Consider the following 72,089-nt stretch of genomic DNA (forward strand, 5'->3'; position numbering starts at 1 on the left):
TGAAGAACGGATGACTGTATTGTGGTACCGTATTGAGTTGCACGGAGCAAGGCAGATGAACACAAAGCACAATTCGAGATTGTTCGGTATGACGTTTTGGGCTACACTGAGTCGCGGCCGAAAGAAGGCCATACCTGGGACTTTAACTTCAAAGTTTGTACTTTGTATCGTAAGGACAGACACAAATATACAAGCAGACGGTATAGGTCTGATGAAAAGAGATGAAAATACTTCTTTAGTGGGGCGTGATATTGAGTCAGACAATTTCAAATCTTTGTGGGTATTGTTGAGAAACTGAAGCGCTAAAAACATAACATAATGGGCATCTTCATGGCCTCCCGGTAGTAGCCAAGTTGTGGGTTAAGATTGCAAAGACAGCTAGAAAAGAAATGTAATAAAAGTATTGTCACAATGGTAATGGGGGACTTCAATCTGCAAGGGAATTGGGAAAGTTAGGTTTTATCTGACTGGCAGAAAGGGCGTTTTTTGAAAGCCTACGACCCGGCATTTTCGAGCAACTTGTCCTTGAACCTACTGAGGGAAGGGCGACCTGAGATTAGGATTGGGTATTAGGGATCTTATTAGGGAGCTCAATGTAAAAAAAAAAAAACAATAAAAAAAACACTAGGATCATAATGCGATTGAATTCATGAATTTCAGATGAAGAAGCGTAAATCTCCTACATCAATATCGCAATGGAATATAGAGGATTACAGAGACATGATAAAGGACTTTGTCCAGGTTGATTGTGTGACGATACTGACAAGGATGAAGGCATGCACAGTGGTGGCTGACGTTTTTTGGTAATATACAACACAGATTAAGAATTTCTCAGCAGCAGGATTAGGCAACAGTGGTTGACAAGAAAAGTTAAGGAGTGCAGAAATCCAAGGCAAAGGCATATAAGGTAGAGAAATGAGTTGCAATGTGGATCGTTGGGAATATTTTAAACTCTAGCAAAAGGTAACTACAAAAGCCATATGATGGGAAAAGATGACATATGAGGGGAAACTAGCCAATAATATGAAGTAGGAATCGGAAAATGTTTTTTTTCAGTTATATAAAGAGTAAAAGTGTGAGATCTGATATTGGACAAGCCAGAAAATTGATACTGCTGAGGTAATAATTTGGGACAAAGAATGAGGAATTTAATAACTTGAATGGGGAATTTGCATCAGTCTTCACTGTGGAAGGCACCGTTAGTTTCAGGGAACTGGTTCCATTGATATTACAAAGGACATATTCCAAGGCAAACTCAAAGGTCTCAAGGTGGATAAGTCAGTTGTAACAGATCGACTTCATCCCAGAGTCCTGATAGAGGTTGCTGAAGAGATGGTGATTGCATTAGTCATGGTCTTTCAGGAATCACTTCATTCTGGCATGATCTAAGAGGACTGGACGATTGCAAAATTCACTACACACTTCAGGACGGGAGCATGGCACAAGGCGCAGGGAAGGAAATTGTTGGTCAGTTAGCTAAAGCTTAGTGGATGGGTAAGTGTTGGGGTCGCTTATTCAGAATGAGGTTTCGGGGCACTTGGAGACTCAATCCTAGGAGAGTGTAACGTGAAGCAGTTTCCACAGACAGCCGGGGAAGTGGATTTTGACTGACTCTGGTGGTGGGTCTTTCTCTTTGTTTGTGGGGAGAGGAAGACAGAAGGCGTGGAAAGAACCGGTCGTTGGATTCGATCCAATGGAGGACAGCGATTCCCTGCTCGAAGAAGCAGGTCTGGCAACTGAACCGGCTAAGTCAAAGTTATGGTAGTTTGGTGATGTTCTCGGGAGTGAGGAATATCAGACCTGGACAGAGCAGACCTCTCAGATACTGGATGAGTGGCTCTGCTCTGATAATCTGAAAATCCAGTGACTGGTAGAGAGTCAAAACATGTCCGTGTGCTGAACAAGTGAGGTCCTGAAAGGCAGACAACTCTTTATCTACTTCCACAGGCTACCGAGAGGCGCTAGAGAGTGACGGTTCTCTGGCATAACAGGAAGGACAATGGAGTTTATGACTGGGAGTAGGAGCATGTTTTAGCGGATGGAGTGGAAAGTTTCTCCCTATAGTTCGGCAGGAGAGACGGCCGCTTTGTTTGCGGTGTAGATGGGCCATCCAAACGACTGAAGTGAATCAGTTAACGATAGACTTAGTGGTAAATGGCGCACAGTCACAGGTAATAATCGCCTTCGGCCCCATAGACGGGGATGTTACAGGAGTTCATGGCAGATTTTAGAGCTGAGGTATCTCGTTTGTTATTGGAGGGCGCTGTCACAAAGCATGACAAATCCTTTAAGCAGCTGACCCCACTGATGGGACGCACTAAATACGGGGCCGCTATCGAATGAGGTGCCTTGGAATTGGAAACGTCCGGTATAGTCTGTTCCATCTGTGGTGAGGAGAGACACTTCAGCCGGGAGTGTGTAGGACGTGGAAACAGTCGTAAGGTGAGCACACAGTTATTTAAATGGACGGGAAAGTCGTGAAATTTCGGATAGACCCAGTGAGGGAATGGCCTGGATTCTGGTGGAGTACATGTGACTTTTCGTGACTGCTTCGTAGAGCCAAGCTGCGGACTACCCCTTCCGAACGATGGAATTTATGCCAACTTGTTAGGTTACAGTTCGTCGAGGCCCAAACTGCGGAAATTCTCAGCTGCAAAGTCAAACAAGGTGACAGTGATTGCTAAGAACACCTCGGAGAAGTACCCAGTTGTTCGGTAAGACAAGAAGCAATCTCCTGGAAATATAAATCTGAAAGCCAAGCCATTCAAATTCAATGACTCACCGGTTCCTGGAGGTTGGAAGAGAGGATTGAAAAGGAAAATGTTGAAGTTTTAGAGTGTTTTGTTTTATACTGACGGGTTTATATGGGCTGTCCCAAGAATACTCGCCACACCATCCGAGTGACAGTGCCAGAGAAAGGTCTCGGCGACTAGCAGCCGACTAGATAAATGAATATCGGCAGCATCTGCGGAAAATGGGATTATGGGACTATCACTGGGTCCAGCAGTCCCTCTGCGTTACTTGTTCTGGTCGTGAGGGCGAAGGATGGGATGGTAGGACTGTATTTTCAGAATCGGACGGTAGACCAACGCACAAGTGTATCGTCGACCGGGAATTCACTGGCCTGTCTGAGTGGAGCGAAGGTGTTCAGTGTATTGTTTCTAAGGATTGGGTATTATCAGATATCCATGAGTGAGGCTGCCAAGGAGAGGACAGCATTCATATCTCGACTTGTTTAGTTTGAAAGTGTGCCGCAAGAGTATATCAAGTTGCCCGGATATTTTGCAGCGTGTCATCGGGAAAACTGCTGGAGACATTAACTTGCTTGGGGTATTGCTGTACCTAAATGATGTCATTGTGTTCGGGTCCACACTGGAAGAGCAAAGGCGAGGCTACTGAAAGCTGAAGTGTTAAAACGGTACACGCGTCAGTTCGACAAAAAGTATGTCCACTATATTTGACATATGGTTTCACGGGTTGGAGTTGTAACGGATCCCTCAACCGATCGAAATAGTGACCACATGACAAAGGCCCAAGAATGTGAGCACCCTACGCCAGTCCCATGGATTCTTCGTGTACTATCGGAGCTTCGTGAAAGACAACCCTAAAGTGAGTCAAATTTCGATGCCTCCCTCGGGAAAGAAAAAAAAAAGAGGAGAACGGAAGGAGTAGATGGTAAATATTATCTTGACCTTTTGGATCCTTTTGGAACAAGATGGGATGCATAAGGTGAAGAGGTCGTTCAGTTGCTGAAGGAGCTGTTGCTAAAAGCTCCTGAGTTTATTTTTCTTTGCCGTATGTGTTACATACAGACGAAAGCAGTGAGGGCTTAGGGGGCGATCTGTATCAGCATCAGGACAAAGGCTGGAGACCAAGCACTTTCGTCAGCTAGAGTTTGCCATATACCGAATGAAACCACCTCACGGACAAATTGGAGTTCCTGGCATTGAAATGGTATGAGGTAGAGAAATTATCTGAGAATCTGTCTGCTGCCATGTTCCAGGTGAGGACGGGCAACAATATATTGTCACATCCTGATCTCGGCGAAAATCGATGTCACAGGCCAAGTTCGTTTGGCGGCGCTATCTGTCTATGATTTCATCCTGAAGTGACGTGCGCGGAACAGGAACATTGATATTGACGCATTGATCCAACTGGCGCATGAAGGGCTGGAAATGGACGGAGAGTGGGACAGTGTCCCTGCACTTGGAGCTAAAGCAGTCTGCCGGTTTTCCATCACCGGGATTCCGAGACAAGGTAAGGGAGACTCGATCGGTGGATTATTTGGGAGTATCTGGTTGTGCCATTCGGCATGCTTACTGCAACCTGACCGCTCTGAATACAAGGTATTTGCCTGAGTTTTTCTAGGGTAAGTGGCCGCCGGTCAGCGAGATGACCCTTGTATCGGTACCGTTTCGTCAGCTCTTACGGAAAGGGATATGACCCAAGCTGGAAAGATGAAATACTCGGCCATATATCCACTGCTGAAAGAATGGCAGAAAATGGAGTTGAGGACCAGGCCACGTCGCCTACAGGCAAGCCTCGGCTTTCCCAGCTGGTCCTACCTGAGAAATCTCGGACGATCGTGCAGAAGTTAATTCATGGTGATTCAGGTCATTTGGGGTTTCACAAGACCTGTGGATTGGTCGAAGATCGGTTCTGCTGGCGCCGAATGAAGCCAGAGTTGGAGGCGTTTAGATCGTGCACTCGAAGCATTCGGGAGAGGAGGGACACTCCTTTATTACATTTCCAGAGTGTAGGGCCACTCGACTGGTTAGGTACTGATTTCCTCTCTATAGAACTTGATTCTAGGAAAACGGCGAATGTCTTGGTTGTTACTGATCTCTACACCAGATATGGTCAAGCCTTCTCTACAAAGAATCAAAGGGGCACCATCGTGGTCAAAAGGTTATGGATAAATTGTTTCCCTCACTATGGCCGTCCCAGACGGGGAATGGAATCTGAGATTATGCTCATACATGTGTCGCTGAGCATGCCAGGAGTCCAGAAGTCGAGGGCTACGCCTCATGTCACTCAAAGTCATCCCCAACCCGGGACGTCCAACCGGTCATTATTAGACATGCTCGGAAGCATGGCGATCAGGAAGAACAAATGAAATCAGCATATTGGAAATCTGGTCCACTGCAGTATTTCGGTTACTGTTGGAGATATGGGATTCCGAGGAATGTGGAACATGAAATGAGAGCAGGTATTGAATGTGAGGGGAAATAGATCCGAAGGAGATGTAAGGGTAAGCTTGCTCCTGACGGGTACCTGGAATCCGCTCCCTGCTATAGTGTTAGAAGCAAATACAATAGAGGCTCTTTGGAGACTTTTCGATAGATTCATGGATGTAAGGAAATCAGGGGATATTGACATTGACATTGAAAGTAGGAGGGAACAGCGTTTTGGTTTGTTTTGATTTTGATCATCACCAAGTCCTCATAAGGAATTTGGACCTACCTGGGACACATAAGTTGGCTGACCGTTGTGCGGCCATGCCTTATGTGGTGGAGAGTCAGATGACAAACCCACCAGTTTTCCGTGTGAAACCAAAGGATAGGTATGGGAATGCCAATGTTTTCCATCGGAATTGCCTTCTGCCTCTGGAAAAAAAGGTGCTGGTTAACCCAGAACATGACCTGGTGTTTACCCCTAGTGACAGGACTCTGCGCCAATATGGGGCGACAGCAGGTCCAACAGCAGGAAAGGTTCTGGCGGTCCTCACCCCAGAGAGGGATAATAATTAGGAGGATGAGGAGCTGAAGAGTTTTGTATCTGCTGCATTTTGCAAACTTCCCATTGATTGAGTAAGAAACTCCCCGCCGTTCTCCCTCCGACAGGTGAAAGGGGGGGGGGGCGCGGTTGAGGACAGCTATCTGTGGACAGCCTGGGTTGCGGGAGGGCAGGAGTGATAGGCCAGGGGAGGCCTGGCCGAGTACACTGGAGCATGAAGAGGTAGACAAGGGGGTACAGAGGTCTCACAGTATCAGAAGAAACTGGTCTGTGTAGCACCGGGGAAACAGAGCGTTATCCATACCGTTTTAGGGAGCTATGTCAGTGCCTTTTACAGCTGGGCTGGACATTGTGTTTTGCAGGAAGGGCTGACAAATTCTCAAAGTTATGAGGGTATGACTACATTTGGTAGGGCGAGAGTGTAACTACTTGGGAAAGGTTTCACTCCTAGCTTAATGGTTTCTCTGTAGCGCCGTGTTTGGCATATGACTAGAGATAACGGGTGTTTTGCAATGTGCACTGGCCAATAATGGGTGTGTTTTCCTTTCCTATGTCCAGGCGAGAAGTATTGGCGGGCTGTAGTTCGGTGCAAGATGGAGAGAGAAGATGCCAGAACGGGGAAGAAGTAGACTGCAGGACGGAATATACTTGGAATGAGGTCGGGAGTGCATGAGACACTTGGGAAATCTAGGGAGAACAAGTAGACTGGAAAGCAGTGAGCTCCAATGTGCACATCGGACTGTTTCAGGAAAACGGGTCTTTTTTTTTTTTTTACTAAACCTGTAGTCCAACTAAGAATTATAAAGCTCAGTCGTTTTATTGCATATTTTGTACTGTTTGTTATTTTGTGGTGCTGATTTGTCACAGGGGAACCTCACGAAGCACAACCCAAACAGATTTCTCAAGTGTGACCGGACCGGAGTAGATTAAGGCCGATAGTCGACCCTGAGGGTTCCACCACTTCCTGTGGAGAGAATATAAACTCAGTATATCACAGGAATGCGAAAACTACAGTTTTATATCTGTATATTGGAAAATCCATTACAGAGACAATCCCTAGAATTAAACAGAGCAGCCCAGTGACATTGCAGCATCGATCTATGATGACCAAGTCCATGGAACCGAGGAAAGGATAGATCAACAATAGCAATCATGAAATCGAGAAGTGGGTCTGAGAGTGTTCCGTGATAACAGTCGTTGTCATCTTCGATCGTCATTTTTTTATTCGTTTTGGAGATTTTGCAATTTCTTCTCTATCCATACCACATTACATTTGGGATTTGACTTAAATTGTATCATGTTTATTTTTACCCGTTCTGTTGGAAGACACGTCAGCGTTGTGCCGTATTGACTGTGCTGAACAGAGTATAAATTAATGTCTTTGGAGATTCATCAGCTGTGAGTTTCTTCAGCGAGATCGCGAGTAGCTGGAATACAGGCTGAACTCATACAACATGCTTGAAACATTTTACCGTGTGCAAAAGATATATTACATGATCATCGCCGTTATTGGTGTTCCTGGTAAGAAATTAGGGGAGCAAACATTTGATGTTTTGTGTGCGTGGTTTGGTACTCCTTCAGTTATGTGATGCCGATGTATCAGTGAAGTTGTTGCTGACATTGGGACAAAAATCTGTGTTTAGTTAGTTTATACTAACTGCGGCTTAAAATAAGCCAGCAGTTGAAACAGATGTAGATTGAAAGATCGCGGAGATGAATTAATTTTATCGATTCATAGCAGACAGATTTGATATATCAATGCAAAATATTCTCAGAGCAAGCGATAAAACAACGCTTTCAGCACATTAACCGATTTCTTGCTGTTATTCCATATAAATGGCAGAACGTATTTTTAGTGCATTAGTGCAAGTTTGAAGAGGACGAGGGCAAAATTCTCGGTGAGATTTAGGAGAGAGCGGTAGGCACCACCTGTGTGTTGGACTCCCAATCATTGGGAGTTTTGAACATTTCCAATAAGGGTCAATGTGCGGTTTCGTGGAGCCGGATTTGTTCCCACACTCCATTATCTGTGAAGTGAAATGGGAGTGATGAGCCATCCCAGCGGTGTCCGCTGGACGTCAGCCATATTAAGGTTCATGCAAGGTTTCGCTCTTAACAATAACGATCGAAGTATTTAGAATAATGTTGCAGTATTTTGAAGCAACCACCCAAGAGGCAAATGTTTTAAAGAACCGATATTGTCTTTCCTTTGTAAATCGGATGGTTTAAGTTTGAACGTGCAAGTAGTTGCAAGTTCCACAGAAACGAAAATTGGAATGCTTTGAATGCATACCTTAACATAGTGTGAATGAACCCTAATCGAACACTTGCAGACTGGAAAGCAAGCGAGCAAATAGTGATCCCTGTGGGCGGGTGACAGACTGGCAACCGAGGAGCAGACGAAAGCATGCGAACTGTGGCATAACTTCGATATGAACTGAATAAAATGTAAATCTGAAGTGGCGGAGGGAGCAGGATCCAACTTATCTGTGCACTGAGACCCGCGGTACGGAGACATTAAATCTCTCATTCTTCTTCCTGTTCCTCCAGTGAATTTAATGGCAATTTTGATCTTGTCCCGGGGAAAGTGTGGCCTTTCCACCTGCACCATTTGCTACCTGGTGGCCATGGCAACGACGGATCTACTGACTATCATATTTGGCGTCCTATTGTGGCGGGTCAGTTATTATTACTTCCCCGGGACTTTCCTAGATATGACCCCCGCATGCAGCGCGATCTCTGCCCTGGCGACGACAGCCTCACATTGTTCTGTCTGGTTCACCGTCACTTTTACGTTGGATCGGTTTGTCGTCATCTGTTGCCAGAAGCGGAAAGCAAAGTATTGCACCGGGAAAACTGCGGCTGCAGTGCTGACAACAACCGGCTTACTACTTTGTTTTATTAATGTTCCCTACTTATTTATATATGATCCTGTGAAAGTGACCGATAATATACCTTGGGACTGTATCCGAAAGCCGAGCTACTATACCGATCCCGGGTGGGTGGGATTTAGATGGTTTTCCACCGTTCTAACGCCATTACTCCCGTTCATGTTAATTCTACTATTCAACTGTCTGACAGTGAGACACATTTTAGTGGCTAATCGTGTCCGTAATGGGCTAAGGGGTCAGAGCAAGGCGGACAACCGCACTGATCCGGAGATGGAGAGCAGGAGGAGGTCTGTGATCTTACTTCTCACCATCTCCGGGAGCTTCATCATCCTGTGGTCGGTTGATGTTGCCGAAGTCTTTTATAACACTGTTGTTGGATTGGGACAATCTAAAGACAACGATTCAGAACATGCACTTGAACACACTTCAGACATGCTGCTGATATTAAGTTGCTGCACAAACACTTTTATTTATGGGGTGACTCAGTCCAAATTCAGAACCCAGTTCACCAGCGCAATGAAATATCCGCTCATGTCAATTATTCAATTGATCAAAAGTAGAACAAAATGTCTAAGGCCTTCTTAGAGGCAGTCATAGTGTTTTCTATTTTGACACTGCAAAATATCCGATAAAGTACGAGGGAAGAATGATAAGTTCGTGACCTAAGTTAAAAGGAGATGAGTTATTAACGTCAAACTTTCTGCATTATCAGTCAAAGAGTTGAACTGCACGTGCATGTGACGAGAGTGTCTTGGAGCTGCAGGGGGTCCGCAGTAGGGTTGATTGATAAGTTCGTGGCCTAGGGTAGAAGGAGATGAGTTATACAACTGTCATTGTACGCACATCCAGCTCAACTCTTTTAGTGATGATGCAGAAAGTTTGAAGTTAATAGCTCATTCCCTTCTACCTTAGGCCACGAACTTATCAACACCCCATGTTGTGGACCACCTCTGGAGGTCCAAGACGCCGACTTCTACAAAAACGGGATCCGTAAGCTCCACGGCCGCTGGACTAAATGTGTAAGCGCAGGAAAATTAAGTGTGCTCGGTTTTCTAGAATTGACTCCTTCTACCCCAGGTCATGAACTTATCAATCATCCCTGGTAGCAGTGGCGAAAATAAAAATAGCATATCCCCGGAGTTACGCAACACCAGTGCGGATCCGTCGGCGCCCGCATCCGCGACCTCCCCCTGCAGCCAATTTATATTCAACTACCATTTCCTTTTCTTCATCATATTTCCGCTCTCGCCGCCGCCAGGTCTCTTTTCGATAATGATAATGATAGAGCGGGACCGGTTCTGAGGACGTTAAAGACCAAATTTCCAGAAATGTATCTCAATCATTACTTAACTCTTTTGCAACCATCTACACGAACTTACAGTAAACCTTGCTCGTCCTTCGCGTTAGATAGACCTGTTATGCAGAAATGTGTAACACTCGTGCATTTTGTTGTGCAAACATTGGTCCATGGAAAACCCCAATGCCTACCCTGCTTCAAGGAACAAACAGTGTAATCCCACTTCCTGCTTTCTAATAAATTGCTATCGGAGCAAACTACTTGCATCTCCTCAAAAGACACTCCATACAGTCTCATGATTATCAATATTTTTGTTTTCTTCTGTCAGGTAAAACTGGTAAAACATGACGTGTGGACATAGGCAAGCACGCTCATTTCTGAATTGCAGGCAACTCTCGGACTATTCTGGTTGGGTTCCACTTTCCGGCTTTCTATAGATTTAGATAAATATTATCACGTCTGTCTGGTTCTCATGGATTGACTATGGAATGAAACCAGTTGTCGATATTAAAGATGGGAAAATATACAGTGTATTCTATTCGTCTACCAGACTCTTTCAATTTATTCTTTCAGCAGATTTCTGTTGTTTTTCACGTGCTGATTACAGAATATTCTGTGTGTTTCGTACGGTGATTCCGCTAGGTATGTTGTAAATGCATATTTATCATGTAAATTTATATCTGGACGGATATTATGCATTGTCCTATCTTTAATAATAGATGGATAACAGATATAATTCGAGGAATATGCCTTTACAACTTTATTACGATTGTATTTATAGTAATGGCTGTTATCTTTTTCATGAGCTTGTGATTTAATGCAAGGTTTTAGAGAATGATGTTCGTCACTTGGCTGTACCTGTTTAAGTCAACAGATTGAATTAAATTGCTGAAGGATCATGTGATGAGCAGTTGTTTTTTGTTTCTGTTGGCATTTTTGCATTTATCATCTTCAAATTGTTGGTCTTTTGTTATGGTGTATTTTTGAAGTTTTTTTTCTGTTAAACATCTATTCATGTATTGCCATCGTAAATCCTTCTGATGTTCTAAGCCATGCGTTCGACGCTTCCTTGTCAACATCTCCTCTGCTCAGATCGTGGGGGTGTCATCCATGGATGGTCATGCTCCTCCATTGGTTAGCTGTTCCTAGGGTAGTTATAATTTCTTCATGTTTCTGGGTTGTAATTTCATTTAATTTCAATGGTATGTACTTCTTACTAGAACAGCACGTACAAACCATATAAACATATTAACAATTGGAGCACGGAAACAGGACATCTTGGCCCTTCTAGTCCGTGCCAAACGCTTACTCTCAACTACTCCCAGCAACATGCAGTCAGCCCATAATCCTCCATTCCTTTCCTGCCCATAAACCTATTTTTTTAAATGACAAAAGTGAACCTGCCTCTACCACTTCTACTGGAAGCTCGTTCTACACAGCTACCACTCTCTGAGTAATGAAGGTACCCCTCGTGTTACCCCTACACGTTTGCCCCTTAACTCTCAACTCATGTCCTCTTGTTTGAATCTCCCCTACTCTCAATGGAAAAAAAGCCTATCCACGTCAAATCTATCTATCGCCCTCATAATTTTAAATAGCTCGATCAAGTACCCCTCAACCTTCTACGCTCCAAAGAATAAAGACCTAACTTGTTCAAACTTTGTCTTTAACGTAGGTGATGAAACCCAGGTAACATTCTAGTAAATCTCCTCTGTACTCTTTCCAATTTGTTGACATCTTTCCTATAATTCGGTGACCAGAACTGTAAACAATACTCCAAATTTGGCCTCACCAATGCCTTGTACAATTTTAAAATTACATCCCAACTGCGAAACTCAATGCTCTGATTTATAAAGGCCAGAATACCAAAAGCTTTCTTCACAAGCCTATCCACATGAGATTCCACCTTCAGTGATCTATGTACCATTATTCCTAGATCACTCTGTTCTACTGCATTCTTCAATGCCCTACAATTTACCATGTATGTCCTATTTTGATTATTCATACCAAAATGTAGCACCTTACACTTATCAGCATTAAACTCCATCTGCCGTCTTTCAGCCCACTCTTCTAACTGGCCTAAAACTTTCTGCAAGCTTTGAAAACTAGTTCACTATCAACAACGCCACTTATCTTAGTATCATCTGCATACTTACTAATCCAATTTACAACCCATCATCCAGATCATTAATGTATATGACAAACAACATTGGACACAGTACAGATCCCTGAGGCACACCACTGGTCACCGGCCTCCATCCTGACAAACAGTTATCCACCACTACTCTCTGGCATCTCCCATCCAGCCACTGTTGAATCCATTTTACAACTTCAATATTAATACTTAACGATTGAACCCTCCTAACTATCCTTCAATGTGGAACCTTGTCAAAGGCCTTACTGAAGTCCATATAGACAACAGACACTGCTTTACCCTTGTGAACTTTCCTAGTATCCTCTTCAAACAATTCAATAAGATTTGTCAAACATGACCTTCCACGCACAAATCCATGTTGACTGCTCATCATCATACCTTGTCAATTAAGATAGTTATATATACCTTCTCCAAGAATACTTTCGATTAATTTACCCACCACTGACTTCAAAATACAGGCCGATAATTGCTAGTTTACTCTTAGAACATTTTTCTTTAAACAATGGAACCACATGAGAAATACGCCAATCCTTCCGCACCACCCCGTTTCTAATGACATTTGAAATATTTCTGTCAGAGCCCCTGCTATTTCTACACTAACTTCCCGCAAGGTCATAGGGAATATCCTGTTAGGAACCAGAGACTTAACCACTTTTATATTGTTTAAAAGCTCTAGTACTCTTCTTCTTTAATCATCATAGTTTCCATAACTACCCTACTTGTTTCCCTTACCTTACACAATTCAATATCCTTCTCCTCAGTGAATACCGAAGAAAAGACGTCGTTCAAAATCTTCCCCATCTCTTTTGGGTCCACACATAGCAGTCCACTTTGATTCTCTAAGGGACCAGTTTTATCCCTCACTATCCTTTTGCTATTAATATAACTGTAGAAACCCTTTGGGTTTATTTTCACCTTACTTGCTAAAGCAACCTGATAACTTCTTTTAGCATTTCTTATTTCCTTCTTAAGATTCTTCTTACATTCTTATTTTCCTTGAGCACATCATTTACTCCATGCTACCTATATTTATTGTAGATCTCCCACTTTTTCCGAACAAAGTTTCCAATATCCCTTGTAAACAATGGCCCTCTCAAACTTTTAACCTTTCCTTTCAACTTAACAGGAACATAAAGAATCTGTACCCTCAAAATTTCACCTTTAAATGACCTCCATTTCTCTATTACGTCCTCCCCATAAAATAAATTTTTCCAATCCACTCCTTCAAAATGCTTTCACATCTCCTCAAAGTTAACCTTTCTCCAATCAAAAATCTTAACCCTGTGTCCAGACCTACTCGATAATTATATTGAACCTAATGTCATTATGTTCACTGGACCCGAAGTTCTCCCCCACACATACCTACGTCTCTTGACCTATCTCATTCCCTAACAGGAGATTCAACACTGCCCCTTCTCTAGTCGGTACCTCTATGTATTGCTGCAAAAAACTATCCTGCGCACATTCTATAAATTCCAAACCATCCAGCCCTTTTACAGAATGTGCTTCCCAGTCTATGTGTGGAAAATTAAAATCACCCACAATCTCAACTCTGTGCTTACTACAAATATCTGCTATCTCCTGACAAATTTGCTCCTCCAATTCTCACTCCACATTAGGTTGTCAACAATACACCCTTATACGTGTTACTACACCTTTCCCATTCCTCAATTCCACCCAAATAGTCTCCCTAGATTATCCCTCTAATCTATCCCGCCAAAGCACCGCTTTAATATTTTCGCGGACGAGCAATGCAACACCTCCTCCTCTTGTCCCTCCAATTCTATCACACCTGAAGCAACGAAATCCAGGAATATGTAGTTGCCAATCACACCCTTCCTGCAACCATGTTTCCCTAATAGCTACAACATCATATTTCCAGGTATCACTCCATGCTCTAAGCTCATCTACCTTTCTTACAGTGCTCCTAGTATTAAAATAGATTCATTTAAGTAACTCTGCACCTCTTCCTCTCTGTTTATCCCTAACGATGCAATCACCTTTATTATCTTTTTCTTCCATCTCCCCTACATCTACAGTCTGAGCCCTCCCCTTCTCTTTCACCTGCCTATCCTCCCTCACACACAGTCTATAGCTTTCTGTATTTGTGAACTAACCTCCTCTCCCCTAGTCTCTGCAAATTGATCCCCACACCCCAACCATTCTACAGCGTTTGTAGTTTAAGGTCTCCCCAGTAGCCTTAGCAAATCTCCCCGCCAGGATATTAGTCCGCCTGGGATTCAAGTGTAGCCCGGCCTTTTTGTACAGGTCACACCTGCCCCAAAAGAGGTCCCAATGATCCAGAAACTTGAATCCCTGCCTCCTGCTCCAATCCCTCAGCACGCATTTATCCTCCACCCCATTCCATTCCTACACTCATTGTTGCGTGGTACAGGCAGTAATACCGAGATTACTACCTTTGCGGTCCTTCTTCCCAACTACCTTCCTAACTCCCTATATTCTCCGTTCAGGTCCTCTTCCCTTTTCCTACCTATGTCATTGGTACCTATATGTACCGCGACCTCTGGCTCTTCACCCTCCCTCTTCAGGATATCTTGGATACGATCAGAAACATCCCGAACCCTGGCACCAGGGAAGCAAACTACTATCCCAGTCTCCTGATCGCGTCCACAGAATCGCCTATCTGACCCCCTAACTATCGAGTCCCCTATTACTATTGCCTTCCTCTTCCTTTCCCTACCCTTCTGCGATACAGGCCCGGACTCTGTGCTGGAAGCACGGCCACTGTTGCTTCCCCCAGGTAGGCTGTCGCCACTCCAACAGGACTTAAACAGTATTTCTGATTGTCAAGGTGTACAGCCACTGGGGTACTCTCTAGTACCTGACTCTTCCCCCTCCCCCCTCCTAACCGTGACCCACCTGTCTGCCTCCCGTTGCCCCGGTGTGATAACCTGCCAGTAACTCCTCTCTCTCCCTGACCAGACGAAGGTCGTCGAGCTGCAGCTCCATTTCCCTCACACGGTCTCTTAGCTGCTGCAGCTCGGCGCATCTGGCACAGATGTGGACTTCCGGGAGGCGATGAGACTCCAGGACCTCCCACATCCGACACCGAGAACAACAAGCTGCCCTCACACTCATAATTCCCCCTTTCCTCAAATAACAGGAAAAACTGAAACTTAAACCTACCTTGCCTTGCCCGCTTCCGCCTAAGCCCGATGAGCTCAAGCCCTTAAGCCTTCACTCTGTTCCCGGCTCACTCCGCTGCCCGAAACGACGTTGCTCGCTATATAAGGCTGTGTCCTTTTTTAAATCTTCCCCGCTTCACTGCCCGACGTCACACGCCTGCGCAGTCCCGCCTTTCTTAACTCCGATGAGAATAAGAAAAATATCAAGATGGCTCACGCCGCACTCCCGTTCTGACCCTCCAACTTCCTTCTCCAAACCAAACTTCGAGTGTTGAATAATGTTTTCGTTGATTAACAAGAAAAACACGACCATAGGAGGTTTAATGTGAGGACAGAGGGAATGGCGTCTCTGAACACACTGTCTGAGGGTGTGTGGCTCCCTCAACATCTTCTTCTTTCTCACTCAGCAGTCGTCCAACCTATTCCATCTCCCCTTCTTCCTTACCCCATCACAGTTTCACCCCTCACCAACTTCTCAGCACACCATCCTCTCTCAGCCTCTTTCTTCCATCCTCTCTTACACTGCCATCCCCACTCTCCAACTTCTTTCCCCTCTCAGCCACCTTTAGCAGAATCCCTTTTCCTCATAGCCCTCTGTCACTCACCTCACGCAACTTCCTCTTTCTCTCACGGCTCCCTTTCTGTCTACACCACACGCTCCATTCACTGACCTACCGCAGCCGCTAAGGGGGAGGGAGATGGAGTGTCCCGGGACTGTGTACGAGGGGGCCTCGATCCACTTTACAGCCCAATTGGATGAGACGACAATGTCCTGAGCGTTCAGCTCGTTGCAAGCTTCCCGGGAGGTGTCAGAGGGTTTTGCGGGACGGGTGGGATCCTGTTGCACATCCGGACCTTCAGTGGTCCAAGTGTGCACTCTCTCTACCTCTCCTGGCGAAGGAAATATGCTGATACCGCCTTGCGTGGCGTTCCGAGTCAACTGGGACATGATATCGAAGGGACGTGGAGATTGGAGTGAGGGGTGGAGATTTTCCACTCGTATTTGTGTTGACGATCAACTGCTTCACAGTCAGTCACAGAGCTCATATCTATTAAAATAAAAATGATACGTGAAACAATATGGAATTCCACCCATAGGCTGAATTGTTACTACCAGTCCATGGTTTGTATTCTAAATCAACAAGCACTCACATGCACATGCACACAATCAATCGATGTAATCTCCGCGGGTGCTTAAACACAATATTTGCAAATGCAGCCCAGCCGCCGAAAGAGTGCTGCCTGGATCGTTGAATTCCACAGATGCTGGATGAATCTGTGAATTCGTAGAGCCGATTGTATTCAGATCCAGCTCAGGAACTCCATATGCAATTCCTGAAATGCGGAAGAGTTGGGTCTGGATGTGTGACAGTGGAAACCAGCGACAGAAACCATCACAATATTGCAAATTCACCTTCAGTTTCCATTAACAGCACCGATGCTGCCGCTTAACGGGAATTCCAAAGACTGAAATAAATGGATGGTAAATTTTCCCTATCCACAAGATGACTGGATAAACACTTCAGACAGAGTGTGTGACTTCTGCTCGTCATGAATTCAAAGCTCCGACAGAAACTCTCAGCTGATGAATTCAAAACGGCACTCATTTATACTAAGGAACAGTCTCCACAGATTCATTTATACCCCCCAGACTAACTTCCCTTCTGGTTCTTAGTTACAATTACTTCTCCAAGCATTTCAATTGAACAACACTGTCTCTAAGGTAAATATTGTGCTGATTGCAGTCGAATACATCAAAATTCTTGAGCATTACTTCAGCAGTGACTCTTTTGAATCAATTAATGTCAAAGCTCCAGGAGGTGACAAGTAGAAACACAGACAGCATGGTTACCCTGTGGGAAATGTTGTGATTACTTGAAATGACGAGGAGACGCAGACAATTCTTCGAGAAGTTTAAACCTTTATTTGCAAACAAAGGCTGAGGCAATCAATGAACTTGTCAGCGAAAGCCCACCGAGCTCCGGTGTACAGCATTCTTTATAGTAATTTCTTATCTCAGTTACATTTTCGGTTTCATCAGCATACCCAATCAATTTTTAATTGCATATCATCTATACATTAACTAATCAATCGCTCTTGCCTAGCTCTCGGTGCGCCAGCATTATTTCTCTCCAGTTCGCATTGGGGCCTCATTCCTGGCCACGGTTGTTTCTCAGTCAGCCTCCCTTAACCTCCCTCACATTACATCTTCTGCTCGTAGCATCCTGTCCGCCACCGTTATCTCTTACTAAACAAAAGCTGAGTATAATACATGGAGTACATTTCAGCTAATTAGTGTTGCTAGCTAAACAGATGTTCTGTAATTGCCACAGTATGCAGCTAAGAGAGTACAAAGTATCTAGTTAAAACAACACATAGCAACATGTGTCTAGTAAAATAATACATAGTAATATTCAGTACATAGGAGTGATTACATAGTGATTACATAGTATAGTAAATAGCCAGTACATAGTGATTATATTTCAGGTATATATAGTGATTATGCCAGGTATATTTCTCAATATAATCCCCCCTTTGAGACCCACAGGGTCTCACACAGAAAGAGAACACTAGAGGCCGTGCACAAAAGCCAAAATAAAGTCCAGCATTTTAATCCCAAATCTGGGTCATCTACAATTTCCGTACTCGGAGCTCAAAATGATCTCTCTCTGTTACCCTAGGCTGCTGAGCCAAAAACCTGTCCCTCCGTAGCTGAGACAGGGAAAAAGACTCAGATACCTTTACAGACTAGTGTCCACATCATTAACACCCTCCAGTCCATTTGATGCGTCGCGCAGACTGTAACAGTACATCATTGGTTTTTCTCCTCGTCTGGGGTCAGATGCAACAATTCCCAGGAGCATCAGGAATCGTTTTGCTGTCGCACGCACTATCAAAGTCTTGAGACATGGACGAACACAACACAGAATAAGTGCACAACATATCAGCACAATACCTGCAGTCATTGCCATTTTCGTCAGCCGCACACCCCATCCCCCTTTTTGTTGCTGTCGAATATCTGTCCTCATGTTCCATCTCTTCTATACCTCCTTATTCTGAGTCTCAACGAAAATTACAGTGCAATGTAACTCAGATTTGGGCGCTACAGCCTCAGGTAATATGGCCTGCACGCCCTGTTTCTACTTTCCCCAGGTATCCCAGATCTGATCTTCTATGTCCCCTATCCAGAAAAATATTGGCTCTCTTGTCTTCTCGCACTATCAATTGAGCCCCTGCTCTTTCCACACTTAACCCATTTCTGGTGCATTCTAATTTTATATTCCAGTTTCAATAGAGCATCTCTGCCTAACAAATTAACCGGAGTTCCTTTAGATACTAGTACTGGCAAAAGAATTTCTTTATTTCCCATTCTCAAATGCACTGAAGCCATGCACTTTGTCAACTGTGTTTTCCCCGAGAACCCTAACTTCTTAATAAACTTTCATGACATGGGAAGGTGAAGGGCATACTGTGGCTCTACGCAAGTGTACGTGGCTCCAGTATCTATCAACATTGGTGTCAGTTGCCCTTCTAACATAACCTGGAACATAGGTTCCTCCTCTGCCTCCCTCGTTACCATTGGGTAATGTCCCTTCCCACTCGAGTTCTCGGGGCACCCCTAATATCTTGCATAGGGGTTCACAGGTCCGCTCGGACCCCCAGGAGCCGGCATGTGGCCAAACAGTGGCTCCCTTGCCATCGGCTCCTGCTGATACGAGACGGGCCATGGTTTAAATGGGCAGTCTCCCTTCATGTGTCCAGGCTGGCTGCATCCCCAGCACAATCTTTCTGCCTCTCTTTCCCCCTGTCTCCTCTCTAACGCTCTTTGCCCACAACTCCTCTGCCCCCCTCCTTGGGACTTCCAGTCCTGTCTGGGCTGTTGCTTAAATCTACTCTGTCCCTGATAGGGCATCTGTGGAAATGCTCCTCCGAAAATATTCATTAGTGGCATGGGGTTTTCTGGCCCTTGACTGACAGAATGACCGGTTCCTCCATCTAGTGGTGCTTCATTCACTTTAGTGGCTGTACTCACACTAGTGGTGGCTGGCAGCATCTTTGTGCTTTTTTCTTTTTCCTTCTTTTTCAGTTCTTCAAGCTGCATTTGCAATAGCTTTCGCAGCACCTCTTCTTGCTGCTCAGCCAGCTTTCGTTTGTCTCTCCGATATTTCTCCACCACGTGGACTACGTAATCGCTGAATGCTCGTGGAGTCAGCGACGACAGCCCAACCACCTCCTCCAATTTAGACTTGACCGGTGGAGGCATTGCATCCAGAATGCTTTGTCGGAACAGTGAGTTCAGAAACAAGCTATTTTCCACCTCTTGCTCAGTCTCCAGTCTCCACTTTTTCAACTGGTTTTCTACAAAGGCTGCTGGGTTTTCAGTGTCTCCCAGTGGTTCCCCATTTAAGGCTTTGGGGTCCACTCTGGGTGGATAAAGCTTCCTGAGGGCCTGCCATACCCTCTGCCTCACTGGATCAAAATTGGCCCCATCAGTCTGTGGGCTGTCCACATTCTGTAAGCCAGCCATTTCCATCAGTTCTTTTAGCTTGGAAGTTTCCATCAAACTTATCAGCAGTACCTTCAAATCTCCCATAGCCAACAATCATCCCGTTGTTTCCTGCTCGAAGACTCTAATCCACTTTCCTGCCCCCTCGTGCAGACTAGGCAGAGTAGTTTCCTGCTCTTCCAGGTCTTGGGATCCCCAGGGGATATACTGTACTTGTCCTGATCCTTTTACCAGCAATGGCAGCATTTCCTTTTCCCCGTTCCATGTAATCAAGCTTCCTTCCTCACTTGGTTCTTCATCTATTTCTGGCCCTAATACTGCTGGTTGCCACTCATACCTTCCTGGGGTATACCTTCTTTCTTGCTCCTTCTCCACTCTAGTCCCCTCTTCCATCTCCAATATCTGCCTCTCCGTCCTCTCTCGTGCTTCCTCCAAATTCTCGTCTCCTACCTTCCTCCAACTTCCTCTCAACTCAGTCCGTTCTTGCCGTCTAGATGATCCCTGTTCTCTTCTAGTCTGTCTCTCTCTACAGTATAACCGATACTCCTCATAATCCCTCTTCTCTCTCTCAGCTGCTGTAGCCTTTCCACTTCTCTTACCATCTCCCTTCTTTCCTGTTCCAACCTCATCCTTTCTCCCTCTATCTCGTTGCTCAGCACCTCTCTCACCCTCTCATATTTCCTTCTTTCCTCCTCAGGGTTCCAGACCTCTACTTCCCCCCGGCAGGCTTACTGTTCCTGATATCATGGGGCACTGCTTGGGTGTTCCCTGCTCATAATAGGGAGGGGGTCTTTCTACTTCTTTCAGATCCGGGTGTGGAGCTGAAGCCGGGTTTCTGTTAGTTTTTTCCTCTCCCCCACCCGACTGTTTTTCCTGTTCCCTTGCGTCTTTTTCGTTTATTATCAATATCCTGCCAGTCTTTCTCAATCTCTCTCCCTCCATCCTAAAAAGTTTCAATACTTCCATCTCCCGCTCTCTCCTTTCCTCCCTTTTCTTGGACATCGTTTCGTTTATGATTTTTAATTAGTGCTTCCATCTCTTCACACAAGCTTACATCGAATGTCCCTTCTTTTGGCCATTTCGTGCGCAGGTGTTTGGTTCTTTTTTCCCATTTCTCTGAAATTGCAATTATCTCACCTCTGCCTACCTGGAATTTCTTGCACAGTATGTTTACTGCTGTTCCTTTTTCTTCCGCCATGCTATTCTCTACTTCTCTTAGGTATTATTTCTTTTTTTAAAATCTCACAGTTCAAATACCTCCCCGATCCTATCTCCACGCCTGGCCCTACAGTTTATTCTACCAGTGTTCAAGCAAATTATCAAATTCTTCTTACCTTCTATTCCGTTCTGTCCAAGCAGCCCTCAACCTAAGGCAGTACTCACAGAAGTTTCTCTTCACTCTCCCTGCCCGTTCAGCCCGTTCAGTATCCACAGGGATTAACCAACACCACGTGGAATTTTCTTCACTCTCCCTGCCCGTTCAGCACTTCATTTCATACGAAGCGGTATCCACAGGGATTTTCTCTATTTTTCCTTTCCCTGCCCATTCAGCCCTTCGCTTTGTGCGAAGCGGTATCCACAGGGACTTACCAACTCCACGTGGAATTTTCTTTACTCAACTTTTTATTACCTTATTCGTACTTACCCCCACTGCAGTGTTCTCGATCAATCCTCTGAGCCTCCTGTCAAACCCCCAATTCTGCCAGATTCTTTGGATTGGAGAGACCCTTCGGCAGTTGCTGCACACCTCTGAGTCCCCGAGACCCCCAAAACCAACAGAATTTTAGTCCAAATTGTCGCAAAAAGTGCTTATCTTTTTTCTGGGTACACCCGTAATTCTGTTAGCTCTGTGAGTGCTCCCGAGGAACTGGGTAGCGGCCCCTACCCGTCGAATCTTTTTCGCGGGTCTCTTTCCGATCCTGTTCGTGACGCCAATTTTGTCGTGGTGACTTGAAATGACCACGAGACGCAGACAATTACTCGAGAAATTTAAACCTTTATTTGCAAACAAAGGCTGAGGCAATCAATGAACTTGTCACCGAAAGCCCACCGAGCTCCAGTGTACAGCATTTTTTATAATAATTTTATCTCAGTTACATTTTCGGTTTCATTAGCATACCCAATCAATTTTTAGTTGCATATCATCTAATCATTGATTAGCCATTTGGTTGTACTTTTGTAAGTAATCAGATTGAGTTCAACTGTTGCAGGATCCTGGAATGTGTTGGATTCTGTCTGGTTTCTCCTGGCATTTTCTGCATTTATTGCCTTGTTTGTTTGCATTGTATGTATTCCAACATCCGTAGATTTTCTCCTGTTTTTGATAAAAGCAAAAGCGCTGCCATATAATGGAGCAAGAAAATCGTGGTAAATTAGAGGACTGGAAAGCTTTTACACAACCAACAGAATAAAAAAAAACACACAGGAGAGACAAGATGAAAAATTAAGGTAAGTGAGTCAATAATATCAAGTATCAAAAGTTGTTCAGATATATAAAGAGTAAAAGTGAGGCAACAGTTGATGTACCGCTGGAAGATGATGCTGGCCAGTTAGTAATAGAGCAAAGAAATAGCCAACGTATGTAATAAGCATTTTGTGTCCATCTTCACTGTGTAAGACACGAGCAGTATAAGACCGTAAGACGTAGGAGCAGAATTAGGCCAATCAGCCCATCAACTCTGCTGCACCATTCTATCATGGCTGATCGTGGTTCTCACTCAACCCCATGCACCTGCCTCCTCGGCAGATCCTATAATGCCCTGACTGATCAACAAGCTATTAGCATCTGCCTTAAATGTGCCCACAGACTTGACCCCTGCCGCCATCGGTGTCAGAGAATTTCTCAGATTAACTGCTCTCTGAATAAATAAGATCCTGCTTAACTACTCTAAAAGGTCGCTCCTCAGTTTTGAGTCTGTGTCCTCTTTTATGCTTACCCCCAATATACGAAAAGTCCGCTCCTCATCCACACTATCTAGACCTTCCCACATTCGATGGGTTCAGTGAGATTTAACACCCCACCCACCCGCATTTATTAAGCATAAGTCAGTGCAGGAGTACAGAGTACATCGGATCTCACTAATGTCGAGGAGGCCACACCAGGAAAACTGGAAACAGTAGATGACCCCAACAGTCAGAATGTTGAAAAGATGCCTCATATGGAAGGACTGTTTGGGACCCTGACGAGTGGTGAGGAGAGCAGTTAGAGACAGATCGAGCACTTCATCCACTTGCAGAATTGGCTTCCAGCCCACTACACCCCTCCTTATAGCCGTAAACCTGTCCCTTTGGTGGACCACACTGTCACTTTGTTGTGATATGCCACAATAACAGGACCCCCTGATTTGTGGACTACATTGTCACCAGGTGGCACTCTGCTGCAATAATACTGAGAGACAGAAACGTGACACTGTAGTCTGCTGAAATGTTTATTCAAGATTCAAGGTTGTTTAATTCCATTTCCAGCAGACAAGTGTAAATGAGATCGAAATAATTATTACTTCGTCTCCAATGCAATACAAAACACAATAGTAAAAATGTATATCCACAGCTTCTATACTGTGCACGCATTGATTGTATGTCCATAAAGTGACACTCGTATAGGATGCCTGCGAAGACAGGAATTTATGAAATAGAGGTGTTTGGCAGTATGGAAGGGTGGGCTAGTGGGTAGAGATATTCATCGGCCTTACTGCTTGGGAGAAGTAGCTGTCCCAGAGGCTGGTAGTTCTGGTGAGGATGTTGCACAGTCTACCCCCTGACGGGAGTGGGACAAACAGTCCATGAGCGGGATGAGTGGAGGTAGATTATGAGAATCAGGTTGTTGCTTGATCTCGAGAGAGGGAGTTTAGAAATTATCAATGAGATGCTTTGAGAACAGCTTGTAATTGTGAACATTACAGAAAAGTTAATTCTGTATTGGGTGGTGTGCAAAGAAGCAAATTTGTTTAGGGAGCTTATGGTAAAGGAAACATATGGACGCAGTGATCACAACATGTTAGAATTCACCCTGCACTTTGAAAGGGGAAAGGCTCAACAAGTCATCATTATTAGTGGAGTGATGGGAACTGCGGAGGCATGGGGGAACACTATCAGGGATGATGGAAGAATAGCAATGGCTGGAGTTACTCAAATTGACAGCCTCAGGGTTGAAGAGAAACACATCAGATTCCACCTGCGCAGCTTCAACCTGAAGGCATGAATATCGATTTCTCCGTCCAGTAAAAAAAAATCACTGCCCATCGCCTCTCCTACTCTCCACTCTGGCCATGCACCTTTAAAGTTATGTAAATGTGATGTCACCATTCATTACGAGTGGACTATTCATAAGGATACAATATTGAGACGCTATCAGGCGTTGGTTAAACCACGCGGATTATCGTGAGCAGTGTAGGGACTCATTTTCGGAAAAATGTGCTGGAATTGGACAGAGTCCAGGGGAGGCTCATAAAAATGATTCTGAGACTGACAGGGTTAACGCATGAGGAGCATTCGATGTCTCTGGGCCTGTATCCGATAGCGTTTAGAAAAAAATGAGGGAGGCTCTCGAATACCGAAAAGCCAAGAAAGCGTGCAACAGAGATGATGAAAAGGAAAGGCAGGAGATGAGGCTTAATCACAGTCAGTGCGATGAGTTACAGGGTTATAGAAGCGTGGTGCAGTCAAATCAGAAAGCAACAAATACAGTACTGAAAGTGTTGCATTTGAATGGACGCAGCATAAGAAATAAAATGGATGATCTTGAAATTCAGCTACAGGTTGGCAAGTATGACGATGTGGCCATCTCTGAAACTTGGCTACATGATGGCTACCGTTGAGAGCTGAACGCTCAAGGATATAAGGTGTATCGGAATGATAGGTTAGTAGGTGGGGTGGTGTACCCTGAGTATAAGAAACGATATTAAATCATTAGAAAGGGATGACATAGGATCGGAAGATGTAGAGTCTCTATGGGTTGAGTTAAGAAATGGAAAGGGTAAAAGTATCCTAATGGAAGTTGTATACAGGCCTCCAAACAGCAGCCAGGGTGTGGATTAAAAATTACAATAGCAGATAGAAAAGGCGTGTCAGAAGGGCAATGTCACGATAATCCTTGTGTATTTTAACATGAAAGTGGATTGGGAAAACCAGGCCAATACTGGACCTGAAAAGAGAGAGTCTGTAGAATGTCTAAGGGATGGCTTTAAAGAACAGCTTTTTAGAACAGTTGAATCTACTAGGAGATCGACTGTGCTGATTAGGTGTTGTGCAATGATCCTGAAGTGATAAGAGAGCTTAAGGTAAGAAACCATTAGGAAACAGTTATCACAATAGGATCGAGTTCACCTTGAAATTTGAGAAGGAGTAACCAACTATTTATGTGTCGGTATTTCAGTGGAATAAAGGAAGGACAGCAGAGCAGCAAAGGCTGCAGTTTCCGTGAAAAAATGCGGAAAGCGCAAGTCAGATATGTTAAAAAAAAGACATTTTTGAATGGAAGACGGACTCTACTGTGGCTGACAAGGGAATTCAGAGCTAAAATAAAAGCAAAAGAGAGGGCAAATAAGTAAGGCAAATCTCGTGGAATATAGACGATTGGGAAGCTTCTAAAAACTTACAGATGCAAACTGAGAATGTTTTTAGGAAGGAAACGATGAATTATTTAAGGAAGCTGGCGACTAATATCAAAGAAGATACCAAAACTTTTTTCCAACAATAGAATAAAAGAGAGTTGAGGATAGATATAGGACAAATAGAAAATGACACTGGAGATATTTTAATGAGAGTCAGAGAGATGGCAGAGGAACTGAATGCGTATTGTAACGAATGTGGAGCAACTCTGATGGGCAGATTACAGAATCGCCAATGCACCCCCCCCCCCCTTTTGGAGAATCGCTAATCGCTACTATTCCGATGCTGTTTCCAAAGGAAATGAGAGAGATAAACAGCTCATACAAATTTATGAGAGAGAGGCACAGCCCAGGTTGGAATGTCACCTATTGACAAAGAGAGAGATTACTGCTATTGTCTCTTGAAGAAGGAATTGTGTATTGAGTACTGTACTATTCATTGAAACCCCTCGGGGCAGCCCGTGTTGTCTGGTTGAGGGATTGCATCATCCCAACCTGATTGACATCTGAGGCCCCGTGAGTGAGGATAAAAGAGGGTCTGGGGAATCACCCCTCAGACGCACCAGGAGAAACGCTACGAGATCGGTGAGGGGGCTTGTGTGTGTGTCCACCCTTGCCTGGGTGACAGGTCCTCCACGGAACGGTCTCGCTAAAAGACGGATACGGATCAAGATTGTAACAAGGAAAGCCGGCAAGTTTTTTCTATTTCTCTCTCTCTCTCTCCAACAATTGCAACACAGCGACAAACAAACACTGGAGCCTGTGTGAACTGAAACGAACTTTATATTTCCATCGGACAATTCATTATCCCCTAGACAACGATATAACTTATTTCTTATTGATTATTATTATACCCGCACTTTTAGGTTTAGTATTGACGACGTATATTATCTGTATATTTGCATTGATATTATTTTTGTGTATTTTTACTAATAAATACTGTTACAAATAGTATCATCAGACTTCAACGGACGTCTCTATCTTTGCTGGTAAGACACCCAGTTACGGGGTTCGTAACAGTATTTTGCATCAGTCTTCACCGTGGAAGTCATCTACAGTGTAACAGACCTGCAGGAGTGTGTAAGAAGTGAAGTTTGTGCAGTGAAAATTACGACTGAGAAGGTGCTCCGGAAGCTTAATGGTCTGACTGTAAATAAATCTCCTCGACCTGATAGAATGCACCCTCGGGTTCTGAATGCAATAGCTGGAGAGATTGGGGAGGCATTAACAATGTTCGTTCAAGAATCGGTAGATTCTGGCATTGTACCTGAAATTTGCAAATATTACGCCACTATTTAAGAAGGGTGGAGACAGCAGAAAGGAATCTATAGACCTGTTAGCCTGACATTAGTGGTTGAGAAGTTGTTTGAATCGATTCTTAGGGATGAGATATACATACAATATAGGCTGAAGTCAGCACGGTTTCCTGAAGGCAAAATCCTGCCTGACTAACCTACTGCACTTTCTGGAGGAAATTACAAGCAAGGGAGACTAAGGAGATGTAGTAGATGTGGTGCACTTGGATTTTCAGAAGGTCTTTGACAAGGTTCCGCAAATGAGGCAAGATAAGAGCTCAGAGAATTACAGGGGAGTTACTAGCATGGGTGGGGCATTAGGTGGTTGGCAGTAAACAAAGGGATACTATTCTGGCTGGCTACCGATTACCAGTGGAGTTCCACAGAGGTTGGTAATGGGACCCCTGCTGTTTACGATGTATATCAATAATTTGGACTATGAGATTATTGAATTTGTGGCTGAATCCGCTGATGATACAAAGGTGGAGGAGTGTGTCGTGTTGAGGAAACACAGAGTCTACAGAGAGACTTGGATAGTTTAATGGAATGGCAAAGAAGTGTCAACTTAAATAACATTTTGAAAATTGCATGGTGATGCACCTTAGTGGAAGAAATAAACAGGAAGGCTATTGTTTAGATAAGGAGAGTATTCAAAATGCAGAGATTCAAAGGGACTTGAAAGTCCTTATACAGGGTACCTTAAAGGTTAACCTCCAGATGCTGTTAACAACACTACCACTTCAGTGTATCTGCAAAACAATTGTCAGTGTTGGTACAAATGTAATGAATGCAGAGACTCTGACAGTTTAAGTAGTTGCACCAATTGAATTATTTACTTCTTATCGATGCAAACTTTGAGTGCACCTGGTTTATCACGTGACGGACTGCAATCAGTTTTATGCTCACACAAAATGCTGGAGGAATTCATCAGCTCAGGGAGCATGAATCAAAATGAATAAACATTTGACGTTTAGGGCTGCGACCCAGTTTCAAGATGGAATAAAACGAGGGAAGACGCCAGAATAAGAAAGTTGGGTGGAGCCGGGAAGAGCACAAACGGGAAGGTAGAAGCTGAAGTCAGATGCGTCGGATAGGGGGGTGATGTGTGGCTAGGGGTGATAATGGGAAAACGTAAAGAGCTGGACAAGAAGGAATCTGATAGGATAGAGTGGATCATGAGAGAAAGGGAGGTAGCAGGGGACCGGAGGGAGGTGATAGGCAGGTGAAGAGAAGACTAGGGGGCCATGTGGTGAAATGAATAAGAGGGAAAGGGGAGAGGGAAAACACCGGAAAGCCGAGATGTCTCTGTTCATGTCATAAGATTGGAGGCTCCACAGAGGGAATATATATGCAGGTTACTCCTCCAACCTGAGGGTGCTCATGTGACAGAAAAGGAGACAATGGGCCGACATTTCGGACTGGGAATGAGGATTGGAATTGAAATGGTTGGCCACTGGGAAATTCTGCTTTTTGTTGTTGGAGCTGAGGGACTCGACACAGTGTTAATTAACTTGAAGAAGGCATGTCTGTAGGAAACGTCGACAGTTTATTCATCTCCATAGATATTGGCTGAATCGTTCAGTTCTTTCAGCATTTTGTATGTGTTGTGATTATTGTGATTAACGGTTTTCGTGCGTTCATTATCTTCGTAAGTCTGGATGCGGTATCACTTTAAGGCTCCTCACTATATTACAGGAGCGTACAAACAACATATCCTTTTTAATATTTCTATTGAAAGATTTATAACTGAGACAATTTTCCAGAGTGGATCTATAACTGAGACAAAGCCTATGGAGTCTGGGAATGGACCGGATATACAATAAGAATCATGAAACCGAGAGGTGAGACTGAGAGACTTTCACGGCAGCATTCACAGACTCTCCAATCGTCATTTCTTCGTCCTCGGGATTTTGCAATTTCGTGTGAAGCTCTCCATACCTCATCATATTTGGGATTTTACCTGAATGAAATCATGTTTATTTTTACCCCAGCTGCTGGAAAACACGTCAGCCTTGTGCACGATTGAACACTCAGCGTGCTAGAGTGAGTATAAATGGATGACCGTGGAGATTCATCAGCTCAGAGTTTCTTCAGCGAGACCGCGGGCAGCTCGAATACGGGGTGAATCACACACGGAATGCCTGAAGCTATCTACAGTATGAGAAAGACATATTACTTGATCGTTGCCGTTATTGCTGTCCCTGGTAGGAACAGACGCGAATTAACATTTGCAGTTCAATGTGCGCGGTCTTTGGACCCGTTCAGTTACCGACAGTGTTATGATCCTGGTGTATTAGTGAGTGTGTTGCAGTCATTGTGACAGAACTCTTGTGTTTGGGCAGACGGTTCCTTGCAGTTTAATCAGTAGACAAGGCTGAAAAGAAAAAAAAATCAAACAATAACTGAAACAGATGTAGAGTGGAAGATCGGGGAGATGGATATATTTTGTGGACATGACGGGCAGCTTTGATTTATCAAGGTAAAACCGCTATCAGAGTAAACTCCAATTCTCCAGCGCGCTCGGCACCATCCAGGGCCATGGTGTTTTTTTTTTTTCCCGCACCAATAGTTCAAAATGCTTTAATTTAAAATTGAAAGTAATTGCGCTGTGTTTGAAAAAATGCTACAAGGTAGAAGAGAACGCGGAGAGCGAAACCCTGGTGAGATTCACTTGTGTGTTCAATCTCGGACCATCGGGAGTTTTGAAAATTCAAATCGTGTCGTTGTGCGTTTTAGTTTACAAGGGTTTGTTTCCACGCCTTATTATCGTTGAAGAGGGGTTTCGCCAACCAGAGGTGTCCGTTAGATGCCTGACGGGGTAAAGTACATGAAATACTCTGGTCTGGAAAAATAAACATCGAACCATTTGGAATAATGCTTCTGTAATTTGGAGCAGGTCAGGAAGAATGTGCAAATGAAAAGAAAATGGGAACTTCCTGATCTGATCCCTTGTCATAGTTTGAAGGAACCGCATCCAAGTGTATTTGCAGAATTCAAAAGCAGCGAGCCCAGCTGGGCCGGCGAGGGCAGGTGACAAACGGGAGTCGAAAAGGAGATGGACGCCTGCGAACAGAGGAAGTAAATGTGCTACGAACTTTGAACATTGTAAATGGACAACCTCAGAGACAGCGGGGCGTAGCGACATGCGAAGAGTGCCAGGATATGAAGGAAGTGCCGAGGTATCCAAACTTTACACATCGGTCGTAAAGCTCCCTTGGCGATCAGTTGACAGTGCCTCATTCCCAAATCCTGCTCCTCTTGCAGTACCGAGTATGTAACCTTTCTCCCTGCTTGCGCACTATTGTTGAGTCTGCGAAGCACGATTTAAACCTTTTAAACCTCCAGTATTGAGCGCCCGCCAGGTTTGATTGTTCTCTCTTTACAGCTTATCTCTGTCCCACAGAGCGTGAGACAGTAATTCATTGATTCCTGAATTTAGTGGCGATTGTGATCCCGTCCCGGGGAATGTGCGGCCTCTCCACCTGCACCACTCGCTACCTGGTGGCCATGGCAACGGCGGATCTACTGACCTTTGTCTTTGTGGTGATATTGTGGCCGCTCAGTTATTACTACTTCCCTGGGACTTCCCTGGACATCACCCCCGTATGCAGTGTGATTGCTGCCCTGACAGATACAGCCACAGACTCCTCTGTCTGGTCCACTGTCAGCTTTACCTTTGATCGGTTTGTCGTCATCTGTTGCCAGAGGTGGAGAGTAAAGTTTTGCACCGGAAAAACTGCGTCTGTGGTTCTGATAACAACCAGTGTTCTGGTCTGTTTGAATCATTTGCCCTACTTCTCATATTGCAACCTGTGAAAGTGATTGACAATATACCTGGAGACTGCGTTCCAAAGACGGGATACTATACGGATCCCGGGTGGGTGGGATATGACTGTCTTACTACTGTTCTAACGTCATTACTCCCGTTCGTGTTAATACTACTCCTCAACAACCTGACGGTCAGACACGTTTTGGTGACTAGTTGCGTCCAAGAGGGTTGAAAGGTCAGAGCAAGGTGGAGAACCATCTGGACACTGCAGAATGGATGGTCATCAAAGAACATGACAGCGGAGAGAATAAAACTGATTTAGAGCCCGAGAGAGGCACAACACAGGCAAACACACATTCACACCTTCAGCCCGCGACATCCACCTCCTATCTCACCCTACCTTTTCTGTTTATTTGCCCAGCATATTCCAGTTCTGTCACCGTCACAACCCTGTCGGTAATGATAAAGCGGGAGAGCATCCAAGGGTATTCAAAACCTAATCAGCAAAATTGCATCTCATTTGTTACTTCAGTCTTTTGCGTCAGGATGAAATGAAAAAGAATGTCACCAGTCTAAGGAGCTTACAGTAAACCTCGCACTTGTCCTTGGTATCAGATAAAGCTGTTGTGGAGAAATGATTAACACTACAGAACTCCTGGATTTGGTTCATAATTGTGCAAATTTCCATGGAACACCCAAATTCCTACTCCAGGGAGAAATGTCACCTTCCTTCCTGATTTTGATGAATGATGCTTGCCACTTGATGGCGACTGTGTAAGCAATCAAATGGCATATTCTGCTTTAGAGCCTGAGAAAGGCACAACACTTCGTCTTGAATGTGTTACTCTTTCAAAGTGCATTTTTGTTATTTTTGTGTCAACCGCCTGGTCCTCTATTGACACAAGGAACCACTCAGCTTCTGAAAAGAGATCTCCAGTTTTGAGCCTGTCCTCAGACGCTTCACGTTGACACCTCGTCTGCTCAGATGGTGGATCTCACCCGTGGACGGTTATGCTCATCCATTGGTTAACTCAATCCTCTTTAGCAGAGTTTCCAAGCCTACTTTAGCCCCAGTGCCGCGAGTCGAGAACAGTCCAGTACCCCGGTCGCTAATTTATGCATCCGCAACAACGTCTGCTAGGGTGGTTAGGTCGGACGAGATCGCCAAGTGTCAGACGCGTTGTGATGACGAATGCTCAAGGCCTGCAGTGCGATGCTTCTTCCTGTGTCCCAGCGCCACCACCTTTTTTGGAAGTGCCTGCTCTACTAATGGTCGGTCAGATCTGATGCCTTAAGTTAGAGGCAGCTTATCGCCCCACCAAGATTCTTTAATGTCCCCCTGGCGAGTGTTATTTGCTCCTAAAGCCATCTTAGGCCATGTAACCGCCCCAGAGGGTATAACTGCTCGATTGTGATCATTTCTTCATCTTTCTGGTCTGAGCTTTCATTTCAGTTCAGAATAGTACATGCTCGCAGCCTGTTGAATCCTGTTTTCATTGATGAAAATACATCCTTAGAAGAGTTACAGTGAGTGGGACAGAGGGAATGGGACTCCCTCAACACTGTGAGCGTGTGCAGCTCCCTCAACATCTTGCTCGCTCCTCTCCATAGTGCACTCACTTTATCTTCCACACACTTTCTCCCTACCCTTCACCCTCCTCTCAATTCTCAGCACACCTTCCTCTCTGCTTCTCTCCTCCGTTTATCTCTCACTCTCCCCTCTTATCCTAATACATCCTCTCCCACTTCCTCACTTGCCTCTCCTACTCCGCTCACCCCAACTTCCGCTCACTCTCACCTCTCTTCTCCCCTTTCTGTCTACAAACCACACCCCCACCCCGACACTGAATCTCAGCCCGTGCTCACTCCAGGATAGCAACCCGTCCCTTTCAATGTGCGACAGGGACATCGACAAGATAAGTAGCCTTGGTGACATCGGAACATACTGGCGTTTGGAGTTGGATGAAGCAGAGGAGGGAGAGAAAGTGACAGAGAGATAGAGGAAGAGGGAGAAAGAGAGAAGGGGAAGTGGGAGAGGGAGAGATAGAGAAAGAGGGGGAGGGAGGGATGGAGGGAGGAGAGAACAGGCTGAGTGGTGGTTGTGAAAAAGAGGGAGAGAGAATCGGGAGACTGTAGGAGTGTTAGTGAGACAGACAGAGGAGAGCTGGAAGTGTTGGAGGCAAGAAACAGAGGGGAGAGAGACGGTGGCAACAACCAGTGAGGGGAGAGAATGGCGGGAAGAGTGAGATGGATGTGGGTAAGAAATAAACGGGGAGCGAGCGAGGGGGCAGAGAGAGGCACGGGAGAGAATGACGGGGAGAGATTGGAGGGAATATGGGAGGGAAGAGAGATGGAGAGTTAAACTGGGATAGAAACCAGGGATTGAGCCGGGGGAGATATACGAGGGAACAGGACGGGCCCTTTGATATCTCTGTTGATCAGTGAGAGAGAAACTGACAGGGATCGAAAAGGGCCACTCATTTTAAATGGAGACATATGGAAATTTCTAAAATTCTAAATCTTCCATGTAAATTCCTTTAGGATCAGTGAAGTGTCTATCTAGCTGAGTGTAGGCAGCTGACTGGGTACATTTGAGGTGGAGATAGAGGGGGATGGGCACAGAAGCAGAGATCAGTCATGGCCATGTTGAATAAACATAATATCATAAGATTTCCTCCTCATCTTTCTTATGAATTGATTTCCCTGTAGTCTGAGGGTGTACCCCTGGTCCTGGGCTACGCATTATGGGAAACATCCTCTCTATCTTGGCTTTATTCAGGAAACCCGCCCATAATTCTAAACTCCAGCGGGAACAGCACAGAGACATCAAATACCATGAGCTGGAGTCTTGTTAAGCAGCTTCAGCTGCAGCACCTTGTTCAGAATCATCTGAAAATCCAAACAAACAACACCCACCACCTTTCTTATTTCACCAAAGAATTCCGAGAGGTCTGTCTGGGAAGATTTCTCCTGAGGAAAACCATGCCGTTTTGGCCGTACACGGGAGGATTGAAAAGGACTGTCATGGAACAGGATCACTGGCAGGGTCCAGCTGGCCAGAGTTGACTCTCTACTGTACACTAAGTGTGTTATAAATTCACTTCAGTACCAGAGACAGAGTTTAAAATAAACTGATTTATTTGTCTCAGATCCAGAATATTAAACTCCAATTCCATTAAAGGTGAATGTGCAGCAGAAGAAACTCCTCCCATGCCCAGTTACCAGGGTGCAGAACTGGGTGTGGTGAGCAGCAGCAATAATTGCAGAGTTCAGCACCGACAGTCACTCTTGAAATTGCATTCAGCAACGGTGATGGACAAATATCCAGCATGCAGCTCATTGAATCTTTCTCCCCAGTGTGAACCCGATAGTGTGTCACATGTGTAACATGCTGCAAGGTTTCACTGCTCATGTAATGGCCTCTCTGCAATGTTTCACTGCTGAGGTAATGGTTTCTCTTTAGCAGCAATGTTTAGGTTAAGCCTGGAGATAACAGGGTTTTGGAGTGCGGGGCTATCCAACGAGAGAAACGTTCTTTCTTGTGAGTCTCGAAGAGAGAATTTGTGGTCTTTCACTCGGGAGAGATGAGAAGACACGAATGGATAGAGCGGGCCATTCTTCTTTGTTTACTTACCTAATCCTGTAGTCAAAGTAAGAATTATAAAGCTCAATCGTTTAATCGCATATTGTGTACTGTTTGTAATTTCAGGGAACTGATTTGTAACAGGGGACTCATCACACAGCATCCACCCAAACGAGATTTCTCTAGTTTGGCCGGGCTGGGGGCTATCACCCCCTACATTAAGCTGCCAGCCGAAGCGAGAGTTACATAAGCCTCGATGACTAAGTGAATCGCTTCCCACAATCACAGCAGGTGAACGGCCTCTCCAGTTTGAAGTCAATGATGCACAGTTGGTTGATTTGGCTGAGAGAAACTCTTCCCAATGTCTGAGCAGGTGATCGGCCTCTACCCAGTGTGAACTCGCTGGTGTCTCTGTAGTTGAGATGACCAAGTGAATCCCTTCCCGCAGTCCGCGCAGGTGAACGGCTGCTCCCTGGTGTGAACTCGCTGATGTACCTTCAGTTGAGATGACTGAGTGAATCCCTTCCCACATTCTGAGCAGGTGAACGGCCTCTCCCCAGTGTGAACTCTCTGATGTACCTTCAGTTGGGATGCGCAAGTGAAACCCTTCCCACAGTCCGAGCAGGTGAACGGCCTCTCCCCAGTGTGAACTCGCTGATGTACCTTCAGTATAGATGACCTAGTGAATCCCTTCCCACAGTCTAAGCAGGTGAATGGCCTCGCGCCAGTGTGAAATCGCTGATGTACCCTCAGTTGGGATGAGCAAGGGAATCCCTTCCCACAGTCTGAGCAGGTGAACGGCCTCTCCCCAGTGTGAACTCGCTGATGTACCTTCAGTTGGGATGAGCAAGTGAATCCCTTCCCACAGTCTGAGCAGGTGAATGGCCTCTCGCCAGTGTGAACTCGGTGATGTACCCTCAGTTGGGATGAGCAAGTGAATCCCTTCCCACAGTCTGAGCAGGTGAACGGCCGCTCCCTTGTGTGAACTCGTTGGTGAGCCATCAGGTAAGACGACCGAATGAATCCCTTCCCACTGTCTGAGCAGGTGAATGGCCTCTCGCCAGTATGAACTTGCTGATGTGTCTTCAGGTTAGATGAGCAAATGAATCCCTTCCCACAGTCCGAGCAGGTGAAGGGCCGCTCCCCGGTGTGAACTCGCTGGTGTTTCATTAGGGAGGATGCCTGAGTGAATCCTGTCCCACAGTATGAGCAGGTGAATGGCCTCTCTCCAGTGTGAACTCTCTGATGTACCTTCAGTTGAGATGACCGAGTGAATCCCTTCCCACAGTCTGAGCAGGAGAACGGCCTCTCCCCCGTGTGAACTAGCTGGTGTACCATTAGGTCAGATGACCGAGTGAATCCCTTTCCACAGTCTGAGCAGGTGAACGGCCTCTCTCCAGTGTGAACTCACTGATGTACCTTCAGGTTAGATGAGGAAATGAATCCCCTCCCACAGTCTGAGCAGGTGAACGGCCTCTCCCCAGTGTGAACTCGCTGATGTATCATCAGTTGCAACGAGCAAGGGAATCCCTTCCCACAGTCTGAGCAGATGAACGGCCTCTCCCCAGTGTGAACTCGCTGGTGTACCTTCAGTTGAGATGACCGAGTGAATCCCTTCCCACAGTTTGAGCAGGTGAACAGCCTCTCCCCAGTGTGAACTCGCTGATGTACCATCAGTTGGGATGAGCAAGGGAATCCCTTCTCACAGTCCGAGCAGGTGAACGGCCTCTCCCCAGTGTGAACTCGCTGGTGTACCGTTAGGTCAGATGAGCAAGTGAATCCCCTCCCACAGTCTGAGCAGGTGAACGGCCGCTCACCAGTGTGAACTCGCTGATGTACCTTCAGTTGGGATGAGCAAGTGAATCCCTTCCCACAGTCTGAGCAGGTGAACGGCCTCTCCCCAGTGTGAACTCGCTGATGTATTTTCAGTTTAGATGAGCTAGTGAATCCCATCCCACAGTCTGAGCAGGTGAACGGCCGCTCACCAGTGTGAACTCGCTGATGTACCTTCAGTTGGGATGAGCAAGTGAATCCCTTCCCACAGTCTGAGCAGGTGAACGGCCTCTCCCCAGTGTGAACTCGCTGGTGTACCTTCAGATGGGATGACTGAGTGAATCCCTTCCCACAGTCCGAGCAGGTGAATGGCCTCTCCCCAGTGTGAACTCGCTGATGTACCTTCAGTTGGGATGACCGAGTGAATCCCTTCCCACAGTCCGAGCAGGTGAACGGCCTCTCCCCAGTGTGAACTAGCAGATGAGCCATTAGGTCAGATGGGCAAGTGAATCCCCTCCCACAGTCTGAGCAGATGAATGGCAACTCCCCGGTGTGAACTCACTGTTGAGCCATTATGTCAGATGACCGAGTGGATTTTTCCTCACAAATTCAGCAGATGACCAGCCTCTGCCCAGTGTGAACTGACTGGTGTTCCACAGGTGGGAAGACCGACTGGATCCCTTCTCACACACAGAACAGGTGAATGGCCTTGTCCCAGTGTGAACTTGCTGATGTACCTTCAGTTGAGATGACCAGGTGAATGGGTTCCCCCATGTAAAATGGCGGGCGTGCCAGTCGGTCAGATGATCGAGTGAATCCCTCCCCACAGTCTGAACAGGAAGGAAGATGAAGTGAATCCCTTGCTCCACTTCGTAAATATCTGGTCAGAGACAGCAAAACTGATGTGAACTGTTTGAGATTCCCGTAGACAAATTCCTCATCATTTTCAACCTGTAAAAAGATTTACAAAATCCATCAATGGATGTAGGACAACATTTCAGATGAGATTACTTGACTTGTCAAGGTGTGATATGGCTTCACAAGTTGGAGAGAGAAGTCATCTTCTAACTCGGCACAGTGCTGGTATCTGGAATGACCATCAAACTCTCTGATGCTCCTCCTGTCTCTATGAGAATGGGGCATTTCTGCCATCCCCAATCTGTAACCTGGCTCAGTTTGACTCTCTCCATTGGTATTATTCCCTGTTCCCACTGAGCTGCATCGGTGCCTGGCCCCACAGTAACTGAACCACTCTCACGCAAATAGCCAGTACTGCATTCCATGCACCCTACTCTCTGTGTAAAAAAACTAACACCTGACATCCCCTCGGTATCTATTTCCAAGCACCTGAAAACTATGCTCCTCGTGTTAGCCACTTTAGACCTGGGGGAAAAAGCCTCTGGCTATCCACACAATCAATATCCCTCATCATCTTTTCACCTAAAATATGCCCTAAACATAAACAAGGGAATCATATATTGCTTTGAGGTTTTGTTAGAAGTATACAAAATTAAGGTACAGATAGGGTAAATGTATGGAGCTTATTCCACTGTGGTTGGATGCGATGATAACCAGAGGATCATGGGTAAGTGGCAAAGGTGAAAATTTAATGAGAGCATGTGGAAAAGCTCCTCACTGAAATGGTTGTGAGAGTGTGGAATGAGACGTCAGCACGAGTGATGAATATGAGCTCAGTTTCACCATTTTAAAGAAGTTTGGATGGGAGCCTGGATGGTAGGGTTATGGAGGGCGATAGTCCCGGTGCAGGTAGTTGCATTAGACAGCTTAAATGTTTTTTCAGCATTGACTAGATTGGCCAAATAGCCTGTTTCCCTACTGAGCTTCTCCACGTTTCTGTGACAGAGAAGCTGGACAAACTTGTTTGGAAGGGGAAAGGTAGGGGTGACAACGGAGCAGCAATGGCTGGAGTTTCTGGGAGCAATTCGGGAGCTGAGTGATCGATACATCCCAAAGAAGTGGAAGCATTGGAAAGGCAGGAGGACACAACTGTGACTAAAATGAGAAGCCAAAGCCAACATAAAAGCCCAAGAGAGGGCAAACAAGGAGCAAAAACTATTGGGAAGCTTTTGGAAACCAACAGAAGATGAGTAAAAAAAAGTAAAGAAAAAGATTCCAGTGCATGGAATCATGATATTGTAGTCATTAATGCGTCCTGGTGGCACCCAACAGTCTGAGGCATTTAGAGGAACAACATATCCAGGGCCTCAATATCTCTTAAAAACCCAGGTTCCCTGCACCAGTTACCTTTCAACCTTTATTTTGTCAGGCATGTACAAACTCCACACCCTCAAATTTTCATTTCTGAAGGCCTCCCACTTACAAAGTACTCCTTTGCCAGAAAACAGCCTGTCCCAAACCACACTTGTCAGATCCTTTCTGATAACATCAAAATTGACCTTTCTCCAATTTAGAATCTCAACCCGTGATCCAGATCTCTCTTTTTGCATATTTACTTTGAATCTCATGGCATTATGATCCCTAATTGCTATCACCAGCCCTGGATCATTTCCTAACAGCTTATTGCACACTTCTACGTCGGGAATCCTACGTACTGATTAAGGGCACATTTGACAAACTCTATCCCATCTAGTCCTTTTATAGTATGAGAGACACAGACAATATCTGGAAAGTTAAAAGCACTTGCTGAATCAACCTTTGTTTTTTGTCATGGTCTGCGATCTCTCTGGAAATTTGTTCCTCTAAATCCCTCAGACTGTTGGGTGCAACCAAGTCCCAATAATGGCTACAATATCATAATTCCCTGTCCTCAGCTTATCTGGCTTTCCTACGATGCTTCCTGCATTGTGATAAATGCAGCTCAGCACATTCATACCATGCATGATCATTTGATTGCTGACTCTTATCTGAGGTCTGAGCAACATCTGACTGGTGTCAAGAAAACAACCTTTCCCTGATTGTCACAAAAACAAAGGAGCTGATTGTGGATTACAGGAGGAATGGAGAAAGGCTAGCCCCTATTGACATCAATGGATCTGGGGTCGAGAGGGTGAACAGCTTTAAGATCCTCAGCACAAACATCAACAAGGATCTCACATGGTCTGTACATACCGGCTGTATTGTGAAAAGAGCACAGGAGCCCCTTTTAAACCTCAGATGGTTGAAGAAGTTTGTTATGGGCCCCAAATCCTAAGAGCATTCTAGAGGGAGACAATTGAGAGCATCCTGACTGGCTGCATCACTGCCTGGTATGTGAACTGTACTTCCCTCAATCTCAGGAACATGCAGAGAGTGGTGCAGACAGCCCTGCACATCTGTAGATGTGAACTTCCCATGATTAAGGGCATTTACAGAGACAGGTGTTTAAAAGGGGCACAAAGGATATTGGGGACCCAATTCACCACAACCACAAACTGTTCCTGCTGCTACCATCCAGGAAACAGTACCACAGCAAAAGGATTAATAGGCTTCGGGATGGCATCTTCTCCCAGGCCTTCAGACTGATTAATTCATGCTGATAGAATTGCATTTTTGCTTTATTGACTGTCCTATGTACAAACTATTTATTAGAAATTACTATAACTTACACATTGCACATTTAGACGGAGATGTAACGTAAAGATTTCTACTCGTCATGTATATGAAGGACTCCGAGCTGATCCAGAATTCATCCATTTCAAGATCCAACTCCTTGAAGTGCAGGGTTACAAGCTGCAGCTGGATGCACATCTTGTCGTTGAGGGCATCCGGGACACTGGAGGTCTCTCCACCTTCCCACCAATGTCCCCTCTATTTTGTAATGACCAGTGGGCACATAAATCATGTACTGTACATTTTTTTCCAAGTGACAACATGTGCAGAGTGAACTTTATATAGAGGTATTCATTTTAACAGCTAGCAAATCACTGTCGATAACAACTTTGATCTCCTTTGGGTTTGATCAAGTTCATCTGCTCTCTCACACAAACTATATAGCAGGCCTGTAATGGGTAATGAAGGATTTTCTCACCAAAGCTCTTGCATATTGTCCATAAGTGGTTTGTTTGCTAAATTACGCTTTAAAAAGTCAGAGTTCCAAATATCACTCCACTTCTTCCCACTTCTAAATTCTCCAGCAACTTTTGCATCACCACAATACACACAGGGAACACCAGTTTCTATAATGGACATAAATATTTCCCATGAACCCTCCTGAGGAATTAAGGATATATTAAAAAAAAACATTTTGAACCTATGTAATCTCTGGCTAAAAGAATATTTGGGACTGAATAGGAATTTTTGAACTGAAGTAAACTCTGTGTTCAGCGGTTTGCTAAGACAGGCTCATTACCAGTTCTCTGCGGCTTGCAGAGAGACTCACTGAGAGCTGATAACATTATGCATTGCACCCTCATTAGCTGATAACATTATACATTGTACCCTCATTTGAGTGAAGGGAGGAGGACTCGCTGATAAGACAGGAATGAACATGTCTGTAATTAAGTCAGAGCCTTGCAAAGGGAATAATTGATAAGGACTGGACAGTACATCCATCTGTAATTAGAACCTTCATTTAGCAAACTCTCTTATCTACGTAATTTAGTTTTGCACCAACAGATTTGGTGGGCATACCAGTTCTAATAACACCTTGCAATAGTAATGTCTGGGGCTTACTTTGTATAAATGTCTGGGTTCATGTACAAATACACGGCTGTAACCTGACTAAGTGAGTCCACTTGTCAGATGGTGGCGGTGCTTACGTGCCTTCCCTTTGACAACTGGGTCTCAAACTCCTACAGGAGAATGCACAATAAACTGTGGTGACGATAAGAAGCTGGTCTCCCGTGTTTTATTCAGATTCAACTTTAACATTTGGCGTCACGAACAGGATCCCAATATAGGGAGTGCCAAGCAGACGGGCTGAGTAAGCGGCTGGACCACTCTGGGGACTGCGGAGACTGACCGGGCACCCAATAGCTATTTTACATTTTGTCGCTCTCCGTTAGTTCCTTTCGATGTACGGTCCCTCGTCCAAGGCTGATCGTATACCTTGACGGGTTCGGGAAAGAATCTGTTTGGGGACTCGTATAAGGTGGGCAAAATTTTACTGAGTGGGCAGGAGGTGGTTCCAGGTAAATTTCATTAAGTGGACAGGAGGCAGGAGGTGCCAGCCGGGTAAATATATCTGATTGTTAATTGAGCGGGAGGCTTTGTGCTGGGTATATTATTTGGTGCACATGGTTCAATTGCAGTCGATTGATACGAGTGGGCCAGGAGCAGCCCTACACAACGTGCAAGAGTTTTCCAGACAAGGAAAAAGATTTGCGCATGTTGAGTGCAGCGCTGAATAAGAAATTGGGGAACAAAATGTGGCCACTGGGGACGAACCAGGGATATTACCTCATGAGAACAAGCAGTAAATTTGATATGGGAAAAAAATTGTGGAAAGAAGTGGAAATTGTTGAAAAGGGATTGGAAGGAAAAGGCAGATGGAAAGTGGAACAGTACATTATTAGCAAGTTGGAGGAATAATGCATGTGACAAAGGGAGAGAGGTATGTACTGCAGGAAGAACACCAAAGGTTGGGAGACGCTAAAAGTGGAGCGTGAATGGGTGGTTAGATGCAGCAAGCAAGAGCAGGGAAAACAACGTAAGCAAACCAAGGCTGGCCTAGATAGGAGAGCAGGGCAGGAACATCAGTCTGAAGTTCGAACTGATAGGGAAACAAGGGATCCCAAACCCATGTCTGGCATACTGACCCTGTTTGAGGACAGTGACCGTGATGAGCAGTGGGCACCCACCGTAGCACCCCCCACCCAACTTACCAGGAGCCAAGTGCACCCAGTGCTCCCAAACCCCAATCCTCCCAGTACTCAGATACAGTGCCCGCTCAGGTAAAACAGTGTCGGCAGGGAAGGGGAGGTCCGTAAACCCTGTGATTCATTAAGAGAATACCGAGACAGGAAGGGAAGGATCCAATAGAACCCCAGAGTTAATGGCTCCACAAAGACATTGGCTCAATGGAAGAAGCGAGAGAGTGGTAGTGGAGGATTGCTACTCTGAGTGGAGGCCTGTGACTAGTGGTGTGCCACAGGGATCAGTGCTGGGTCCATTGTTATTTGTCATCTATATCAATGATCTGGATGATAATGTGGCAAATTGGATCAGCAAATTTGCTGATGATACAAAGATTGGAGGTGTAGTGGACAGTGAGGAAGGTTTTCAAAGCTTGCAGAGGGATTTGGACCAGTCGGAGGAACAGACTGAAAAATGGCAGATGGAGTTTAATGCGGACAAGTGTGAGGTATTGCACCGGAATGTCAAACCAAGGTAGAACATACAAGGTAAATGGTCGGACACTGAGGAGTGCGGTAGAACAGAGGGCTCTGGGAGTACAGATACATCATTCCCTAAAAGTGGCGTCACAAGTAGATAGGGTTGTAAAGAGAGCTTTTGGTACATTAGCATTTATAAATCAAAGTACTGAGTATCAGAGTTGGAATGTAATGGTGAGGTTGTACAAGACATTGGTGAGATCGAATTTGGAGTACTGTGTGCAGGTTTGGTCACCTAATTACAGGAAGGATATTAATAAGGTTGAAAGAGTGCAGAGAACGTTTATAAGGATGTTACCGGGACTTGAGAAACTGAGTTACAGAGAAAGGTTGAATAGGTTAGGACTTTATTCCTTGGAGCGTAGAAGAATGAGGGGAGATTTGATAGGGGTGTATAAAATTATGATAGGTATAGACAGAGTGAATGCTATCAGGCTTTTTCCACTGAGGCAAGAAGACAAAAAAAAACTAGAGGTCATGGGTTAAGGGTGAAAGGGGAAAAGTTTAAAGGGAACATGGGGGGGCTTCTTCAGGCAGAGTGGTGGGAGTGTGGAATGAGCTGCCAGATGAAGTGGTGAAAGTGGACTCACTTTTGACATTTAAGAAAAACTTGGTCAGGTATATGGATGAGAGGGGTTTGGAGGGATATGGCCCAGGTGCAGGTCAGTGGGACTAGGCAGAAAAATGGTTCAGCACAGCCAAGAAGGGCCAAAAGGCCTGTTTCTGTGCTGTAATGTTCTATGGTTCTGAAGGCAATTGCCCACCCGAATGCTGCCCAGTCCACCAGCAGCAGGAGGAGGGACAGTCCTCAGTGATTCCTGTGTATGCACCCTGGAAGCCTCAAGAAATGATAATGATCATGAATCAGGTCCCAGGTAGAAGAGAAAAACCAGCACAGTTTGCTCAGTGTGTCCGCAGTACTATACAAATGTTTAATGCGACCCTGCAAGATGTATTCGGTCTCTGCTGCAAGATTCTCTCAGCTGATGAGGGGTGGAAATGGAAGGCAGAATTGAGATACCAAACCTATCAGGAGTTACAGGCAGGAAACCATAATGAGAATGAACAGACAGACCAGATTATTCAAGCCTTGGAAAGGGCTCTCCAGCAACCTGTAAACATCACTGAAGTTCTTGAATGCAAACCTAAGCCTGCGGAATCTGGACCAGACTATCGGGAGCAGTTTGTGGCCTGCTACGGCACTGGGAATCCACCCCCCCCCCCCACCCCCAGTTTAAAGCCTTACCGCTCCAATACTTACCAACTAAGTTATCCAACATGATTAAAACAAATAATATGGATTGGCCTGACAATGACCGAAATCGATGCGACAAGCTTTGACATATTATTGGGACCCGACTTTCGAATCCCGATCAAACCCAAAGGGAACTAACATTAAAGGTGAATATGTTCAGCGGCAAAGAAAGACGCGAGCGGGCTATATCTGGGGATCCGAAATGGGAACAAAAACCTACCAAGGGACAGGGTGGGGACAACAACCTGTTTAGAAATTGACAATCAAGGATGCTTCCTACCGTGAGTACCACCCCTCAGGAAGAGCCCAATGTAATATTGCAAGTTGCTGGAATTCCTGTTCCGTTTATGATTGATATGGGGACAACCACAACCACTGTCGATCAGGAAATAGTATCGGAAAAGGGAAAACAGCTATCAGACGCGACAATCACTCTGTTTGGGTTTGAATGAACGGAATGTACGTATTCACATACCCAGCCACTGCAGGTGGAATTCCAGGGGACCCAGTGTGAGGTTTCATTTACAGTCACCACCAGTCGGGGGTGTAATCTAGCAGAGAGAGACTTGCTCTGTCCGTTGGAAGTCGAGATTCTCTGCGTGGACAAGGGTGTCACCCTGGGACTAGTGAACAACTGACATCTTCCCCAGTTACTGACATCCCCCAGTGGTGGGCACTTAATCTGGACTCCACTGCATTTGAACACCTTCTGCCAGCGGCCGACCCTCATGTGACTCTGTGCTATGACCCTCCGGGGTGGTCAACTGAGGAAAACCAGTATTATGTCCCCCTCGAGGGACAGAATTTCCCAGTAACGGTGATTGGAGAGGTTAAAGGAAAAGAGGGCAGTGCATTTCTGGCCAAAGTTCCAGATTTCCTTTGGCGACAGACAGGACTGGTTGTTCCCCATACTACCGTCAGGGTTTGCCCCGGGTTCAAACCAAAGACCCTAGGGTTCTTTGCCTACACCCTGATGAAACAAGCCTCTAGCAACGAGGGAGACTGGCAAAATTTGGTCGCGAGACAACTCCAATACTGGAAGGACTTTGAGTTGAAGATGGCACATCTGGTAAGACAACCTTTTAATATTGACCGAGATGTTGTACCCCATCTCTGGGCAATTTCAGGCCACGAGATCGGCCACACCAACTGCCCCAATCCGGATCACTGTGGAAGAAGGACAGACTCTCCCATCCATTCCGCAATACCCCCTCAAGTCCAACGCAACTCCATATAAGGATGGAGGCTGTTTTGTGGATCCAGCAGAGAAACAATATTCTGGTGATGCGATAGTAACGGACAGTGAAGTAATTGAGCAGGCCTCTTTTGAAGCAGCTGTCTCGTCCAGAAGGCTGAGCCGTTTGCTCTGACTTGTGCCTGTATCCTAGCAACAGATAAAAGTGCGAACAATTACACGGATTCCCGTTATGCATTTGGAGTTGTACATGACTACCGGGCTCTCTGGGAACATGGGGATTCCTGATTTGCTCTGGCCACCCCATGAGTAATGCCTCCTTTGTAAACAACTTACTCACCGCTCTACAGCTACCTCGAGTTTTGACTATTATTAAATGTGCAGCCCACACCCGCATGTCCAACCAGGTCACTAAACTCAATGCTTCAGCAGATTAGACAGCGAAAAGTGCTGCACAATCCTCGATAGTTGTAGTCTCCTCGGGTTCCCATCAAGCAATCCTCCATGACTCAAGCAGAACGAGTTTGCCAGACATGTGGGAGGTACGTACTTTTCAGGGGGACGCCTCTGAGGAGGAGTGCAAGCTGTAGTTCCAGGTGGGGTGCCAGAAAGACCCCGACCGAGGTTTCTGGATCACCCCAGCGGGACAGGTTTGTGTTCCTACACAGTTCTTACCAATCTTGGTCGATTATATACAGAATTGTACACACCTGGAAAAGGAGTGAATGGTTGGTAACCTGCCCACCGGGTACGACTCCCTTGACAGGTGGACCTTTTTCCTGTCTACAAGTTGATTTTATTGAATTGCCTAGAGTACATTGCTATAGATACTGCTTAATTATTATACATGTGTTTAGTAGATAGATTGAAGCTATTCCAACTACCAATAAGAATGCTATGACTGTTATGAAGTTATTATTATGGGAAATAATTCCAAGGTAAAGCCTGCTGGAGATGCTGAGCTCTGACAATGGCCCACACATTGTGGTGACAGTGAACAAAGAGGTATGTAACAAACTAGCTATCAGGCAACAATTCCACTGTGTACACCACTCACGGGCCGCTGGCTTAGTGGAAAGAGTCAATGGCACTCTGAAGAGTAAATTAGCCAAACTAACAGCAGAGACTGGACTCACTTGGTTGAAGGACCTACCGTTGGACCTATTCCACATGAGGGTTACCCCACAGGGGAAAACAGTGTTGTCACCAGCTGAAATCATTCATGGACGGCCCATGAGGACACCCTGGGGACAAAGACCTTGTGTACCATTGTTCCCACAAAGTCTACCAGCATAACTGGATATGCATCCCCTCAGGGAAGAGACCAACATTTTCCAAGCACTACATTCACAGGTTTGACAGGCTTACAAGGAATGGAACTAATCCACAGAGAGGAGTGACTAGCCCACCATAGAACCTGGGAATTTTGTCCTGATCAAGAACTGAGATTGAGGGAAAGTTGGACCTCGGTGGAGAGGACCATATCAGGTGTTAATGACCACTCCCACGGCTGTGAAACTGAAGGGGCAATCTCGGTGGATAGATCGATTAGGCGCCAAACGTGCTGAACATGTTACCCAATTTCCCTCGGGATCAATAAAGTACGTCTGTCTGTCTGTCTGAGTAGAAGAACTGTCTCGAACTAAAGGAAAATAGGTTGGTTGATAGTGGTGTTGGGGTTTATGTCTTTGAGAGGACTCACCCCAGCATCCGGGGCCCCCACGTTAACACCTTTCTGTCTCTCTGTCACACCGATACCAAACAGGTATCCTGTTTAGAGTCCTGCTGGGTTTGTGCTGAAATTCTGCAGCATAGTAAAACTATGATTCCAATGTCAGTAATCCCGCTCAACCAGAGTGAGGAACTCTCAGCCTGGGCTTTCTCAGCCTGGGTAAGAGAGATGAGGAACTGGGGTCCAGTCAGAGATGACTGTGGCTGTCAGTGTTTTGAGGGATGGTATATCAGGCTCCCACCAAACACAACTTCCTATACTGGGAAACATGCATCCTGGCCATACTTGCAGGTGCCCAGCAGCGGAGAGGAACAACTGAGACTGAGCGATTTTGAATGATCACTTTTCTCTCCTATGGAGTAGCCAGGAATCCACCAAAGATAATCAATTTGGCTACAGCACTTGAGGAGCTGGCCACAATACTGCAGGGGCCCTGACAGAAACACAGGCCCAAGTAACAGAAATATCCACTGAAATGATTGCAATCCGGCAAACAGTCCTACAGAATCGTATGGCTTTAGATTTTATCCTCGCTGTGAAAGGGGGAAACCTGTGTTATTATTGACACAGAATGCTGCACCTATATCCCTGATGAGTCTAACATTACATCCCTCTCCGAGCACACTGCCAAGGAGATTGACAGCATCAAGAGAGTAGGGCAGGATTTACATTGGTTCACCGAAGGGACGAAATGGTGGTCTTTAAAGGCCTGCTCGGTAATATGTGGGGCATGGTATTGCATTATGGCCTAATAGTTGGACATATCATTGTTATAATTACTGTTGTATGCTGTTTTTACCCACTGATATGCCGTAATGTTATCCATGATCAAAAGGAGGAAATGATAAAGTATGAAAAAGGGTTAACACTTTGTTAAACAATAGCAGCCGATTTTTCTGAAAGAAACTGCTGATGATCAACAGATCTGCTAAGCCATCTGAGCCATATCTCTTCTTGAGGTAAGCTAGCTAGGCTTTCTGGATGTTTATCTCCTTGTGCACTCGTGGGTAGAGATAGAACAGCTTCAGTCTGTTCTGTGTGTGGAAGCCATTATGACTATTTTGTCATTTGTCTTAAGGGGCTGTAATATAGTAAATAACTTTGGCACCAGCCTGCCTTGTGTGGTAGGTATCTGGACAGATATATCTGTGGTGTAAGGGGAATTGTTAGTCAGTTAGTGGATTGAGCGGTAACAGTCATAGACTGTTCCTGTTTGAGCGACTAACTGAGTAAGGCCTGGGTGCTTGGAGTAAAGAGTTTGTATTTATACGGTCTCTGAGTGACTTTATCCGGATTCGACTTCCACAGAATGGGAGTGGTTTTAAAGGACTGGGCTGCTGGAAGCACATTACCAGACCTGGAGTGATTGTAACTGGGTCTGACAGAGGCATAACTGGTTCCTCTGGGCACATTCAGTCTCACTTCCAACTATTTCCTACCTTCCCTTGTACAGGTATGTAATGTCTAAAGGACCAGTGTTTGAGTAAATGAGACTCACCAAACTTTCTCCTGAATGAATCACTGGAATCTCTGAGTTAGATGGGTTCTCTCCAGTTGATGCTCTCAATCCTCGGGCTGGTTCACTTGTTGATGTTCCACTGTCTTCAGTCGTGGTTTGCTTCCATTTGGGGTTTTTCTTCCAATAAATCTCTCACCGCAGGTCCAACTTTAACATGAAAGATAATGAAGCACATTAACAATAAAAAGGAGAACCAAACATTTCTGCTAAATGTTACCAAGAACAAAACTCACTGAAACTCAAACATTGAAGGCAGATATAATGATCTCAGTGAACAATCTTTTATTGCCCCTCACACGTCACAAAACGATATGGGATAAGAAGGAGCCATCATTCAGTCATGGTAAGACATAAGACACCGGAACTGAATTAGGTGATTCGATCCATCTGGTCTGCCCCACCACTCAACCATGGCTGATTTTTATTCCAACACCATATTCCTGCCTTCCTCCTGTAACCCCGAAGCTACTTAGCAATCATGAGTATATTAATCTCTGTCATAAATATACCCAAATGGCAGCCTCAACCAACCTGTGACAGCAAATTCCACAGATCAGACATAATTTGCCCAAAAATTTTTCTCATCTCAGTTTTAAAGGGAAGCATCTTTATTCTGAGACAGTGCTGTCAAATCACAGATTCTCCGTCTAATGGAAACATCCTTTCCATGTCCACGGTATCCAGGCTTTTCAACATTCGGTAGGTTTACTTAACCATACATCCCCCCCACCACCCCCACCGTCCTTCTGAACTCCATTGAGTACAGGTCCAGAACCATCAAATGCTCCTCAGACATAAAGCCAATCATTCCTGAGATTATTCTTGTAAATCTTGTTAGCAACAACTGTACTGAACACAAACTGGTACCAGGATAATTTACAGAGAAAAGTTGTGCTTTCTTTACTGCTCTACTATCACAGAATGAGCCATTTCCATTTCCAGGTTAAAACAGGTCCATTTCAGGAAATATAAACCATTCTGGGGTGAATGTAATAAAAAGAAACTGGAATTACCAGAAACACTCAGCAGGTAAGGAATAGCTGTGGGGAGAGGAACAAACTTTACAATTCAGGTTAATAACATTTTGTCAGAATGACTTCTGATGATAGATGTAATAAAATTCTTAAACGGGTTAATAAACCATCTTTCTGTGCTCGTCATTCTCTTCTACAATTTAAACTGGTTCATAGAGCTTACATTTCTAAACAGAAGCTCTCCAGTTTTTACCCGAATGTTTCTCCACTTTGTAATAAATGCAACTCTGCTGATGCCTCTTTAATTCATATGTTTTGGTTTTGCTCTACAATTGAAAAGTTTTGGTGGGAAGTATTTCATACCTTCTCTCAACTTTTTAGGGTCCAATTTGACCCAAATCCCCTTACTGCCTTGTTTGGTATTATTGCAAATGAAGATATAACTTTAAATACTCCTAACCTACAGGTTTTAGTTTTTACCTCTCTTTTAGCAAGAAGAGCAATCTTGCTTAAATGGAAGGAGTCTACCCCTCCTACACATCTTCAATGGCTATGTGATATTATGTCGTATTTAAATTTAGAAAAGATCCGCTGCTCAGTCTTAAATTCGAAACAATCTTTTTATGGTATTTGAGGACCTTTCCTAAATTACTTTTCCAATTTATAAAGTTTAACAGCGCACAGACTTTTATGTATATTTTTATCTTCTCTTCTTAAGTGAATATGTTTTTTTTTCTAATTATCCATTGTCATCCATCAGCTTTTTTCTTTGGTAGTTGGTAGAGGGTTGACTTTTTTAATATATAAAAAAAATATTTTATGATGTATGACCTATCTTTAAATTTTTGATTACAGAGTGGTATACCTTTATGTCTGATGCTATAACATTTTAATCAATTTTATTACAATATATGAATGTACACAAGTTATGTTGAGATGTATCTATGTGTTGCACTCTGTAAATCTTTTTTTTCTTCTGAATAAAAATATTGCAAAAAGAAAAGAATGACTTCAAACATTTTCAGTTTTTAGTGCAGATCTCCAGCAACTTGAGATTATGCTTGATTTCCGCCGGGTGACAGACAGGTGACAGTGGGGGGGGGGGGGGGGGGGAGTGATTTCCAAACACAGTTTCAACACCAAACTCAAGGGTCTATTTCTACTGTTGTAAACATGGTACAGCCCATTTACTCACAGCCTGTCCCTGTGAGGCTGGAATCGGAACTCATCCTCTCCTCAGATTAGCACTCATTGCTTCCAAAGGAACTCCAGAAACAAGCATCTGATCCCAGACCAGAAATACTTGCTCAACACCTCATAAGCCCAAGTTGCTCGATCCCCGGGTCCATTTTACCTGTATCAAGAACTGTGATATCCCAGGACCCAACCTCAATGAGTCACACAGGAAAAGGTTGGGCACCCCTGGTCAAAATTTCTGTTACTGTGAATAGTTAAGTGAGTAAAAGATGAACTGATCTCCAAAAGTCATAAAGTTAAAGATGAAACATTCTTTTCAACATTTTAAGCAAGATTAGTGTATTATTTTTGTTTTGTACAATTTTAGAGTGAAAAAAAATAAAGGAACACCATGCAAAAGTTTGGGCACCCCAAGAGATTTGAGCTCTCAGATAACTTTTACCAAGGTCCCAGACATTAATTAGCTTGTTAGGGCTATGGCTTATTAATAATCTTTGTTAGAAAAAGCCAGGTGATGCAAATTTCGAAACTTTATAAATACCCTGACTCCTCAAACCTTGTCACAACAATCATCAGCCATGGGCTCCTCTAAGCAGCTGCCCAGCACTCTGAAAATTAAAATAAATGATGGCCACAAAGCAGGACAAGGCTATAAGAAGATTGCAAAGCGTTTTCGGGTAGCCGTTTCCTCAGTTCGTAATGTAATTAAGAAATGGCAGTTAACGGGAAAGGTGGTGGTCAAGTTGAGGTCTGGAAGACCGAGAAACTTTTCCCAGGGAATTGCTCATAGGATTGCTAGAAAGGCAAATCAAAACCCCCGTTTGACTGCAAAAGACCTTCAGGAAAATTTAGCGGACTCCGAAGTGGTGGTGAACTGTTCTTCTGTGCAGCGACACCTGCACAAATATGACCTTCATGGAAGAGTCATCGGAAGAAAACCTTTCCTGCATCCTCACCACAAAATTCAGCATCAGAAGTTTGCAAAGGAACATCTAAACAAGCCTGATTCATTTTGGAAACAAGTCCTGTGGACTGAGGAAGTTAAAATAGAACTTTTTGGCCGCAAGGAGCAAAGGTATGTTTGGAGAAAAAAGGGTGCAGAATTTCACGAAAAGAACACATCTCCAACTGTTAAGAACAGGGATGGATCAATCATGCTTTGGGCTTGTGTTGCAGACAGTGGCACTGGAAACATTTCACTGGTAGAGGGAAGAATGAATTCAATTAAATACCGCAAATTCTGGAAATAAACATCACACCATTTGTAAAAAAAAAGCTAAAGATGAAAACAGAATGGTTTCAACAACAGGATAATGATCCTAAACACACCTCAAAATTCACAATGGACTACCTCAAGAGGCACAAGCTGAAGGTTTTGCTATGGCCCTCATATTCCCCTGACCTAAACATCATCGAAAATCTGTGGATAGACCTCAATGTCTGCAGTGAGATGCTGAAGATGTTCTATAGGTCAGTTGTGGAGAGCGCCCTCTTCTTTGTGGTGGCGTGTTGGGGAGGAAGCATTAAGAAGAAGGACGCCTCACGTCTTAATAAGCTGGTAAGGAGGGCGGGCTCTGTCATGGGCAAAGGACTGGAGAGTTTAACATCGGTAGCTGAGCGAAGGGCGCTGAGTAGGCTACGGTCAATTATGGAAAACCCTGAACATCCTCTACATAGCACCATCCAGAGACAGAGAAGCAGTTTCAGTGACAGGTTACTGTCGATGCAATGCTCCTCAGACAGGATGAAGAGGTCAATACTCCCCAATGCCATTAGGCTTTACAATTCAACTGCCAGGACTTAAGAACTTTTTTTAAAGCTATTATTAATGCTTTTTGAGTTAGTGATTTAGATGCATATCATATTATTACTGAGTTAAGTATTGTATGTAATGAGTTTTTTTTGCTATAACAAGTGTATGGGACATTGGAAAAAAATGTTGAATTTCCCCATGGGGATGAATAAAGTATCTATCTATCTATCTATCTATCTAAAAGAGCAGTGCATGCAAGACAGCCCAAGAATCTCACAGAACTAGAAGCCTTTTGCAAGGAAGAATGGGCAACAATCCCCAAACAAGAATTGAAAGGCTCTTAGCTGGCTACAGAAAGTGTTTACAAGTTGTGATACTTACCAAAGGGGTTGTTACTAAGTACTGACCATGCAGGGTGCCCAAACCTTTGCTTCGGGCCCTTTCCCCTTTTTTTATTATTTTGAAACTGTAAGAGATGGAAAAGAAAATGTAATCTAGCTTAAAAAAATAAAGAATGTGTCTTCTTTAACTTTCTGCCTTTTGGAAATCAGGTCATCTTTTACTCGCTTACCTATTCACAGCAACAGAAATTTTGACCAGAGGTGCTCAAACTTTTGCATGTCACTGTAAGTGATTTTCTTGCTAAATGATACTTTAAAAAGGCAGTTTTCCAAATATCACTCCCCACTTGCAAATTATCCAGCAACTTTTGCATCGCCACAATACACACAGGTAACACCAGTTTCTGTATTGTACATAAATATTTCCCCTGAACCCCCCCCCCCCTCCAGGTGGCTGACAGTGGTGAACTCGGTGATGGCAATGCCAAAGAATATGAAGGGAAGGGCAGTAGTCTGTCTCATTGGAGTCTGGCACATTTGTGATGTGAAAGCTATTTGTTGCCCAGGGCAAAGGTTTTTGGTATCAGTATATACCCAGACAGAATGGGTCAAAGCATGTCCTCACCGGTAGAAAACGCCAGAACAAGAGCAGGCAGAACAAGCAACACACACAAAATGCTGGAGGAACTCAGCAGGCCAGGCAGCATCGATAGAAAAGACTACTAAAGCTGAGTTCCTCCGGCATTTTGCGTGTGCTGTTTGGATTGCCGGCAGCTGCGGTTGGAAACAGAACAAAGGTGATTGTCTCAACTGCTGAGAAAAAGATTTTGTTCCCTTTCTACGAGTTCCTGATCCCTGCATTTAGTTTTCTGCAGCTCAGCTCTGTCTGTGAGATCTATTTGCTCCCATTCCCTGATTAGCCGGAAGCTCCCCGGGGCCCGTGTACTGATCGTGGGGCTGAGAGAGAGGAAAAAGACCTGGCCTGTGCCGAGTTTGTGGGTCACGGTGTTCGGTGTTCACAGCAATTGTCACTCAATTAAAACCCACCCAGCACCCGCTCTTACCTCCTACGGTCCTCCCGACATTTTGTGTACTACGCGCATGCGGAGTTATCCAAGACAGCGGCAAGCTTGACGCCTGCGCATTTGATCAGTGCTTCAAGCGACAGCGAAATTTTAAACGCAGGCCTTTATGGGTAATCACGGTGCCATTAAAAGTTTCTGCAAGCACCGGTTTCATGCTCATACCTCAGTTTGTTTTGTGTGTAGAAAAATCAACAGCTTTTTTTTTTAACTCAGAAAGCGGCTCCCATAAGCGATACACTCAATATCAACAGGCATTTCGTTTATTTAATGCCAAAGTACAATCCTCTTACAAATGCAGATATGAAACTCAAGAGATTCTGCAGTTGCTGGAAAACAGCGACGCACACAGACACAATGCTGAAGGAGCTCTGCAGTTCAGGCAGCAACTAAGCAGAGGAGTACACAGTCCAGACATGCTGAAGGGGTTCGGCCTAAATGTTGTCTATTTATTCCTCTCCACATTTGCTGCCTGATCTGCTGATTACCTGCAATGTTTTGTAGACATTAACCATTTTGTTTTTCAATTGACCAGTTTCCAAATGTTACTCATCTTTCATTCATAGCCACACCCTGCTGGTCTGGTTCCTCTTCCTCCTCCTCCTTGTAACCTCCAGACCCCATCTCTTTCCGGAGACCTAGAGCCCTGATTAGTGCTGGCAACTCTTTGGATCCTGACTTTGCTCCACCGAAGATTCACTCGCTAGTCTGCTGTCAGGCTTTAGAGGCACATTGCAACAACACAGCCGTCTGAGGCACAGTCCTTTGAAATTAGTGAAAATGACCCAAAATTTGAAAAAAGTAGGGAAGAGTTTAACCACCTTAGTCCAGAGCACTGGGGAAGGTCAAATACTCAGCGAGCTCATCGTGTTACTAAGCCTGGGGAAAATCATGTAGGAAATTCATGCAGGTGTACAAGACGATGAGAGGCATTGATCGTATGAATATTCAGAGGCTTTTTCCCCAGGGCTGCGATGGCTAACACGAGGGGGCATAGCTTAAGGTGCTTGGAAGTAGTTCAACGGAGATGTCAGAGGTATATTTTTATACACAGAGAGTGGTGGGTGTGTGGAATGCACTGCCAGCGACGGTGGTAGAGACGGGTACAATAGGGTCTTTTAAGAGAATCGTAGGTATATGGAGCTTAGGAAAATAGAGGACTATGTGGTAGGGTACTTCTAGGTAGTTACTAGAGTAGGTTACATGGTCGGAACAATGTATAATGAACGGTAATTTGCTGCAGATTTCTATGATTCTACGAAATTCACAGGAAATCTCTTCTCCCACCGAGTGGTGACAAATTGCAACAAAGAGAGTGAGAGGTAAACGGCAGAGATAAATTTTAAAATACTGATATGGAACAGAACCATGGGCAGGGACCAGATGGGCCGAGTGGCCTGTCTAGTGTATATTGTGAGTGTGGTAGAGACACAGGATTTAATACAGAACTGATTTATCTTTCACGGATCCACAGTATTAAACATCAGTCCAGTTTAAGGCTAACGTCAGCAGAACAGACTCCTCCAATGCTCAGTGACTAGGGTTCAGTCCTGGGTGCGATGAGCAGCTGAAAGAACTGCAGAATCTGACAATAACAGTCCCTCATGAACCTGCAGCTGCCTTCAGTCACCGTGATGGTTAAACATTTAACACGGAGCTGATTTGAACTTCCTCCCTGATGTGAAGTTGCTGGTGTTGCCGCAGCTGGGATGATCGAGTGAAACTCTTTGCTCACTCCGGACAGAAATGTGGCCTCCACTTATTGTAAACTCAGCGGAGCATCACAGGGTGGGTTAACTGAATGAGTCACTTCACACACACGGAGCAGGTGAACGGCCGCTTCCCAGTGCGAAGCTGCTGGTGTAACTGTGATGGCCGATTGAATCCCTTCCAAAATGAGAACCAGAGTATGAAGTCACACTGCTGTCAACATCATGGCAATGACAGATCACAGGCATGGACACGTGATCGGGCTCTCCTGGCAGCGAGTGGGGCGCTGTCTTCTCCAGCATCTCGGCCTCCATATTCAAGGATCGGTGGCATTCCAACGCTGGTGAACTGACAGATACAGCGGAGATATCGTTCTGTTGTGTTTGTGATTCCCACACACAGATCTTCAGACATTTCTACACTATTAAAAGTTTACAGACCACGTCAGTGGGCGAAGGACAACATTTCAACTCAGATAATTTTTGTCTCCATGGTGCCTTCAGAAAAAAGCACTGTCACAGCTCAAAACAATTTGGAGGAACAAGATTTCATCTTCTAACTGACTACAGTTCCGGCATCAGGGTCAATATCAAACTCTGCTTCCCTCTCTGTATCAAAATGGATCATTCCTCCCCTTCATCAGTCTGTGACTTGGCTCAGTTTGTCTATCTCCTTCACATTCTGAGCATACGCCACACACTCACTAAGATCACATTTTATATACACGGATGCGACTAGAGACTTTCTGATTATTATGTCCCTCCTGGCATCTGTCGGTGGTAAACTCAGAGTCAGCAATGCTATTGATCCTCAGGAGTAGGTGATTAGGCTTTTTCGTTGGAGATCGATAAACTGCAGGTAGTGTGCGGCTGGATGAGTGGTTCATTTTCAGACTGGAAGGAGGGAGCGTTTGAAGTACCCCAGAGTTCATTCCCTGACCACAGTTGTTCACAGTTTAATGTCCTGGCGGAGGCAGCGAGATGTGAGATGTCCCAGTCTGCTGGTGACGCAGAAAGAGTGGAGTTGGGGGAGGGGAGGCTATTCTCATGCAATTTCGTAGCTTTGCAATCAGTACATAGTGCACTGTGGGGCTGCAGTGGCGGGGTCCATTGCTGGGATCAGTGCACAGTCAAAGTGGGCTATGAGGATTTTGTGAATAAAGCGCCATTCCCCAATTTAGAATCTCCAGCCGCGGAGCAAGCCTATCGTTTGTACATTTATATTGTATTTATGGCATTGTGATAACCAGATACTATAGCCCTCCACAACCTCTCTATCCAGTCCTTTCAATATCCGACTTCATCCGTAAATTTGGCCACAGGGCCATCAATACTGTTATCCGATGCATTGACATATAACATAAAAAGAAACGTTGCTAACCAGACACCTGTGGACCTCTGGGGTAGTAATCTCATGATTGCTGCCTGTGCCCCTGCTAGCGATGAAAGAATATCATGATCAGGCGTATTAATGTGTGGCCTAGAGACTTGTGTAGGGGGCAGGGCTTCAGATTCCTGGATCACTGGGGCCTCTTCCGGAGGAGATACGACCAGTACGAAAAGGACAGGTTACACCTGAACCCAAAGGGGTCCAATATCCTCGCGGGCACAGATGAAAAGGAAAAGAGGAATTATGGGAGGAAGCTGGCAACTAATATCAAAGAAGATATTAAAAGCTTTTTTTAAGAATATAAAGGGTAAAATAGTGTCAAGTGTAGATATAGAACCAATACAAAATAATGCTGGAGATATTGTAATGAGAGATGCAGAGAGGGCAGTGGAACTGAATGAGTGGAAGGCGTCTGCAGTATATCGGACATTCAAGAGTGTCAAGGAAGTGAAGTTTGTGCAGTGAAAATTAGGACTGAGAAGGTGCTCAGGAAGCTCAATGATCTGAGGTTGGATAAATCTCATGGACCTTATGGAATGCATCCTTGTGTTCTGAAGGGAGTAGCCGGAGAGATTGCAGAGGCATTAACGATGATCTTTCAAGAATTGATAGATTTGTGGCATTGTACCAGATGACTGGAAAATTGGAAATGTTACCTTGCTATTTAAGAGGGGTGGGTGGCAACAGAAAGGAAACTATAGACGTGTTAGCCTGATATCAGTGGTTTGGGAAGTTGTTGGAATCGATTGTTAGGGATGAGATTACGGAGTACCTGAGACACATGACAAGATATGCCAAAGCCAGCATGGATTCCTGAAAGGAAAATCCTGCCTGAGAAACCCACTGCGAATCTTTGAGGAAAGTATCAGCAGGGTACACAACGGAGATGCAGTAGATATAGTGTACTTGGATCTTCAGAAGGCCTTTGTCAAGGATAATAGGCCATGGAATTACAGGGAAGTTACTAGCCTGGGTGGTGCATTGGCTGGTCAGCAGAAAGCAGATCTTCTAACCATCATCTTTGATGTCATAATGTGGCGGGTCAGTTATTATTACTTCCCCGGGACTTTCCTGGACATCACCCCCGTATGCAGTGCGATCTCCACACTGGGATTTGCAGCCACAGACTGTTCTGTCTGCTTCACCGTCACTTTTACGTTTGTTTGGTTTGTTGCCATCTCTTGCCAGAAGCTGAAAGCAAAGTATTGCACCGGGAAAACTGTGGCTGTGGCTCTGACAACAACCGGCGTTCTGCTCTGTTTTAAAACTGTGCCTGAATGCTTTAGATATTGTCCTCTGAAAGTGATTGACCATATACCCTGGGACTGTACTACAAAGCAGAGCTACTATACCGGTGCCGGCTGGGTGGAATATAAGTGGCTTACTACCGTTCAAACGCCATTCCTCCCGTTCATGTTAATACTACTGTTCAACGCTCTGACAGACAGACACACATTTTTGTGACTAGTCGCGTCCGTAAGGCGCTGCAGGGTCTGAGCAAGGCGGAGAACCGCAGTGACCCGGAGATGGAGAGCAGAAGGAAGTCTGTGATCTTACTTCTCACCATCTCCGGGAGCTTCATCATCCTGTGGTCGTTCAGTTTTGCTGAAATCCTTTATTACACAATTGCCAGATTGGATCCAAATAATTACAGCGATTCTGAATTAATATTTCAACAGGCCGGATACATACTGTTGATATTAAGTTGCTGCACAAACACGTTTATTTACGGGGTAACTCAGTCCAAGTTCAGAGAGCAGTTTATCAACGCAGCGAAATACCTGCTCACGTCAATTATTCAACTAATTAACAAACAACATATCTAAGCTCTTCCCGGAGGCGGTCGTAATGTTTTCCATCTTGACACTCCAGAACCTGCGGTCATCGGAAAACGTGGCAGCGGCGAGAGTAAAACTGGTTTCCAGCTCGAGAGAGAGACAGCACAGGAAGAGACCCTTCGTCACCCGCACCCCGTGACCTCCATTCCTATCAATCATTAAGCTCATCCTACCTTTTATTTTCAATTTTCCATATTCCCGCTTTCGTCACCGCCAGACGCCTTTCGGTCATGAGAAAGCGGGATAGGTTCTGGAGACATTCAAGACCAAATCAGCAAAAAACTGCAACTCATTTGTTACTTTAGACTTTTGGATAAGAATGAAGTGAAAGAAAAGGAAATTAACACAACTTACAGTAAAGCATGCACTTGTCCGTCACATTAGACAAAGATGTTACAGAGAAATGTTTAACACCACAGCACTCATTCTTAATTGCGCAAATTGTTACGGAAACCTCTGGTGCCTACTCTGATTCAAGGAAAATAATGACATCTCACTTCCTGATTTCTAACAAAAGTCCTTCCGATCAAATTCCATGTTGACTCGCCTCTGCATTGACTTGCCTGCTTATCAATACATTTTTTAAAAATCTATGCATTCCCTAGAATCCCATGCTTATTATTATTTTTTATTTCAGCTAAAGCTGGTAAAAATTGCATTATGGACACAGACAAGCCCACTTATTTCTCAACGTTTGGACTATTTTAGTGCTGTATAGTGCTGTGCCTTTCTGGAGATTTTATAAATATTGTTGTGCGGGTCGAAATGTTTAGTGTAGTTGTGTAGTGATTTTCGGATACCAGCCGTATATATTACAACTAGGACAATGTATACCCTCTTCCTGTACAATAGTCGTTAATTTTCCTCTTCCATCAGCATATTTCCTGTGTTTTATACTTTCTGATTTCCGTGCGTAGTGTGTGTTCGTAATGGCCGTACCTATTAAATAAATAGTTATTGCATATGTATCCTGTATTATTATTTTTGGGCGGGTACCAGGTATCCCATCTCTAATAATGGATCGGTTGTAGGGTCCTGCCTCTAAAACTCGATTAGGATTGTATTTATAATAATGTAGGCATGTTTCACTATTGTGTATCGTAAAGTAAGAATTTGGTGAAAGATGTTTGTCACTTGATGGTGCCTGTGTAAGTAATCAGATTGAATTAAACTGTTGCAGGATACTACAATGTGTGGGATACTTTCTGCTTTCGCATGGAATATTCTGTTTTTATTGTCTTGCATTTGTTAGCCTTTTATTGTGCATTTTTGATGTTTTTGTCTTAACCACCTGGACCAGTATTGCCACAAAGAAACATCCAGTTTCTGGGAAGATGTCTCCAACTTTGAGCCTGTCGTCGGACGTGTTTCCGTTGATACCTAGTCTGCTCAGATCGTGGGGATCTCATCCATGGACGGTTATGCTCATCCATTGGCTAACACTGTCTTCCAGAGCAGTGTTTGCCAACCTTTTTTTAAAGCCCACAATAACCTCCTGAAGCCCTTCATGCTTGCCACGCTCGCCCTTCTTAGACCGAATATACTTTACAGCGCTCCCATAGTGTAAAAACGTGGCTACCATATGCCAGCATGGACAAAATACTCTGCTTTAACTTTTAATTTATCTTTAAACCTAGTTTTCACAGTACCTGTGCACTGCACAGCAGCTGTGGGATGTTGACAATGAATGATACCACAGACTTGCAATTTAATTTTCATAAATTCCACTAATTCCAGGCCTGGCGAGCTGGTGCTCCACCCGTTGCACAAGAAATCATGTTCCTGTTCAGAATAATGTTGTCATCAATATACATTTTGAGGTCTCGTAGACAGACTCCCCGTTGATATCTGTTTTCAACTTTTTACGATAGATAAAATCTTCATCTACTTCTCCGTCTTTGATAAACCGTACAGACGCCATTTGCAATGCCTCGTTTTCTCACAGTTGTCTCCCAAATTCTGTTTTTTTTATAGTTCTGCGCATAGTGATATTTAATCTCCTTACTCATGTCATCAATATAAGATACAGAGTTATTACTCAGGGGAATTGATTTTAAAATACTGGTATCCATTTCGAGAAGTGGTGAGCACTTCCGACACTACAGCCATTAATAATCTTTCACTAATTGTATGAGATTTTTCACACATTGCTGTTATTTTGGAAATGTTATGAGAAGCAATGAGACCACGATCAATGTCATTTTTTGCTTTCCTACAAATAACTCGAGTGTGCAACGCTATTCAAATGCTTCTTTCATCTACTGGAACTGAGTAATACCATAGGTCGCTTTTTCAGGGTGTCTTTTACGGAAGTGTTCCTGCAATCTCGATGTCTTCAGTGATTCATTAGACAGTACAGTGTTACGAATAAGATACATGGGAATCGCAGATCTGACGGAAATAGAATAAAACCATACTCCGGGTACGTAAAGACGAATTTTTTGAAGTTTCTGGTTCTTAGCTGAATTAGAATTCAGACTCATAGGAATCCTGCCGTACGTACTAATCCATCATTATCGGGGCTAGACTGTTAAATTGCATGAGCTTATTCCGTGCCGTGAGTCAAGGGCAACTGTTGAGCACGCTGGTTGCTCATTTATGCTTCCCCAATAACGTCTGTTAGGCTGGTAAGGTGGGAAGAGGTTGCCAATTTTCAGACGGTTGTGACGAGGAGCGCTCGCTGCCTGTGGAGCTATGGCTTCTTCTGTGTCCCAGGCCCTGGTACCTAGTTATAGTACATAGAAATTTACAGCACATTACAGGCCCTTCGGCCCACAATGTTGTGCCGCCCATTTGGCTTACTCTAGAAATTGCCTGGAATTTTCCTAGCGCACAGCCCTCTATTTTTCTGAGCTCTATCTACCTATCTAAGAGGCTCTTAAAAGACCCTGTTGTATCCGCTTCCACCACCACCGCCGGCAGAGCACTCCACACACCCACCACTCTAAGCATGACAAACTTACCCTGACATTAACTCAGGAACGATTTCCAGCGCCTTAAAACTATGCGCCCTCATGTTAGCCATTTCAGCCCCGAGAAAATGCCTCTGACTATCCACACGATCACTGCCCCTCATCATCTGATACACCTCTTTCAGGTCACCTCTCATCATCCGTCACTCCAAGGAGAAAAGGCCAATTACACTAAGACTATTTTCATTAGGCACGTATCCACATGCTTCTTGTAGTGTGGTGACCAGAACTGAACACAGTATTCCAAGTGGGGTCTGACTAAGGTCCTATATAGTTTATATTGCCACACTGCCACACCAAGAATCTTGAACGTCCCTGACCACTGTTATTTGCCCCTAAAGCCCCCTTGGAACATGTAACCTCCCACGATGGGAATCTCTGCCTAATGGTGATTTTCCCTCCCTATTTCTGGACTGAACTTTCATGTCTGTTCAGTGGTGTGTATTTCTTAACAGGATAGCACATGGCCGTACAGAGTGTTGTTCCCGTTTTCCCTGATGAAAGTTTATCCTTCGGGAGGGGAAAAGAGAGTGGGAGAGGGGGGAGACAGGGAGGGGGGACGGAAAGAGGAGTATAGAGAAATGATAGTGGAACTACGGAGAGACAGGATGAGTGGTGGTAGAGATAGATTGGGAGGGAGAGAGAGACTTGGGGAAACAGAAAAAAGGAGGAAGAGAGCAACAAGGCCAACGGCACAGTCTGAGGAGAGATGGGAGTGGAGAAGCGGAGGCGAGAAACAGGGGTAGGAAAGAGGCGGGGCGACAGGGAGGGAAGAGAACAGCGGGAAATGAGGTGGACGTGCGTGAGAAATGAACATGGAGTGAGAGAGAGGAAAAAAGAGGCTTGGGAGAAAGAAGTGACGGAAGAGAGAGGGGGAAGGAATAGTGGAGGGAGAAAAATGGGGAAGCTAAATGGCGATAGAAGTAGGGAGGGAGAAGGGGGAGATAAATGAGGGAGAGAGGTCTGATATCCCTGTTGGTGAGAGAAGCAAGACAGGAATTGATATAGGTCGCTCATTTTAACTGGAGATGGATGAAAATCTCAGGAATTCTACATCTTCCATATAATTTTCTTTGAGATCAATAATGTGTCTATCTATCTAGATGAGTACACAATCTTTGGGGTTTGTTGCTCCCCGACCGGTTGGTTGGGTATATTTGAGGGGTACATAGGTAATCATTTAACGTAGCAAGGGGGATGGGCACAGGAGAATAGATCAGCCACAATCATAAGACACACAGGAGAATTACTCCTCATTTCTGTTCTAAATTGAGGTCCCTCTATTCTGAAGGTGGTCCCCATGATCCTGGACTCTGCACTGTAGGAAACACCCTTTTCACATCCACTCTACCTGTGTCCTCTGGTCCTCGACTCCCCCACTATAGGAAACATCCTCTCCACATCCACTTCTCTGTGTCCTTTGGTCCTAGACTCCCCCACTATAGGAGACATCCTCTCCACATCCACTCTATCTGTGTCCTCTGGTCCTAGACTCCCCAAACATAGGAACCATCCTCTCCACATCCAGTTTATCATGGCTTTTCAATATTCGAGAATGACGCCCACACCGCTTCATTAATCTAAACTCCAGCGGGAACAGGCCCAGAGACATCAAATGCTCCTCGTGCTTTAACCCCGTCAGTGCCGGAATCATTTTCATGAACATCCTCTGGAATCTCTTCAATTCCAGCACATCTTTTCAGAGATAAGGAGACCATATCACCAAACCCATAATTGCCAAGTGTGGTCTAACCAATGCCGTTTAAAGCCTTAGTATTATATCCTGCCTTCTAGTCCTCTCGTAATGAATGCTAACATCACATTTACATAAACTTAAAGGTGAAAGGCGAGGGTGGGGTGGGAAGAGGGAAGCGTTGGCATAAGGAAGCCGTAGCTATTCTACCATCATCCCTGCTAGTGTCTCCTTCCAATCAACTTTGGTGAACTATTCTCTCATGAATCTGCAGTTCATCTCACACCACTAATCATGATGAATCTTTTTTATAGCTTTACCTCTCAAACTGCAGGGTGAATTCTATCATATTCTGATTATTGACTCCTCAGCATTTCCTTACCTTGAGCTTCCAAACCAAATTTGATTCATTGCACAACACCCAATCCAGAACTACATTTTCCATAGTGGCACAACCTCAAGCTGTTCTAAAAAGCCATCTGATTGGTATTCTCCAATTTCCCTCTCTTGAGAACAAGCACCAGCCTGATTTTCACACTCTCCCTCCACCTTCCCAACTCATGGACAGCTTGTCCCACAACCATCAGGTAGGAGACTACGTAGCCTTCACACCAGGTCTACCAAACCTAAAACAGCTAATTTTCCCAAGCAATAAGTCTGATCAACAACTCTACCCACAAACGCACACTTCCACACTGCTAAACAACGCTCGTTTATCATTTTCTGTCAGTCGCCTTATGGACAGACATCCTGTGCCTTGCGACACTTTATGGACTAATGTGCGGTGTATAAGCTGTGGATATATATTTTTATTAAGGTTTGTTTTTTGCTGCACCAGACCCGGAGTAATAATTATTTCCAAATCTGAAACATGCTGAAAATGGCTGATTTTATGTGCCCCAAATAACCTGAAAACACATCCTCAACATCCGAATCCAATATCTTCCCAACCAGTGAGGTCAGACTAACTGGCCCATAATCTTGTATCTTCTACCTCTCTACCTTCTTGAAGAGTGGAGTGATATTTCCAAATTTCCAGTCTTCCAGAACCATACCAGAGGCCACTGATTCTTGAAGCATTGTTACTAATCCCTCCAGAATCTTTTCAGCCACCTCTTTCAGAACTCTCAGATGTGCACCATCTACTCCAGGTGACCTATTTACCTTTAGACCTTTCTGCTTCCCAAGAACCTTCTCATGAGTAATGTAACTTTACATAATTCTGACCACTGAATCTGGACATCCACCATCCTGCTCGTGTCTTCTGGAGTGAAGACTGATGTAAAATACTTATTCAGTTCATCTGCCAGCTTCATGCTCCACATTACTACCCCTCCAGCCTCGTTTTCCAGTGGTCTGATATCCATTCTCACTTTTGTTATATCCATATTAGTGTATTCTTTTTTCAAAATACCTTAGTCCCATTCCAATCTGGAAACTTCACAAAGAAAAACAAGAACTGAAATGACAAATTCAGAAAACCCTATTTACCACTTAGATGAAAACTACCGAGGACAGAACTAGGAAGAGCTATAATAGTCATTAAAAATAAACCAACAGTCTGATAGGATTTCTAAAGTATATATTTTCATACAAAATATTCAGGATTCAGCACACCAGACAGGTATATGCAAATCTGATTTGAAATACAGACCAGAAAACTTAAATGAAAGGCCAACTCAGAAAAATGAATCATCACTATGGAAGAAAGCATTAACCAGTGGAATGAGTCTGACCCTCCATGGGAGACATCTCAACAATCTGAGCAGACCAGATGGTGACAAGGAAGCGTCGAGCGCCCGACTCTGAGTTGGAGACCTCTTCCCAGAAATAGGGGTGCCTTGGGGAATTACAGGACAAGGTGGTTAACATTTTAAAATAAACAGAAATACATAAAAGACAAACAAACAAGGCAATAAATGCAGAAAATGCCAAGAGAAACCAGACACAATCCAACACATTCCAGGATCCTGCAGCAGTTTAACTCAATCTGATTACTTACAAAGGTACAATCAAGTGGCAAATATCATTCACCAAAATCTTGCTTTAAAATACAAACCCATTCATGACCACCATAACTTCATTAAGGCACCATGAATTTAGGCCTGATCCAGTTTTAGAGTCAAAATCTTACAAACTATAGGATAATCAATACATTGATGCAGATAGGACAATCCATAATAACCATTTGGATATAATATTACAGGATAAACAAGCAGGAACAACCCCCTCAATAGATAAAACTATTCTGAACACACACGTTCCTCGACCAATGGAGCACCTCACCACAGGCATTATTTGTGTCATCAGTCAGACAATTGAATTATTATCTCTGTCAATCAGCTTCCAAATGTTGCTACTCTGTCATTCGTTGTCCACCCCGCTGCTGATTCCCTTCTCCTCATCGTACGTTCTTACCTCGACCATCACCCAGAGCCCCAAAGTCTGCCCTGTGCGGACCCGCCTCTGGTTTCTAACCCCACTTGGTTGAACTAATGGTTTCCCATTCTGCTTTCAGCCTTTACAGGACAGTGGTGTTTTCTAACAACCCTTTAGTAGCAGGGAAAATGACCCATAATATGGAAATCAGCCATGAATAAGGAGGCTAACTGCCAATGTCATTCTTCCTCAGCCCAGAAATTTGAGAGGCAAAGAACATGTCAGACAGAACTGCAATCAACTTGACTTCTTCATTCTGCAGGAAATTCAATGGAAACCTCTTCACCCACAGAGTGGTGACTGTTTGGAATCCATCACCACAGGGAGAGCGAGAGGGGAACAACAGGGGAGGATTTCAAAGGTCTGTCATGGAACTGAATCACTGGCAGGGTTCATCCAGCCTGAGTTGACTCACACTAGGTGTGTTACAAATTCACTAAGTACTGGAGACAGAGTTTAAAATAGAACTGATTATTTGTCTCAGATCCAGAACATTAAACTCCAGTCCCATTAAAGGTGAATGTGCAGCAGAAGAAACTCCTCCCATGCCCAGTGACCAGGGTGCAGAACTGGGTGTGGTGAGCAGCAGCAATAATTGCAGAGTTCAGCACCGACAGTCACTCTCAAAATTGCATTCAGCAACGGTGATGGACAAATATCCAACATTCAGATTGAAACTTTCTCCCCAGTGTGAACCCAGTAGTGTGTCACAAGGTTAGATTACTGAGTGAATCCCTTCCCACATTCACAGCAGGTGAACGGCCTCTCCACAGTGTGAACTCAATGATGCACATTTGGTGGAGATGTCTGAGAGAAACTCTTCCCAATGTATGAGCAGGTGATCAGCCTCTACCCAGTGTGATCTCGCTGGTGTCTCTGTAGATGAGATGATCGGCGGAATCCCTTCCCACATTTACAGCAGGTGAATGGTCTCTCCCAAGTGTGAGCTCGCTGGTGTGCCAATAGGGAAGATGACCGAGTGAATCCCTTCCCACATTCTGAGCAGGTGAACTGCCTCTCCCCAGTGTGAACTGACTGATGTCTTAGTCGGTGAGAAGAGCAAGTGAATCCTTTCCCACAGTCTGAGCAGGTGAATGGCCTCTCCCCAGTGTGAATTCGTTGGTGAGCCATTAGGTTGGATGACTGACTGAATCCCTTCCCACAGACTGAGCAGGTGAACGGCCTCTCCCCAGTGTGAACTGACTGGTGTCTCAGTAGGTGACATGCCAGAGAGAATCCCTTCCCACAGTATGGGCAGCTGAATGGCCTCTCTCCGGTGTGAACTCGCTGATGATTCTGTAGGTTGGATGATCGAGAGAATCCCTTCCCACAGACTGAGCAGGTGAAAGGCTTCTCCCCGGTGTGAACTCGCTGGTGTCTCTGTAGGTAGGATGACTGACTGAATGTCTTCCCACAGATTGAGCAGGTGAACGGCCTCTCCCCAGTGTGAACTGACTGGTGTATCTGTAGGTCGGATGATTGAATGAATCCCTTCCCACATTCTGAGCAGATGAAAGGCTTCTCCCCAGTGTGAACTCGCTGGTGTCTCTTTAGGTGGGATGACTGAGTGAAAGTCTTCCCACAGTCGGAGCAGGTGAACGGCTTCTCCCCAGTGTGAATTCGCTGATGTAGCTTCAGTTGAGATGAAGAAGTGAATCCCTTCCCACAGTCCAAGCAGGTGAACAGCCGCTCCCTGGTGTGAACTCGCTGGTGAGCCATTGGGTCAGATGACTGAGTGAATCCTTCCCCACAAATTCAGCAGATGACCAGCCTCTGCCCAGTGTGAACTGACTGGTGTGTCCACAGGTGGGATGACCGACTGAATCCCTTCTCACACACAGAACAGGTGAATGGCCTTGTCCCAGTGTGAACTCACTGATGTACCTTCAGTTGTGATGACCAAGTGAATCCGTTCCCACTGTCCAAGCAGGTGAACGGCCTCTCCCCAGTGTAAAATGATGGGCATGCCAGTCGGTCAGATGATCGAGTGAAACCCTCTCCACAGTCTGAGTAGGAAGGATGGTCGATTGAACCCCTTGCTCCACTTCTTAAATATCTGGACAGAGACAGCAAAACTGGTGTGTTGTGTTTGAATTCCCATAGACAAATTCTTTGTTGTATTTAACCTGTAAAAAGATTTACAAAATCCATCAATGGGTGTGGGTCAAAATTTCAGACGAGATCACTCGAATTGTCAAGGTGTAATCTGGCATCACACTGTTACAGTGAGGTTCTAACTGAGCACAGTGCTGGTATCAGGAATGACCATCAAGTTCTCTGATGCTCTTCCAGTCTCTATAAGAATGGGACATTTCTGCCGTCTCCAATCTGTGACCTGGCTCAGTTTGACTCTCTCCATTGGTATTATTCCCTGTTCCCACTGAGCTGCATGGGTGCCTGACCCCACAGTAACTGAAACACTCCCACACAAATAATCTTTCTTGACACACAGATGGAATTTCTTTTATGTACTGTTAATTTAAAGTGCCACAGTTTTAATGCCATGTAAATATCTCCTACTCAGCTGTACTGTATTGTTGGTCTGCACAGAATTCGAGTGAATGTTAGTATTATTTAAGGTACTTGTCACAGTCATGGAAAAGTACAACACAGACACAGGCCCTTTGGCCCATCTAGCTTATGTTGAATCATTCAAACTGTCTACTCCCGTACCCCTACTATCCAGGTACCTATACGAACCTCTTAAATGTTGAAATCGAGCACGCATGCACATGTGCTGGCTGCTCATTCCACACCCGGATGACCAACTGTGTCAAGATGTTTCCCCTCATGTTTCCCTTAACGTTTCACCTTTCACACTTAACCCATGGTCGTTGGTTGTAGTCTCACCCCATCTGAATGGAAACAGCAAACTTGCATTTACCCTATCTATGCCCCTCTATCACAATCAAATCTCCACTCAATCTTCTACATTCCAAGAAATAAAGTCCTGACCTGTTCAGTCTCTCCTTACAACCCAAGTCCTCCAGACCTGGCAACATCCTTCTGAATTTTCTCTGAACTGTTTCAACCTCTTTTACATCTTTCATGCCAGTAGGTGACCAAAACTGCACACAATACTCCAAATCAGGCCTCACCAATGTCTTGTACAAAGTCAACATAACATCCATGTCCTGTACTCAGTACTTCGGTTTATGAAGGCCAATGTGACAAAATCTTTCTTCCCGTCCCTATCGAACTGTGACACCGCTTTCAGTGAAATATAGACCTGTATTCCCAGATTCCTTTCGTCTACAACACTCCTCAGTGCCCGACCAGTCACTGTGTAAGACCTACCCTGGTAGGTCCTACCAAAGTGCAACAGCTCACACTTGTCTGCATTAAATTCCATTTCCCATTTCTCAAACCATTTTTCCAGCTGGTCCAGATCGCACTGTAAGCCATGATAGTCTTCCTCGCTGTCCACTACACCCCAATCTTGGTGTCATCCACAAATTTACTGATCCAGTTAACCACACTATCATCCAGATTACTGATATAGATGACAAACAACAACAGATCAAGCACTGATCCCTATGACACACCACGAGTCACAGGCCTCCAGTCAGAGAGGCAACCATCTGCTACCACACTCTGGCTTCTCCCAAAGCCAGTGTCTCATCCAGTTTACTATCTCATCTTGAATGCTGAGTGACTGAACCTTCTTGACCAACCTCCCATATGAGACATTGTCAAGTGCCTTGCCGAAGTCCATGTAGACAACATCCACGGCCTTGCCTTCATCCACTTTCCTGATACCTTCCTCGAGAGACTCTATAAGATTGGTTAGACATGACCTACCCTGCACAAAGCCATGTTGTTTATCCTTAATCAGTCCACATCTATCCAAATACTTATACAAATACTTATACTTTGTCACCTCATATGGATTACCGTTCTGATCTTCAGCAGTATTCATTTTTCTCCCTTGCAATCTTTTTGTTCTTAACATATCTGCAGAATCCCTGAAGATTCTCCTTCATCTTGTCTGCTGGGGCAACCTCATGCCTTCTTTTATTTCTTTCATAAGTGTTCACTTGAATTTCCTGTACTTCACAAGTACCCCATTTGTTCCTATTTGACTGTCCCTGGTATGCACCTCCTTATTATTGACCTGGGAGAGGAAAGCCAAAGGGGTGATAGAAGATTCGTGAGTTTGGGGAACAAAACAAGAATGTGTCGGTTATCCCAGTGGTAAGGCTTGCTAGTGCTGCACGGTGGGTAGGGTCTGTGAAACTAAGTTGCAGGGGGAATGGGAACCTGAATAACAGAACAGATAGTGGAGGGGTTGTGGAGACAGATGTTGTTCAGACCTCAGACAAAGTCAGGAATGAAAAAGTTCAGCATGGTGCAGTGAATATGCTGAGCCCTGTATATTTCAATACAAGGAGCTGCGTAGGAAAGGCGGATTTGTTCAGGGAATGGATCAACACCTGGAATTAAGACACTAGGATTTGGGAACTGTGGATTGAGACAGGCTGCTTTAGGGCAAAGGTGTGTTTGGTCAGTGGGAGGCCTTTAAAGTGAAATTTTGAAAGTACAAAGTGGGTATGTGCTTGTCAGAATAAAAGGTGAAGATAGAAACTGTAGGGAACCTTGGTTTGCAAGAGATATTGAGACCCTGGTGAAGCACAAAATGGAGTTGCATAACAGGGATAGGCAGGTAGGCTCTTATGGAGGATAAGAAATTCAAGAAAACACAAAAGAAATAAATCAAGATGGCAAAAAAAAAGCATGAAGTTGCCCTCGCAGAAAAGATGAAGGATAATCCTCAGGGATTCTAGAGATAGATTAAGAGCAAAAGGATTGCAAGGCACAAAGTTGATCCTCTGGAAGACCGGAATGGCAATCCACGTGTGGAACCAAAGCAGATGGGGGAGATCTTAAATATCTTTTCACCTCTATTTACTCAGGAGATGGACAAAGGGTCTAAGGGAGTGTGAAAAAGCCACATTAAAATCGTGGACCCTGTACCAATTAAAGAAGAAAAGTTATTTCGCTGTTCAACATAGAACATAGCATGTTCCAGGCCATTCAGCCCACAATGTTGTGCCAACCATGTAACGTACTCTACCAACGGCGTAGAATTTCTCTACTGCATAGCCTTCTATTTCTCTAAGCTCCATGTTCCTAACTAAGAGGCTGTTAAAAAAAACCCTATTTTATCCGCCTTTACCACTGTTGCTAGCAGTGCATTCCATGGATCCACCACTCTCGGTGTGAAAAACTTACCCCTGATATTCCCTCGGTACCTATTTCCAAGCACCTTAAAACTATGCCCCCTTGCATAACCATTTCAGCCCTGGGGGAAAAAAAACCTCTGGCTGTCCACACGATCAATGCCCCTCATCATCTTATCCACCTAAAAAAGGCTCCAAACATAAACAAGGAAATTATACATCGCTTTGAGGATTTGTTAGAAGTATAGAAATTAGTGGGGTTTTTTACACAGAGAGTGGTGAGTGTGTGGAATTGACTGCCAGCGGCGGTGGTGGAGGTGGAAACGAAAGGGTCCTTTAAGAGAGTCCTGGATGGATACATGGAGCATCGAAAATTAGAGGGCTACGGGCAAGCCTAGGTAATTCTAAGGTAAGGATATGTTTGGCACAGCTTTGTGGGCCAAAAGGCATGTATCGTGCTGTAGGTTTTCTATGTTTCACTGTAGACAAAATATAAGGGTATAGAACGGGTAAATTCAAGCAGGCTTTTCAAATGATGTTAAGTGTGACAACAACCAGAGGTTATGGGTAAGTGGGGAGGTGAAAATTTATGAGGAACATCTGGAAAATCTCTTCAATGAATTGGCTATGAGAGTGCAGAGTGAAATGCCAGCACAAGTGGTGCACGCTAGCTAGGATTCACCATTTCAAAGAAGTTTGGATGGGAGCCTGGATGGTAGGGGTATGGAGGATGATGGTCCCAGTGCAGGTAGTTGCGTTAGACAGCTTGAATGTATTTTCGGCATTGACTAGATGGGCCAAATAGATAGATAGATAGATAGATAGATAGATAGATAGATAGATAGATAGATAGATAGATAGATAGATAGATAGATAGATACTTTATTCATCCCCATGGGGAAATTCAACATTTTTTTCCAATGTCCCATACACTTGTTGTAGCAAAAACTCATTACATACAATACTTAACTCAGTAATAATATGATATGCATCTAAATCACTAACTCAAAAAAGCATTAATAATAGCTTTAAAAAAAGTTCTTAAGTCCTGGCAGCTGAATTGTAAAGCCTAATGGCATTGGGGAGTATTGACCTCTTCATCCTGTCTGAGGAGCATTGCATCGATAGTAACCTGTCGCTGAAACTGCTTCTCTGTCTCTGGATGGTGCTATGTAGAGGATGTTCAGGGTTTTCCATAATTGACCGTAGCCTACTCAGCGCCCTTCGCTCAGCTACCGATGTTAAACTCTCCAGTACTTTGCCCACGACAGAGCCCGCCCTCCTTACCAGCTTATTAAGACGTGAGGCGTCCTTCTTCTTAATGCTTCCTCCCCAACATGCCACCACAAAGAAGAGGGCGCTCTCAACAACTGACCTATAGAACATTTTCAGCATCTCACTGCAGACATTGAATGACGCCAACCTTCTAAGGAAGTACAGTCGACTCTGTGCCTTCCTGCACAAGGCATCTGTGTTGGCAGTCCAGTCTAGCTTCTCATCCAACTGTACTCCCAGATACTTGTAGGTCTTAACCTGCTCCACACATTCTCCATTAATGATCACTGGCTCCATATGAGGCCTAGATCTCCTAAAGTCCACCACCATCTCCTTGGTCTTGGTGATATTGAGACGCAGGTAGTTTGAGTTGCACCATATCACAAAGTCCTGTATCAGTTTCCTATACTCCTCCTCCTGTCCATTCCTGACACACCCCACTATGGCCGTGTCATCAGCGAACTTCTGCACATGGCAGGACTCCGAGTTAT

The 72,089-nt window shown here is 44.6% G+C and overlaps 1 protein-coding gene, 1 long non-coding RNA gene and 1 pseudogene across 2 annotated transcripts; all 3 read right to left on the minus strand.

Annotated features, from left to right (window-relative positions):
• Nucleotides 1-33,598: 33,598 nt before the first annotated feature.
• LOC140721982 (uncharacterized) lies at nucleotides 33,599-36,139 on the minus strand (annotated as a pseudogene).
• LOC140721976 (uncharacterized) lies at nucleotides 36,140-53,132 on the minus strand. The gene is made up of 4 exons (XR_012097516.1): nucleotides 53,085-53,132; nucleotides 52,061-52,145; nucleotides 47,735-47,902; nucleotides 36,140-36,712 (listed from the first exon to the last, which is right to left on the minus strand). It is a non-coding gene; the product is annotated as an uncharacterized lncRNA (long non-coding RNA).
• An 11,187-nt stretch (nucleotides 53,133-64,319) lies between these two features.
• LOC140721973 (uncharacterized) lies at nucleotides 64,320-68,022 on the minus strand. Its single transcript, XM_073036801.1, has 2 exons — nucleotides 67,844-68,022; nucleotides 64,320-67,269 (listed from the first exon to the last, which is right to left on the minus strand). Exon 2 carries the CDS (start codon nucleotides 66,860-66,862, stop codon nucleotides 65,993-65,995), a length of 870 nt encoding a protein of 289 aa, XP_072892902.1. The 5' UTR covers nucleotides 66,863-67,269; nucleotides 67,844-68,022; the 3' UTR covers nucleotides 64,320-65,992.
• Nucleotides 68,023-72,089: the final 4,067 nt, after the last annotated feature.

Source organism: Hemitrygon akajei, unplaced genomic scaffold (assembly GCF_048418815.1).
Source record: "Hemitrygon akajei unplaced genomic scaffold, sHemAka1.3 Scf000066, whole genome shotgun sequence".
NCBI classification, from domain to species: domain Eukaryota; kingdom Metazoa; phylum Chordata; class Chondrichthyes; order Myliobatiformes; family Dasyatidae; genus Hemitrygon; species Hemitrygon akajei.

Coding starts and splice junctions, on each gene's coding strand:
- LOC140721973 (XM_073036801.1), bottom strand. CDS start 66,862: ATGGCTCACCAGCGAGTTCACACCAGGGAGCGGCTGTTCACCTGCTTG.